General features: G+C 47.6%; 2 protein-coding genes across 4 annotated transcripts; one reads left to right on the top strand and one right to left on the bottom strand.

Moving 5' to 3' along the window:
- Positions 1-11787: 11787 nt before the first annotated feature.
- On the top strand, positions 11788-35921 carry MKI67 (marker of proliferation Ki-67). 3 transcript variants are annotated; one of them, XM_031957030.1, is made up of 16 exons: positions 11788-11904; positions 12463-12577; positions 15268-15352; positions 15487-15602; positions 16683-16755; positions 17340-17382; positions 18147-19289; positions 20126-20310; positions 21979-22279; positions 23019-23137; positions 23346-23517; positions 24070-24213; positions 25126-29477; positions 30386-30449; positions 30892-33665; positions 35781-35921. In XM_031957030.1, exons 2-16 carry the CDS (start codon positions 12483-12485, stop codon positions 35784-35786), a joined length of 9672 nt encoding a protein of 3223 aa, XP_031812890.1. In that variant the 5' UTR covers positions 11788-11904; positions 12463-12482; the 3' UTR covers positions 35787-35921. The 3 variants fall into 3 exon arrangements, with proteins under 3 accessions (XP_031812890.1, XP_031812889.1, XP_031812891.1); XM_031957029.1 differs by having other exon boundaries at positions 21976-22279; XM_031957031.1 differs by lacking the exons at positions 11788-11904; positions 12463-12577; positions 15268-15352; positions 15487-15602 and adding an exon at positions 16151-16191 and having other exon boundaries at positions 21976-22279.
- Positions 35922-48665: 12744 nt separating this feature from the next.
- LOC105749178 (sodium/glucose cotransporter 4) lies at positions 48666-64418 on the bottom strand. The gene is made up of 13 exons (XM_031949393.1): positions 63992-64418; positions 61572-61790; positions 60918-60989; positions 57844-57948; positions 56872-57036; positions 56356-56461; positions 55647-55727; positions 54807-55238; positions 54495-54677; positions 53315-53397; positions 52765-52980; positions 51725-51887; positions 48666-49796 (listed from the first exon to the last, which is right to left on the bottom strand). Exons 2-13 carry the CDS (start codon positions 61692-61694, stop codon positions 49588-49590), a joined length of 1938 nt encoding a protein of 645 aa, XP_031805253.1. The 5' UTR covers positions 61695-61790; positions 63992-64418; the 3' UTR covers positions 48666-49587.
- Between the last annotated feature and the right edge of the window lie 5773 nt (positions 64419-70191).

Below are 70191 nucleotides of genomic sequence, written 5' to 3'. Positions count from 1 at the left end.
TGCAAAGCCCCACACGTAGTGACTCTCCCAGAGTGAGGCTGCCCACATCAGCCCTTTAGGATTCCAAGGAGTCTCTAACACCTTCCACTCCAGGCCACTTTTCAGTGTGTTCTTCCCCTTGGAAGCCGCTAGTAATTAGTGCTGAAGTTTCATTTAATCGGTTAACATCAATTAGTTTTCAAAGAGATACTCACTACAAAGGGCAGAAGTTACAAGGCATTTCTCCCTCCCCCACATTGGTCCTGGGGAGAATGGTCTCCGACTTAAAACACAGGAGATCAGAGGTACCAGTCAAAGCACTGAGAGATCCTGCCTCCTGCTTCTCGGGCCTGTGATTCAGTCAGGATCTTCCCAGATCAAATTGTCTTTTACTGAAGTTACTTTTCATCCACACTCTTTTATGTAGTTATTTTTACTCGCCATCTTTCCCATTCAAACATGAACTCCTCGAGCTCACAGTATGTGACACATGGTAAGTGCCCACTGGCTGATGGAGACCGTTTCTTCTCTCATTCTCTCCTGACCTCAGGCCTAGCCCTGCTCAGTCCATCAGTCCTTGGGACCTCACTCTGTGCTCACTAAAGTCCTCTTCATCTCCATCCCTGTGAATGTGCTACTTCTGCGATGCTGAATTTTCATTTTTCCTCTCTGACCATAACCTGGCCTTCCGCATCTCTCTGCCTCCCTCCTCCTTAGCTCATTTTTTTCCCTCAAGATCACCTCAGTCCCAGAGGCTTCTCCAAGACCATCAGCCCTTCTCAGACCGAACTTTATTCCACTGTCCTGACCCTCTGGTGGGCCATGTCAGCCGTCCACTGCTCTCTTCCATGACATTCTCATTCCTTCCTCTGTCACCTCTCCTACCCTGCCACCCTCTGACCCACGATCACCCCCATCAGCTACTTCCCATGGGCTAAATACTGATGGAGAAAGGCCCCCCCTCGCACAGCTTGCCTCTGCCTCATCGTCTTGCCCCAGCCCCTCCCACCTCCTCCATGGGCCACTTCCTTTGTCCCCTCACTCTCTCATTTTTAGCTTTATCTCCTAACTCCTGCCCTGCTTCCCAGAGACCTGCCTAACCTTCCCTACATCCTTCAACAGCTTTCACTCCTCAAGCTATCAACCTTACCTTTTATAACCAAACTCCTAGAGCATTTGAGGCATATTGCCTCCATCCCCAAGTTCAAATTCAACCTCAAACAGTCACCAGCTGCACAATCCTGAGCGGGTCACTCAATGTCCCTCTGTCTCAATTTCCTCAGATGTAAACTGAGGCGAATAAAAGCATCTCGCTGCCCCTCCCCATTCAACTGAAGCTGCGGTGCCAGGAAGCTCTTGACCATGATCACAAAGTCCTTGGCAGATCTTAAAGTAAAATGCAAATATCAATGTTTTATTAGCCTACAGGTTCCCTAAGTTCAAAGCCTTGGCGTCTCTCCCCACGTCCAAGCCATACGCGGCCAGTTATTTCTCCACCACATCTGTCCCATCCACCTTTTCTCCCTTCTCACATGGCTCCTCCCCTGGATGGCACCCACCCCATTGCTTTCCCTCTTTCTAATCTTTACCCTCATCACTCCATCTTCCCCAACAAGGGAAATTCCTGAAACACGGCTTTGTCCCATCCCTGCTCAGCATGCTTGGGCCCAGATTTACCTGAAGGTGCATCAGCCTCCATCCACAAAGGCTGCTGGGAACCACTGTGGGCGCCAGAGGGCACCATCTCTCCTCTGCACGTTTTGGAAAAGTGGGGTCTTGGCCACTTCCCAGCCGGAAGGAGACCCTTCCCTCTCAGCCTCCTTCAGGGAGATGGGGCACCCTCCCTTTGCAGCCCTGAGGGCTTGGGGTAAGGGGCAGGGATGTCATAAACTTCACCCTCCATCAGAAGGGAGTTTCCCACAGACTTCTGCCTCTCATCACAATTTAACCAGATCCTGTTTTAGTTCAAGCTCCATTTTTACACTCTTGGGTTGATTCTCTCCGGGACTCCCCTCCCAGAGGTCTTCGTGGTGGGGTAGAGATGGGCCCAGGTCCTCCGGGCTGAGACTCTCCAAGCCCAGGGTTCAGGACCAGACAGCATTTTTCATGTATTCATAGGAAGAGAAACTAATTTTGCCAATCAGCAAACATTTGTTAAGGACCTATTATGTCAGCCTACAAAAATGTGTTCAGTTCTTATTATATACCAGATTTGCTGCTAGGTAGTGCAAATACAAAGGCCAAACTAAAATAGTCCCTGCTTTTCAGGGATTTATGGGAAGAATAAGAAGGAAAAGGAGAGAAAAGGAGGAAAGTAGGAGAATAAAGAGACCGAGAAGGGAAATACGAAAGGAAAATGGTAAGAGAAAGACAAAAGGGAAATGGATAAGAAGCTTCATTATTTCTCCTCACGATCACCTTAGTCCCAGAGGCTTCTCAAGACCATCAGTCCTTCTCAGACTGAACTTTATTCCACTGTCCTGCCCCTCTGGTGGGCCATGTCAGCTGACCACTGCTCTCTTCCGTGAGATTCTCATTCTTTCTTCTGTCACCTCTCCTACCCTGCCACCCTCTGACCCACTATCACCCCCATCAGCTACTTCCCATGTGCTAAATACTGATGGAGAAAGGCCCCCCTCGCACAGCTTGCCTCTGCCTCATTGTCTTGACCCAGCCCCTCCCTCCTTCTCCATGGGCCACTTCCTTTGTCCCCTCACTCTCTCATTTTTAGCTTTATTTGGAAGCTTTGAGGGGCAGGGGCAGTTTGGGCCTCTGCCTCTTCCCAGATTTCTCAGAATGGCGGCTAGCTTAAGCTCCCAGAGGTAAGATGGCTGTTGAGGCCATTCTCAGACACTACAGCCTGAACAGCAGTTTGGTGTGTGTTGGGAGGAGGGATGGACTTGTTGTGGGAAGAGATCACATTGGGACCCTCCCTTAGGACACTGGGAAATCCGGTGGCCTCTCTTTGGGTCTCTCCCATCTTTCCATCCAGATTCAGATCCCTGTCACACTGCTGCCCCAGGGCTGTGAAGCCTCAATGAAACCTTGTCTGTAAAAGGCTTTTAATTGGAAACGTGCAGACTGCTTAAAGATCCTTTCCCTCCAAACTGTTGTGGACTTGTATGTTTTACGAGTTGGTAACTCTGTAGTGTAACGCGTTTTTATTTACATATTTAACAACATTATTCTGAGAGTCCACTGGAATCCCAGAGCTGCCCAGAGGGAACGAGAATATGAAAAAGTGAAGCAACATCTGCCGGAAAGAAACTGGAAAGAAAGAGCTGCTCCCTACCAAGGTGAGAAGGGGCATCCACTAAGTGGCCTGTTCCTTGCCACTACAAAAAGGGCTGCCACAAAGGGAACCTCACACCTATGAAAACAAGGCTGGTCCAAGTGCTGAAATAATAGGGATTTTTATCTGATGTCTCTTCTAGTAGGAAGAGCTGGGGCAAGGCCACCGTGGCAGGGAGTGGGGGGTGAAGAAGGGGGAGCCTCTGCATAAAACCCCAGGGGCAGGCTTGGACAGGTTGGGTGTGAGGAAGGAGGAGAAAACCAGTCTGACAAGAGTGAATTCAGACTGGGGAGAGCAGAGAAAAATGGGTGTTACACGAAGGTTTCCAAAGGCCTTAGCCATTGCCATCTGCCTCCTGCCAGAGAGCTGAAGAACCCCTTGGGGTTCTTCCTCCCACTGCCCAGTTCTTCCTGAAACTTCTGCTTTGAAGGACCCAGACTAGTTCATTCTCCAAATCTCCAAACACCCCCACTGGGCACTTCCTGTCCCCGCTCACTGCCACCCTTCTTTTCAGGGCCCTTTTCTGTATTATCTTCTCCCATTCGAGTATAAGTTCTTCCAAGGAAAGGACTATCTTTTTGCTTATATTGGAAGCTCAGTGCTTGGCCCATTTCCTGCTGCTCGATAAATGCTTCAGAAATGTTTATTGAATACTAATGGAATAATAGTAAATAAATAGCAAAGGAATAATAATGAATGACTTTAAGGCACAGAATGAGACCTCATTTGGGGGGGACGTGATTAATGTGAAAATTAGCTTTGCTTGACTATCTGTTACAAGCTGAGTTTTTCTTCTTTTTAATGGGTACAGCAAAGAAAATAGATTTTTGTTCATTGACAAAAAATTAAATTTACAAATAACTCTGACTGGGGGAAGGCCCTTAGTCTCTCTGGGTTTGTTTCTTCATTTTAAAGTGAGGGGGCTGAAACAACTGAAAAAATATCAGTTGCTCATGGGTAGGCCAAGCTAATATAATAAAAATGCCAATTCTATCTAGTCTACCTGTTTAGTGCCATACCAAACTGCCAACAAATGATTTTATAGAGATAAAAAAAATAAAAAATCATTTGGAAGAACAAAAGGTCAAGAACATCAAGGGAATTAATGATAAAAAAAATTTAGGAAGGATGATAGCCTAGCAATAATAGACCTAAAGCTCTATTATAAAGCAGCACTCATCTAAACTATAAAGCATTGGTTAAGAAATAGAATGGTGAACCAGTGGAATATGTTAGATACACATGACACAATAATCAATGCCTATAGTAATCCAGTGTTTGATAAACTCCCAAACTCCAGCCTCTGGATAAAGAACTCAGGATCTGACAAAAATTGCTGGGAAAACTGGGAAAACCTATGTCAGAAACTTTGCATAGATCTACATCTCAGATCCCATACCAAAATAAGATCAAAATGGGTACATGATTTAGACTAAAGAATGATACTATAAGCAAATTAGGAGAGCAGGGGATATTGGGAGGAGTTTATGGCCAAAGAAGAAATAGAGAACATTATGAAGTGTAAAATGGACAACTTTGATTACATTAAAATTTGTTTGCATGAATAAAACAATCAGCTTAGACTAAAGGGAAGAAATCTGGGGGGAAATTTTTGCAGCCAGTGTTTTTTTTAAAATTAAAACTTTGCATTTTCAAAACATATGCATGGATAATTTTTCAACACTGACCCTGGCAAAACCTTGTGTTCCAATTCCCCCCCCCCATCCCCTTCCCCTTCATGGCAAGTAATCCAATATGTGTTAAACATGCTAAAAATATGTTAACTTTAATATGTGCATATATATTTATACAAGTATCTTGTTGCACAAGAAAAGTCAGATTAAAAAGGGAAAAAATGAGAAAGTAAAAGGCAAACAACTACAGAAAGAGTGAAAATCCTATATGGTGTCCACATTCAGTTTCCCCAGTTCTCTCTCTGGGTATAGATGGCTCTCTTCATCACAAGATCATTGGAACTGGCCTGAATCATTTCATTGTTGAGGAGAGCTACGTCCATCAGAACTGATTATCTATTAATCTTGTGTACAATGATCTCCTGATCCTGCTCATTTCACTCAGCATCAGTTCATGTAAGCCTCTCCAGGCCTCTCTGAAATCCTGCTGGTCGTTTCTTACAGAACAATAATATTCCATAGCATTCATATACCATAATTTATTCAGCCATTCCCCAACTGATGGGCAGCCACTCAGGTTCCTATTCCTTGCCACTACAAAAAGGGCTGCCACAATTTTGCACATCTGGGTCCCTTTCCCTCCTTTAAGATCTGTTTGGGATACAAGCTGTTGGATCAAAGGGGATACATAGCCTGATAGCCCTTTTGATGACCACAGCTTTATAATTTTAGATCTGGTATAGCTAGGCCATCTTCATTGGCTTTTTTTTTTTTTTCATTAATTCCCTTTAAATTCTTGACCTTTTGTTCTTCTAGATAAACTATTTTTTTCTAGATCTGTAAAATAATTTCTTGGGAGTTTGATTGGTATGGCACTAAATAAGTAGATTAATTTAGGTAGTATTGTCATTTTTATTATATTCTCTCGGCCTACCCATGAGCATTTTTAATATTTTTCTAGTTGATTTATTTGTGTGGAAAGTGTTTTGTAGTTGTGTTCATATAGTTCCTGACTTTGCTTTGGCAGATAGACTCCAAATATTTCATCTACAGTTATTTTACATGGGATATCTCTTTGTGTCTCTTGCTGTGGGACTTTGTTGGTAATATTTTAAAAATATATTTAAAATAAATAGCATATATTATATTACAATATAAATATATGTTTATAAAAATGTATTTAAAAAATAAAGGCCTCATTTCTAAAATAAAAAACTAAGTCAAATTTATAAGAATACAAGTCATTCCCCAATTGATAAATGATCAAAGTTCAAAGTATGTGAAAAATTGTCAGATGAAAAAATTAAAGTTATCTACAGTTTTATAAAAATGCTCTAAATAACTAAGTAGAGAAATGCACATTAAAACAACTCTGAGGTCAAATTGGCTAAGATGATAGAAAAAGATGATAAATGTTGGAGGAAATGTGGAGAAAACTGAAACACTAACATATTGTTAGTGGAATTGTGAAATGAGCCAACCATTCTGGAGAGCAATTTGGAACTATGCCCAAAGGATTATTAAACTGTGAACACCCTTTGATCCAGCAGTGCCAATATTGGGTCTGTATCCCAAAGAGATCATGAGAACAAAAAGGACCCACACGTGCAAAAATGTTAGTAGCAGTTCCTTTTGTGGTTGCTAAGAAATGGAAAATGAATAGATTCCCATCAATCGGGGAATGGAATAAGTTATAGCATATGAAAGTAAGGTTTATTCTATTAAAAAAAAAAAAAAAAAAAAAAAAAAAAAAAAAAAAAAAAAAACACAGACTGATTTTAGAAAGGCCTGGAAAGATTTGCATGAACTGATGCTGAGTGAAACAAGCAGAACCAGGAAAACATACACAGTAGCACTGTGCAATGATCAGCTATAATGGACTTGGTTTTTCTCAGCAGTTCAATGATCCAAGGCAATCCCAATAAACTTTGAATGGAAAACGCCATCTGCATCCAGAAAGAGAACTATGGAGTCTAAATGTAAATCAACACATGTTCACTTTTTCTTTTCTTTTTCCTGTTTTTTTTTTTTCCCCTCTCATGGTTTTCCCTTTTCTGATTTTTTTCTCCCAATATGATTCATAAGGAAATTTTTTTAAATGTACATGTATAAGAAAAAATAAGTTTTTACATGTATCTGGAAAAAAATAATAAGTTGAGCGGACTGGATTCAATGACCTCTCAGATCCCTCTCACCTCTATATCCCATGACCTTGTGATTGATCTCAAGTTCTGAACGTTACCATCTGTAGAATGGTCCCGTGGCAGGCTTAGTATCAGACTGATGCTTCCCTTAAGTTTCAGAATTGTGAACTGCCGTCCACAGAGCCACCTTCATTCGATGGTAGTTGAAAGACTGCTATATGTAAATTGTGAGAGGATGCCCATCAGTTGGAGAATGGCTGAAGAAATTGTGGTACATGAATGTTATGGAATATTGCTGTTCTGTAAGAAATGACCAGCAGGATGATTTCAGAAAGGCCTAGAGAGACTTACACGAACTGATGCTGAGTGAAATGAGCAGGACCAGGAGATCATTCTATACTTCAACAACAATACTATATGATGACCAGTTCTGATGGACCAGGCCATCCTCAGCAACGAGATCAACCAAATCATTTCTAATGAAGCAGTAATGAACTGAACCAGCTACGCCCAGAAAAAGAACTCTGGGAGATGACTATGAACCACTACATAGAATTCCCAGTCCCTCTATTTTTGCCCACCTGCATTTTGGATTTCCTTCACAGGCTGATTGTTCAATATTTCAGAGTCTGATTCTTCTTGTGCAGCAAAATAACTGTATGCACATGTATATATATGTTGTATTTAACTTATACTTTAACATATTTAGCATGTATCAGCCAACCTGCCCTCTGGGGGAGGAGGGGAAAATTGGAAGGAAAGGTTGGCAATTGTCAGTGCTGTACAATTACCCACGCATATAGCTTGTAACAAAAAGCTCTAAAATAATAAAAATACTTAAATTGTTTGGATGATCATTCATACCTTGAATTACGTCCCCAGATGTGAAAGGCTGAGGGAAGTCTCCAGCGTGGCTTAGGGCCAGCTCTTTTCTCATCCCTGGCTTCACCGCGTTTCCGACTATCAGAAAGCGGCCACAATGAGAAGCGCCCCACCTCGCCTGTTGTCCCTACTGATGTTCAGGCGCAGATTGCGTTGGAGGCGGCAGGTGACAAGCCGAGAGCGCTTTTTTGGCCCAGATTTATCCATAACTGTGTCCGGTGGTCGCCGGCCACGTCACTGTCACCCACCACACAGATCCGTGCTCTTTAAACTAGATGCTGGAGTGGGTGGGTGGGCGAGGTCCCCTTCCTTGGGGAGCTCAGGGATCAGAGACGCCCCTTTGCCTTCGGGCAGGGTCTCAGGGGTCCTCACACTTTTTAAAGAGGGGCCAGGTCACTGTCCCTCAGACGGCGGGAGGCCGGACTAGAGTAAAAACAAAACCTTTGTTGTGTGGGCCTTTAAGTAAAGAACCGCCATAGCCCTGGGGGAGGGCCGGAGTTCGAGGGCCCCTAGAAGGGCCCCCAGAGGTCCCCTGCAGCTTTGGGCTTCTAAGGCTCGGTCCGCCAACCCGAAAGCTGTGCGTGTGGAAGGTTGGCATTTGACAGACGATCCCCCGTCCGCTCGCATCCCTGATTGTACATCCCTGGGTTCCTTCAGACTCGGCCCCAGCAGCGAGTCCGAGGGACGCCCGGGACGCGCCGTGGGCCTGGGGAGCCGCAGCCCAGGCTACGCTCCCACATCGTTCCTCTGCTCCCGACCTGTCTCCTCCGGCCCAAGCGCAAGGCGGGGAGGTTTCCCTTCCGTCGGAGGAGAAGCGGCGCCGGAGGTGCCCGAGGGCCCGCCCTGGGAGCCGGAGGCCGGGGGGGGGGGGGGGGGGGGGGGGGGGGGGGGGGGGGGGGAAACAGCTCTGTTTAAATGCTCCCCCACGGGCAGGCGCGGCTCCCGGCAGCGCCCGGCGCTTAGCACGGCCTTGCACACAGTAGGCTCTTAACGCCGCTTAATAACTAGACTCTACCCTAGCACATTCTGGTTCCGCCGGCGTGTCCCCCCAAAGGCGGCCTTGCGGCCCTCGGGGCCCGGGCTGCGGGGAAGCGGGGAGCCCCCCCCCGGGGAGCCCCCCCCCGCCCCCGTCCTGACCACCTTCACCCCGGCCGCAGGCGGAGCCCCGGCTTGTCCCCCGAGGGGACGTCGGGCCTCGGTCGGAGGGAGGGCTGAGCCGGGAATGGGAAGCGCGGGGCTGGCACGGAAGCTCCCACCCATCTGAGGGGCCCCAGGCCCTTGGTCCCCCCGAGGTGAAGCAGCTCCTATGGGAAACTTGCGCTTTCCTTCCCGAACTCGAGAAGGGACTTATGCTGACTCAGGCTGACGTGCCTCAGTTTCTCCTCCGGAAGGGAAGCTTAGCGTAGTCACGTGCAAACCCCCCCCCCCGGCCCCCCCAGTCACCTGGAAAGCCCCGGGTAAAGGGATTCTGCCCCCCTCCCCCCATCCCCGAGCACTCAGAGCTACGGCGGTTGCAGGGGCACCTGCGCTTTGGCCCCAGTTTCTCCATCGGCCGCACGGGGGGGGGGGGGGTCATACCCCGCCTCCCCCGAACTTTGCCCCAAATTCCCCTCCCGAGCATCCCGCGGAGGCCCCGGAACTCAGAAGGGACCCTGGGAGAGCCTCGGGCTGGACGGTTTTTCTTGGGAGAGGGGCGAGGACTCAGCTCCACTGGAGGCCTCCAGCTGCCTCAGTTTCTCTTCCGGGGCTTATGGGTTCTGCAATGCCACTTAAAGTCGGCCTTGATGGGCCCGGTGCTGTGGGGGAAGTCCAGACCAGTCGCTTGGAGGCTCGCCCCGTTACGTTCTCTCTCTGGCAGCCGACGCTCCAGTAGCAATACTCCCCCCCCCCCCCCCCCCCCCCCCCCCCCCCAGCGCTCGTCCGCCCCCCCCCCCCCAGCCGCTCCAACTTTTCTCTTTGGAACCGTGTGCGAAGTCCTTCAGGTGCTGCCTCAGTTTACCTCAGCAGTAAGATGATCAAAAATATAATCTGCAAGCCCCGCCCCCCTCACAGGCCTCAGTCTGGGGGAGGGGCTTAGAGCTTCTACTACAGCACTCCCGCGGGATACCGGTTTGCCGGGAGTTGGAGGTGGGACTTAGGAGCGGCCACTGATTCAAGTTCCCCCTCCTCTAGCTCGCAGGGCCGGTCGTTTGACGGGAAAGGCTTCCCAGCCTCAAGCCCTCCCGCCAGCCCCCGCCCCGGGGAGACGGGCTGAGCAGGGCCAGCCGCTCTTGCCACAGCTCGGTTTATACTCTGGGCGGGCGGGCTCCGAGGTTCATGAGCTCTCCTTTCCTCCCAGCTTCCATACATTTTTTTGGGGGGGGAGACGGCTCTGATAGGTTATAATTTTTTTGGGGGGGGAGACGGCTCTGATAGGTTATAATTTTTTTGGGGGGGAGACGGCTCTGATAGGTTATAATTTCTTTGGGGGGGAGACGGCTCTGATAGGTTATAATTTTTGGGGGGGAGGGAGACGGCTCTGATAGGTTATAATTTTTTTTGGGGGGGAGACGGCTCTGATAGGTCGTGTTGGGCCCTACAACTGACTGAGGCACAATTCGCCCCCGGAAGCAGAGCTCGGAGCTAAATGTGTAAGACTCCCCATTTACCTCAGTCCTGGGGAGACTCTGAGAGACATATGTAAGCACCGCCCCTCCCAGTTTCGTGGGGGAGGGGCAGTCGTACCTCAGCTGGTCATCCTGGGGGAGAGAAACACCTGGCAGTGCCTCCAGCCTTACCAGCTTCCCCTCCATGGGCAGCTGAGCCCCCCCCTCAGCCCCCCACCCGCTAAGGCTTTCTCGGAGCATCGGGAGAGGAGATGGGGCTGGCTCTCTGCCCCGCCCAAGTAGGGCACAGCCTCGGAGCCGTCACAGACAGGCGGTCTGTCCCTGTCCGGCCGTGCCTCGGTTTCCCTTCTGAGGGGGAGAAACGCCCAGCGCTGCGTGCTGCCCCTGGCCCGGGCCCCAGAACTTCCGGTTACCCCCCCCCCTCCCCCCGGGGAGCAGAGCCTGGTGACAAGCACCGAGAGCAGCCCCTCGGACCGGAAGCGCCGCTCCGGATAAGGAGGGACCGCGGCCGGGGCAGGGGGGTGGGGGCAGGAGGACACATGACAGCCCTTTGAGCCGTGCCTCAGTTTCCCGTCCCCCCCCAGAGCCCTTTCCGGGCCTCGGCGGGGGGCTCCATTTTCTCTTGAGGGGAGTGGGAGGAGGAGGGGGCGGCGAGATGGAGGAAGGGTGGCCCAGGAAGAGGGGCCCGCCAACACTGACGGTCACAGACATCAGCCTCTTCGGCTTCTCCAGCCCCACTCCCTCCTCAGCCCTCAGCCCAGAGCCTTAGAAGGAAGGCGGAGGAATCTAATCAATCTCTGGGCCTGCTCCTTCCTATTGGTTCCTGCTCAGGGGCAGGGTCCATGTGTCCTGTCAATCTCTGGCTCTAGCCCCTCCTGCTGGCTCCCCGCTTTTCCACTTCAACCGCTAGAGGCTCCGCCTCTGCCTCTGTCCATTGGGCCCTAGCGGGAAGGGCTCCGCCCCCCCACCAATCACAGCTCTTGGCGCCAGAATTCGAACCGATGTTTTGACTTGAATTCCGGCACCGGGTCGGGGACTACTTTTTGTCGGCTCCCCATTTTGGGGCCGGGGACCCCCTGCCGCAGGCCCGACCCCCGGCTGAGGATCCCGATCCCCGGGAGCAGAGAGAGTTCCGGCTGCGGGACATCTCGGGGCACGGAGGGGCCGGTAGGCAGCGCGGGAAGGGGCGCGGAGGGATCCGGTGTTGCGCGCGGCCGCGAATGCGGAGGGACACGCGGTCTGTGGCGCCAAGAAGTCCGAGCAGAAGGGGAAAGGGGGGGAAGGAGGGAGGAGGTGCGGGACCTGCCGGGGTCCGCGGGGCGCCGAGGGAGGGAGCGTCCGGAGCACGAGGAGGAGGGGAGCTGCAGGTAAGTGAGCAGCCGCCTCAACGGCTGTCCCCTCGCGGCCGGCCGTCAGTCCGGGGCCGGTCAGTGGCCGGGGGGCCGGCCGCCAGCCCCGCTCGGCGCGTTGAACCCCCTTCTGTGACGTCACCGGGGCCCCCGTCATTTCAGTCGAGCGGGCCCCGCCGGGGTCCGAGGCCGCCCGGAGGAGGCGGGGGCCGAGAGGCCGGGGGGCTCCTGGGAAAGGCGCGCCTCTGCCTGCCCCCCACGGGGTGCTGCTAGTGAGGACGGGGGCGACCGTCCGGGACTCGGGCCTCCCTCGGACAACGCGCGGAAGGGGGGGCGCTGACAGCCTCGCGCTGGGCGGGGAGCGGGACGGGGTGGGCAGCTATTGCCGTGTCTGACAGATGAGGAGACCGAGGCGGGCGCCGTGGCTGCGGCCGGGCCTGAGCGGGGTCCGAGCGGGTCCTGTCACTCGGTCCCGCTGTGGCTTCTGGGGGGGGGGGGGGACTCCTTGTGCCCGTGTGCGGGGGTTCCGCGTGCGACGCTCCTGGCGGCGGGGGCGAAGTGACGTTTCTCTTCCAGGTTTCTTTCCCTTGTGGATAATGACGGACACCTTGGGATACGTGACTATTATTAAACGGACCGGGGCCGATGGTTACCGGTACCCCCTAAACCGACCTTCCTGCTTGTTCGGGAGGTGAGCGCCGGGAGCCGCGGCTTGGCTGGGACGGGGAGGGGTCCTCGCGCCGGGGGTTCCGGATGCCCAGCGCCGCCTCTGTCCCCTAACTGGTCCGCAGCCGCCTCTGTCCCCTAGCTGGTCCGCACCTGCCTCTGTCCCCTAGCTGGTCCGCAGCCGCCTCTGTCCCCTAGCTGGTCCGCAGCCGCCTCTGTCCTAACTAGTCAGCACTGTCTCTGTCCCCTAGCTGGTCCGCAGCCGCCTCTGTCCCCTAGCTGGTCCGCACCTGCCTCTGTCCCCTAACTGGTCCGCAGCCGCCTCTGTCCCCTAGCTGGTCCGCACCTGCCTCTGTCCCCTAGCTGGTCCGCAGCCGCCTCTGTCCCCTAGCGCACTGGTCCGCACCTGTCCCATCCTCGTCCCCTAACTGGTCCGCAGCCGCCTCTGTCCCGCTAACTGGTCCGCACCAGCCTCTGTCCCCTAGCTGGTCCGCAGCCGCCTCTGTCCCCTAACTGGTCCGCAGCCGCCTCTGTCCTAACTAGTCAGCACTGTCTCTGTCCCCTAACTGGTCCGCAGCCGCCTCCGTCCCGCTAACTGGTCCGCACCAGCCTCTGTCCCCTAACTGGTCCGCAGCCGCCTCTGTCCCCTAACTAATCAGCACGGGCTGCTTCTCCTAGTTCTCCTAGAGTCAGCACCTGTCTCTGTCCCCCCCAACTGGTTAGCACCTGCCTCTGTCCTAACTAGTCAGCAGCCGCCTCTATCCCCTAACTAAACAGCACCTGCTGCTTCTCCTGTCTCTGTCCTAGCTGGCCAGCACTGCCTCTGTCCCCCTAACTGAGCAGCACATGACTCTGCCCCCTTAGCTGGCCAGCACCTGCCTGTCCCTCAGTGGTAAAGATATTGGGACTTGAAATCTTCACCAACCCTGTTGGCCCCTTCCTAGAAAGTGGGTGCACATCTGGTGTGCACGAGGCCCCCTCCCAAATGCCTGAAGTTCAAGGCCCGGAGAATGTCCAAACTGGTGAAGGGAGAACTAACTGGCTGCCAGAAATCTCACTCTGTTAGTGGAATCTTGATCAATGAAAATTAAGTCCATTTTTGCTTAAAGTGATGTCTATGAAGCAGATAAAATTACTCAAGGAAACTTCAGCCTGCCCGAAGCCCCCGGCCTTGGCAAACAGTCCAGGCACCCCTAAAACAAATAGAGGATGGGGTGTGGGTTCCATTGTTGGCTGCATAATTAAGTCTTTAGAAGTAATTTGTTCTTCTTGGTTCACTTGTCATGTAGTCACATAATAGCCCCATGCTTTACAGATAGATCAAATGAAGATAATTTCCTGATCTTAACCTAAAGGAGAATTTTTTTTTTTAATCCAGGAAAGTCCTTTCTTTCCTTATATTTTTAAAACATGACAACTAGTGGGGTGGCAATAGCAAGAGGTAATTTTTTTTTTCCTTTTATTTTACTTCTCTACAAAACTGTATTGATCCATTGAAAAAACTTTAATGTTAAATAGCCAACGCTTTCCTATTACCTACTATGGAACAGAAACCATGAAAAACGCTCAATAAATCTACCATTGATGCCCATAAGTTAAGAAAATTCTGAGGCAGACGCAGAAGGTTAAAGTGACTGGTGTTTTCAGGCCCCATTTAAACTTGAGGTCTATAAAGGGTCTCCCTGACTCCAGGCCAGCAGTATTGCTTTTCCATCTAGCTGACCTTTATTTCTAAATTACATTTCTGAGGCCACTTAAAGGTAGTTAGTGAAGCAATTGGAACAATTTCTGTTTTTCTGACACCGGTATAAAAAGTAGCCTGCAGTAGCATTCAGTAGGGTCTTAAAAGCCTATACTTTTAACCCATCTATAATATAATCATTTAGTTAGCATCTCAGTCTGCATAGCTTAAAAGGGAGAAGGCCCCTAAGGGGCTGGAGGAGGAGAAGAGAGTGTAAGGGTAGGACTCAAAGGAAGGTTGGGGGCCTTGAAGACACTCAGTTGGTCACTTCATCAGGTCTCATGTTAACCTAGGCCTCCAGAAAGATTCTCTGTGACTTCTTGGAGGAAGTTCTGTGTTATATTATTTGCTGAATCCAAGCATCAAGAAAGAAGGGAAGTTGTGTCCCTTAATTCAGGGCCTCTGTTGAATTCTGTTTCCAAGTAGGTTAGAGGAAAGTTCTTTAGTTGTGTTGATAGAGTTTGTGGCCAAATCACTCTTATTTCAGTGTAGGGTCCCTTGTTTGCTTATTAGCAATTTGTTAGCTAATATTTTTACAACTCTTTGCTTTAAAAAAAAAATTAGTCCCACTTAACTAACCAGCCCTATTCTCAAGGAGATAGCGGGGAATATTCTGATTCTAAAAAGGGCAGATTTCTAATTTCCTGGATTAAAAATGATTTTTTTTCCCCTAGCTTAACTAGTTCTGCTTTGAAAGCTTGCTTTGTGATACAATCAGAATCACTTAGCACAGAGCCTGGTACATACAGTAGGAGACATAAGCATTTAGGGTTAGAGTTGTTTGTTGATAGTTTAAATACTATTCACATAAAAGAAAGAACTGCAGTTTTTTGTTTTTATAAGACATTTTCATTCTGCCATTTATTTGGTGTGAAATATCAATAGTAATATAAATATTTTGTCATAAAATTAGCCTTTTGTGAAATTCAAGTAAAAATGTAAAATATTGTTTTAAAAATCATTCTTGAATTAAGGAGCACTGAGTGTGACATCCGGCTCCAGCTACCTGTTGTTTCAAAACAGCAATGCAGAATTGAATTTAATCAACAACTTAAGGAGGCAAGTATGGTTTTGCAAATTGATTTCTTTTATATATTTATATATGTATTATATATGTGTGTGTATAATATATACATATATATAATATATACATATATAATCAGTTTTATTTACTAAAATTGTCTCATTTTTAGGCTGTATTGATTAATTTAAATTCTTCAAATCCAACTCACTTAAATGGAACTACCATTTGCCATCCTGTAAAATTGGAGCATGGAGACTTAATTACCATATTTGACCGTTCTTTCAGGTAGGTTTAAATTAGCAAAACCACACATCTGTTTTAAGAGCTATGTTGTTATTTCATATTACCTCTTTCTGACATTTTTGTTACGATAGGGAGAATTATCAGCAAACCACATTTGTATCCCCATTCCTAGCAATGAGCATATGTATTAAATAATTTTTAAAGGGGGAACTTCATTTAGATTTCTCTTTAATAAGAACTCAAAGAGGAGAGAGGGATGATGTATTTAGATTTGGGATCAGAACCTTTAGAAGGTGGCATGTGTTCATAATGGGTCAGTGAAAACTGGACTCCAGTTAAATTGGCTTGTGGTTAATCAAAGTTCTGTCTCATTTGGTTTGCCTTCATTTTGTTTTTGTGCTTTGGTCCAGACTTGGGATTTTGCATCATGTTAGAAATTTGCCTCTTTGAATACTGGGTCTACCAATGGTGTGGGGTGTCTAGTGTACAGCCTAACAATCTCAAAACCCACCTCCTCTCTTCTTGTCTAGTGACCTACATCACAACTGTCTTCCCCCCCTGGAGTTAAGTGACTCGCCCAGGATCACACAGCTGGAAAGTGTTAAATGTCTCAGAGGAGATTTGAACTCAGGTCCTCTTGACTTCAGGGCTGGTGCTCTATCCACTCCACCACCTAACTATCTTTTAAAAGATTTTCAAAGCAGCAACTTTTTGATTTACTTTGGATTGTGATTTTTGTTAATTGAACGTAAAAAAAAAAAGTTATATTCTTGGAAAGTAGTCTAAACTCCCCATCCATTTATAGTGAAGGACCTTTCCTATTCTCCTTTAAATTGTACAAAATTAGGGCCATAATCATGAGTTTCTTTTATTAAATGGACAAAATCAAATATTTGCTTCAGGATTTTTGAAGGAAAGAAAAAGGCAAATATAAGTATTATTTTTAATATGACAAAATATAAAATTAAGTGCTGGTTTTTAAGGCTTAATTTTATATGCATGTCAATATATTGTGTTATGGTGTATATACATCACTAGATAATTAGTTTGGTCATCACACCTTTAAGATGATAATTTTTTTAAATCTATTATTAAACCATCTTTATTATAAAACCTATTCAGGTTTGAATATGAATGTGGCATTCAAAATGAAGGAAAACCACCAATAAGGCCTTCAGGACCAAAAAACAAAGAGGTAAAGCCTGAAAGTGTTTTCTCTTTTAACATTCTAGAGGTCTCCAGTATTTCTTTGCTTGGTTAATGATAAATAGTTTTAATTCTGTTGGTAACATTTACAATTAATTCATGCTTTTAGCTCTGAACTTAGTAAAAGATTTGGACATTATCAGACATTGAGATATTTTCTAGGCTATCATTTTAAAGTCCTGGAGTTGTTTCTTGTAAAGTTAGCCCCTAATTGATTATGATTAATGCAAAAATAAAATAAAAATACAAACTCATTTAGAATATGATGTGTGTTGCAAGCAATTATGGATAGATGTACATACCTTGAGATTCAAAAAATTTTATAGTTTTCATATACTCTAGATTTTTAGTGTAGCATTTTCCATAAACATAGAAAAGGAAGGAGGAAGGACAACTAATAAATTAGTCTAATTTATAAAAGATAATTTATGTAAAATACAAAAGTTGATTTTATTGTATGTTACAAAGTTCAAAATAAAGGTTTTACCTTTGTCATGGGAAATATAACAGTATTAATTCTCCTTAGTCACAAAATATATGTAAACATTAATTAGCACCCATTCCAATTCATAGGTGATGCCAGCTCGATCCCGAAGTATCTCAACTCTGGACTATGGTCAGTAACTGTTTTCCTTGTTGATGTTGGGGTGATGTGGGGAGGAGACCAGTAGAACCTTGCTCAGTAGGTTAGAACTGAAGTTAAATGAAGGAGAAAAAAAATTTAATATCAGTAGTACTTCACTTTTTGACATTGGGCCAATTCTAAAGATAATGGTTTGGATTTGGGGGTAGGGCGGTGTTTGGGATTAGAGACTTTAATTTTTATACTAATATGTATGAGCTGGATTATCCCACGTTAAGCATATAGTGCTATATATACCTATATGGAAAGGGGGGGAGGGTAGTGGTGAAGATGGAAGACAAAATATGATTTGGGAAAGAGACAGTAATTAATTAGGATTCCAATGAGTTCAGTTGTTGATGATAATTTTCCGTGAAGCCCTTCATTTGCTAGCCTAGCTGTGAAGCTATATAGGAGGGTCTTTAACAATGTTTATGTGCATAAATGTTCTGTGTGCATTTGCCTAAATAACATTGTACAAAAAGACTTCAGTATAAACAGAAAATTATTTCTTAGGCTGCTATTAATAGGAAGCATGTTATATACATGAACCTATTTGGGGTAAAACATGACTAAATACAGTAGTTTAGAAAGGGGCGAGGGAAAGGTGAGTTGTATTTTAAAGAATTCATTCACTTACAGATTTAAAAGAACAATAATCTGAAGAAAGATTTTCATTTTACTTTGAAGTATTACTAGTAATATCCCAAGAAAATATTTTCAAACTACCTTTGAATTGCTGTTTTCTTTTAATACAGAACCGTGCCAAAGAAGAGAACGCCACCACCATTCCTTCAGCGATATTCCTACAGAACACACTGAAGAAAATAACACAAGACCATTCTCACTAATGAGCTATTTAGAGGAAATGAATGCAGATAAACCTAAAAAGTGTGATGATACTTCAGATAATGTGGAAGAACATCTTGCAGGGAAAACTCCAACTTTACATAAGAAAGAACCCAAAAAAAGTACCACAAATGTCACTGAGAAAAGTTCCATTTCCATCGATCCAGCAGCTGACTGCAGTGAAGATGTGAATGTGAGTCCCACATTTCCAAAGAAGAATGAAAATCATGATTTCTCTCCTTTTAAGAAACTTTTTGGCCTGATGAAAGGAGAATTAAACAGTAACCGCCAACAAGTAGGCCATCAGAGCTACCCTAGCAGCAGAAAATCTGGGCCCAAGATTCAGATCAGCATGGATGATAGAGAGCAGAAGACAGAGCCCCTCCGCTCGTCCCCCTCCAGAGCCTCTCCCAGGAGCCAGGGCCATCTGAACATCCTCAATGCCTTTGGGGAGCTCCAGGAGGGCAGGAGTGCCAAAGAAGGAAAGCCCAAAGTCCTGCAGAGGAGCCTGGCTCGAGGGAGCCCTGGACCGGCCTTGGAGCTGGAGAGGAGCCATGAGGAAGAAAGGTGGTTTGAGGACCCCTACGAGAGCGCTTTGGAGCAGAGCCAGGCAGAGAGATTCCCAGCTGAGAGGCCGAGCCAAGAGGTGGAACGGTTGAAGGCGCCCCGAAAACGCAGAAGTGAGGGGTTAGCTGCCAGGAATTCAGGGAGAAGAAAGGAGGAGGACAGACGGAGGTCGGCCCCCCTGTTGCTCCCATCAGAGAACCCCAGTCATCCTTCTTCTCTGTACACACTCCGGTCCCAAACCAAGAGATTTTCCTCCTGGGAAAGCGGTAAACTGCCCAAATTAGGGGGAGAGACTGCCCAAGCTCCCGACCACATGGGCACGCCTGTTCTCAAAGAGAGTGACTTTAATGGTGGGGGAGCATCTCCAGATATGCCCAAAAATAAAGGGAGTCTCTTGAAGAACAATCAGATTACTCCAAAGAAGAAAGCCTCCAGTTCAGAAGAGATAGCCAAGGAAACTGAAAAAGAAGAATTCTATTTTGAAGGTTTGTCAGAAATGAAAACTTCCAAAGTATAGCTTTCTCTTTTACCTAGTGTAAACTCTCTATTTCAGGAAGAGAAGAGGTTTTACTCAAAAAGGTGCAGTACTACAAAATTGTTGGTGACAGGTTTCAAATTGGTACCCCTCAAAAGCATCCTTTTTCCTTCCCAAATTAGCCCAAGCTAATTTTTTGTCCACCTATAATGAATCATTAAGTGGTGATGGAAGCAGCTAAAAGAACCTTTCTGTACCAATATCAGTCAGTTTGATATCAGTGATTTTAAAGACTGCTTCAAGTTTACATAGCCAGATTTTACCAAAGCTAGATAAATCTAATTTCTGTTCACATATGGACATATTTATAGGGCAGGTTTAGTTGGGTCCTTGTTCTATAGACAAAGGGGGTTTTTGATGCTTGTTGCCTGTCTCCTCAATCAATCTGATCATGGATAGTCAAGATTTTTAGATCTGTTACCTAACCTTCCTAACATAACCCATGCAAAGATGCCATCGGAGGAGAAGATTTGAAAGTCAACATTGAATTTTTAAATTAATGCTTTTGAGAGGGGTGGTTCAAAGTTAGGTTACAGGGCAACACAGACTCATCCCCTTCAGGAGGGAGAGTCTTTGATCTCTTCATATCCAATTATTTTTCCCCAAGCTTTTTAAGTTATATGTGTATGTGTATCAGTGTATATATTCCTATCCTGTTGTTGTGCTTTGTATATTAAAGTAAGTAAATTAAGATATATCACATCCTTTTGTTTGGTATAATACATTTGAGATTAGTATGTAAATGTATATATAAAGTATAAATGATATAAATATATTTCTTTTAAGGTAATGTGAATGAGAGTGACAGATCAGCCAAAAGGAGGAGAGTTTCTTTTGGAGTCCATCTAAGACCTGAATTATTTGATGAAAACTTACCTCCCAATACACCTCTTAAAAGAGGAGAATCCCCAGGGATAAGACGAAAAGGTGGAAGCCAGCCTCAGACTGTCCTGAGAAAATCAATAATTAAGGTAATGATTTTTTATTTCTTTATCTAATGATCCATAACCCCAAATGCATTTTTAATAAGTGGTGGGTGGTATGTTAGCTTATTTTCAGATGATTTCCTGTGAATGTTCTCTTTAAATGCAAGCCTGTTTTTTATTGATTGTTGGCTTCATATATTAGTTATTTGGGATTTCCTAGCATTGAGAGGTGGGAGAAGCAGCATTCAGGGCTAGATGGGATACATATATATATATATGAAAGATGCTCCCATATGCTGTTTCTCCAGATGTGCTGTGAAATTTTATCTATTAAGGTTACTCTGTTAGGGTTATTATAGTGTGTTTTTTTTAATGGAAGAGAGGCTTGAAAGACATAAAATGAAATGAAATTTGAATGAGATAAGAAATTTGAAGTGTTTTTTTAGTGCACTCTTTAAAAACCAAGGCATAATTTCACTTAACATAAAATTTCCATCATGCTCATGTCATGATTTACAACATAATAGTTTTTTCTTTTGTCCATATACACACTCTGACTTAGATCTCCCATCAAAGGAGGCACTTTGGTATTTAGCTTCTCTAGAGGCAATGAGTCTGAATTGCCATTTGTTAATTGTTTTTATTCTTATGGAAAAGTAATAGAATCCCTCCTTACCATGAACATTTTAAAAAGAGACAAATCTTTTTTGCTAACTTGAAAGGGTACTTCTAGGGTAAACAAATGAAATATCACTTGCAACACTATAATGTGTCATTTTCTTTTCCCAAAATATAACATATCACTGTAGTTTTGGTTTGCTGCCACTGGGTGGTAGTAGACAAGTTCATCTGAATCACTGAACCTAGTAATTTTGATTGCTTTGAGTTATTAATGGTGGAAAACTTTCTGCTTTTCAAGCTGATATCAGAAGTTTAGTGTAACTTTAAAGCCATCTAGAGCGAACCACTGCCCGATGTTGCCCAACATGTCTACTAAATGGCCAGTCCAGGCTTTTTGTTTGAAGATCTTGCCTACCTCCAGTTGCCTTGGGAAGCAATCCTTTCCACTTTTGAATAGCTCTTGTTGCCAGGTTATTTAATCACTTTCCATAGGAGGAAAAACAGGAGTTAGGTGCCTATTAACCAATCTGATTATAGTGAGGGGAGTGGGAGAAGGGTTTAAATTTATGTGGATAACAAACCTGAGTGGCATATTTGTAAGTCAAGAGAAAAGAGAAGCCAGATGATGTTTCATTTGTGGAAAGAGAAATAATTGGCACGTGACCTGATGGGCCCAACAAGAAAGCAAAGAAGAGGATGAACTTGAAATTAGTTGGATGACTAAAAAGAAGGGATCCCCACCAGGATTAAATATTATCAATATTAGGAAAGATTTTGTTTTAGTCTTTGTTGATTGATTCTAGCCAAAATAAAATGTTATTTCATCTTTGTTTTAATTTCTGGCCTTGTGTCAGGAGAGACTTTTGGGGGCTACTCCTTGTTTCACTGCGGACTCTCTTGTCCCTGAAGCTCCTTGAACCCTGGTGGTGCCATTGCAGAGAGGTTGCTCCTTCGAAAGGTTGATCTCAGACTCAGATGAGATTAGTGTCTGTCCCAGGCTGTTGATGTGATTTAGGCATGTTCACATATTTATTAGGTAACTCACAGCAGATCTTATAATTTATGTAAACTATCAAATGTCCATTTCAGCAGGAACATTCTAAACTACTGGAAAAAGAGCCTTCTTCCCACACTGTAGAGGAAGGGGTAGCACTGCATGCGCATGTACAAGACCTGTCACCAGAGTTGCCTGAGACTAAGAAAATATTTGCCTGCTCCAGTATTTCTCAATCTTGTGAGAATGCAGAATCTGTTGCTGGTGAAATCCAGTTTGAGAAGATGAACAAGCCATCATCCTCAAAAAGCCCAGCTGCTGGAAGAAGAAGCCAACATGATATTTTGCAGAGGATTTATGCCAAGAGGAGAAGTGGTGCATCTGAAGCCAATCTCATGGGTAATGAGCAGGGAATAATTTTTAAATGGCTTTTCCAGTGTCTCTTACAATAAACAGGGATCGTGTGCCCCCAAGCACAGTGGATGAAGCAGGCGGTCCCTAGCTGTCTACTAACACAGAGACAAAAGCCAAGATAGGAGGAACAATATGGACAGTAAATATGACTAGAGAGAGTGCAGATGCATGCAGGGGGATTGGGGAAAGTGTGCATTAAAAAAACTGGAAAGGTTGGTCTTCTCATGAAGATAGAAAACACTTAAAAGTTTACCATTTATTTAACAGCAGGGAGTGAAACATGGTCAGACTTCTGTGTGTTGGATCTAGGAAAAACTACTAGTGGCAACAACTACTATAGGAAAGAAAAGGAGGAAAAACAGGAGTTAGGTGTCTGTTAACCAATCTGGTGGGGGTGGGGGGGTCAGGGAAGGATTTGAATTTATGTGGATAACAAACCTAAGTGGTATATTTGTGAGTCAAGAGAAATCAGATAATGTCATATTTGTGGAGAGAAAAATAATTGGCAAGGGACGTGATGTGTGCAGCAAGAAAGCAAAGAGGAGGATGACCTTGAAATTAGTTGGGTGACTAGAAAGAAGGGGACCCCACCAGGATTAAATATTATCACTGTTAGAGAAGGTTTTGTTTTAGTCTTTGTTGATTGATTCTATCCAAAATAAAATGTTATTTCATCCTTTGTTTTAATTTCCTCTTATTAATTGTTTGTTACTTTTCTTTACAGTTGTACGCTCTTGGGCAGATGTAGTGAGATTAGGAACTAGGAAACCACAAACAGATGTTGTTGTAAAACATGGTCTTGAGAGAAGAATAATAAAAAAGCAGAAGAGATTAACCCCTAAGGTACATTATAGAAATTTGGAGAACATTTTACATGTGTGTGCATTTTATTTTTGTGTGATAATATATGATGAGTATGTATGTGTGTATGTATTACATATTGTGTGTATCATGTGTATTACACATTATATTTCTGTACTTCTGAATATCCTCTGAGCAACATTAAGAAATATTGAATTTATTTTTGGAAATCTTTCTTTTTACTTTACAGAAGCCACCAAATAGCATTAAGGATTCTTTTGGTACAGGTCATGCAAACTCTCCCTGCACCATAATGATTGGTAGAGCTCATACTGAAAAAGTGACTGTACCTATTCGGCCCTGTAGGATGCTGAACAACTTTGTTTTAAAAACTGACATGGATATGAATGAGGATTTTACAGGTAAAAAATGAATATGTCATGGAGGCAGGGAGACAACCTGCTGAAATGTGTATGTGGAAGCACAATATTAAAAGAGCAATAGAAAGCTCCCTGACTATGGCCATTTGTAGTTGGATCTTATGGTTGCTCTGGCTGGTTGGCTTATCTTTTCAATAGCTCCCTTGCCTTTGGGGAGGGGGAAGTAAAAGGGGGGTGGTTGTGTAGGTTTGTATGTGTGTAGGTAAACATGTGTGACATGGTCAGGGAAAGAAAATTTTTGTGACTCAGTACAACCAAAGAGAAGGAGATAAATTGCCTAACAGCTAGAATCAGAAGAAGAGCTGAAAACCAATGGAAGGGAAATAGAAATGAGTGTCAAGACTTTGCAGCCTAGGTTGGGTGCCCTGGACTTTGAGAAAGATAGGTCTTTATGAATAGTGACTGTAGGAGGTAAAATGTCTGTTGCATTGTTTTCCCTTTAGAAGAGTATGGAATGACTGGTTTCCATAATATATTACTATGCTGTGTTGTATATCGATATGTTACTGTGTCATTTGTTTTCTTCATTAATAGGATTAGCAGACATGTTTAAAATACATATAAATAAGAAACGGAAGTCTGAGACTGGTACAGCTCCACCACTTTTGTTTGAAGAAATGTCTTGTAAAGAACACCCTCCTACATCTTCAGGAGATGAGCACACTTCAGATGAATGTGGTTGGTTTTTCTTTTTTTTCTTCAGTGAAATTTTGGAATGACAAGTTACTGGAATGTTTGTAATAGCCCCCTTCCATCCCTGTAGAGGGTGTCATGCAATGCCATAGCTAATTTTCAACCTGAACAGCTGGATCCTAACTGAATCAAAATTGCATTTCACATCCATAGAGGAGTATTTGTATTTTATAATGATTAGTAGAAGTAATATCATATAAATATAGTTGTACAATTTAAACATTCTGGTGATGCTATAGTCTAAACATTTCTTATATTCAACAAGTATAGAAAGTTAATTTTTGCCAAGTCTTGTCAGTTCGTTCTTCCTGCATGGATATCTATCCCTTTTTTTCCTACTTACATGGCCAATACCCTGCTTTTTTAAAGCTCCAATTGTCTCTAATCTTGATTGTTATATCAGCTTTATAATTGGCCCCTTAGCTTCCAGCACACCACACCCTTCTCTATATTCTTCCCTTCACAGCATTTTCAAAATTATTTTCCTATTTAAGTGCTGGTCTAACCTATAGTAGCACTATGTATGCTCAAAATCTTTAGTTGGTTCTCTGGATCCTTTAGGATTAAATACAAACCCCCGATTTCACATTGCTTGTCCTTCATGTACTTTGTATTCCAGTTAAACTAGCTTTAAGTTAATGATGTACGTCTGTATGTCATATTTACATGTAATACAGCATATCTTCATATGGTTTATTTGGATTGCCACAGATTTGCATCATCTTACTAAGTATGTTAAAAATATCATTGCCCAGGAAATCATGAGAATACAGAACTATTAGAAGTAATGTTAGACCTTGAATTCTCTATATTTCATAAAAACAAATTATTCTCTAAATTGGTGAGGGGAACATATTCTTTGTGTGATAATTATCTGCATTCTGCCATTTATTACAGCAAAGAAACTGATATCCACTACTCAGGATGCAGCGCAAGAGTTACTTGCCTCAAGCATTTTTTCATGCCGCCGTTCCCCAAGAAATCGACAGTCAAGGGGAGGAGATAATATAACTAAAATCCCTGAAATGGGAAATGATGAAATAATAATTCCAGGTGTAGAAGACCATAAAATATTAACATCAAGTTCAAAAAGGCTAAAGACTTGTACACCAAAGGAAAATGAAGCATCATCCCCATATCGTAACAGAATTAAAACACCAGAAAATCAAAAAATTATTTGTATAGAAGAAAAATTAGAAAATGGAAGTGCAAATAGGGCTACAAAAAAATTTAAACTATCAATGGAACAAAGTGTAGACCTGAATTTTTATAATCCAGAAACACCAAATTCAACACTCAACACTTTAGAAGATAGCCATATCATCAAGAGATTGACTGAAATGCCAAATAAAGAGGACTCAAAAGAAAATTCAATAGAGAAACACACAAACCTAAAAAATCAAAACAAAGAAATATTAGATCAGTTAGGAGTCACACCTCCATTAAAAATTAGATCAACTAAAGAGCAACCTGTCACCAACCAACCAGTAGAGATACCAAAACATAGAAGAATGTCATTGCAAAATCAAAAGTACTCTCCAACAGAAGTCAATAAAATGACAAGTCTGAAGCCAGTTATTGTGTGTCCAGATGTGATACCTACCTCAAAAACTGTAACAATCAAGCATGAACTAGGAGACATGAAGAAAAAAGTAACAAGAACCCCAAAGCAAAAAATAGAACTAGTGGAATATGAGGATCTAAGTGGCATCCGGGAACTTATGACCACTCCAAGACCAACAGCAAAAGACAAAGTAGCAGATTTTACTGGGGATGATGGAAAAGTTCAGAAAAAACGTAGAAGTTCAGTCCCGAAGCAAAAAATAGAACTAGTAGAAGATGAGGACCTGAGTGGGATTCGGGAACTTATGACAACTCCAAGACCAACAGCAAAAGACAAAATGACAGGTTCTTCTGGGGATGATGGAAAAGTTCAGAAAAATCTTAGAAGTTCAACTCCAAAGCAAAAAATAGAACTAGTAGAATATGACGATCTAAGTGGCATCCGGGAACTTGTGACAACTCCAAGACCAACAGCAAAAGACAAAGTAGCAAATTTTACTGGGAATGATGGAAAAGTTCAGGAAAAACGTAGAAGTTCAATCCTGAAGCAAAAAATAGAAGTAGTAGAAGAGCAGCACCTAAGTGGCATCCGGGAACTTATGGTAACTCCAAGACCTATAGCAAAGGACAAAATGACAGATTCTTCTGGAGATGATGGAAAAGTCCAGAGAAAATGTAGAAGTTCAACCCCAAAGCAAAAAATAGAAGTGGTGGAAGATGAGGACCTGAGTGGGATCCGGGAACTTATGGCAACCCCGAGACCAACAGTAAAAGACAAAGTGGCAGATTTTGCTGGGGATGATGGAAAAGTCCAGAGAAAACGTAGAAGTTCAACCCCAAAGCAAAAAATAGAAGTGGTGGAAGATGAGGACCTGAGTGGGATCCGGGAACTTATGGCAACCCCGAGACCAACAGTAAAAGACAAAGTGGCAGATTTTGCTGGGGATGATGGAAAAGTTCAGAGAAAACGTAGAAGTTCAACCCCAAAGCAAAAAATAGAAGTGGTGGAAGATGAGGACCTGAGTGGGATCCGGGAACTTATGGCAACCCCGAGACCAACAGTAAAAGACAAAGTGGCAGATTTTGCTGGGAATGATGGGAAAGTTCAGAAAAACCATAGAGGTTCAACCCAAAAGCAAAAAATAGAAGTGGTGGAAGATGAGGACCTAAGTGGGATCCGGGAACTTATGGCAACTCCGAGACCAACCACAAAAGACAAAGTGGCAGATTTTGCTGGGAATGATGGGAAAGTTCAGAAAAACCATAGAGGTTCAACCCAAAAGCAAAAAATAGAACTAGTGGAATATGACGATCTAAGTGGCATCCGGGAACTTATGACAACTCCAAGAACAACAGCAAAAGACAAAATGACAGGTTCTTCTGGGGATGATGGAAAAGTTCAGAAAAATCTTAGAAGTTCAACTCCAAAGCAAAAAATAGAACTAATAGAAGATGAGAACCTAAGTGGAATCCTGGAATTTATGACAACCCCAACATCAACAACAAAAGACAAAGTGGTAGATTTTGCTGGGGGTGATGGAAAAGTTCAGAAAAACCGTAGAGGTTCAACCCAAAAGCAAAAAATAGAACTAGTGGAATATGACAATCTAAGTGGCATCCGGGAACTTATGACAACTCCAAGACCAACAGCAAAAGACAAAATGACAGGTTCTTCTGGGGATGATGGAAAAGTTCAGAAAAATCTTAGAAGTTCAACTCCAAAGCAAAAAATAGAACTAGTAGGAGATGAGAACCTAAGTGGAATCTGGGAACTTATGACAACCCCGGGACCAAGAGCAAAAGACAAAGTGGCAGATTTTGCTGGGGATGATGGAAAAGTTCAGAAAAAACGTAGAAGTTCAACTCCAAAGCAAAAAATAGAAGTGGTGGAAGATGAGGACCTGAGTGGTATCCGGGAACTGATGGCAACCCCAAGATCAACAACAAAAGAGAAAGTGGCAGGTTTTGCTGGGAATGATGGAAAAGTTCAGAAAAACCGTAGAGGTTCAACCCAAAAGCAAGAAATAGAACTAGTGGAATATGAAGATCTAAGTGGCATCCGGGAACTTATGACAACTCCCAGACCAACAACAAAAGACAAAATGACAGATTCTTCTGGGGATGATGGAAAAGTTCAGAAAAATCTTAGAAGTTCAACTCCAAAGCAAAAAATAGAAATGGTGGAAGATGAGGACCTGAGTGGGATCCGGGAACTTATGACAACTCCCAGACCAACAGCAAAAGACAAAATGACAGATTCTTCTGGGGATGATGGAAAAATTCAGAAAAAACGTAGAAGTTCAACACCAAAGCAAAAATTAGAAATGGTGGAAGATGAGGACCTGAGTGGGATCCGGGAACTTATGACAACCCCAAGATCAACAAAAGACAAAGTAACAGATTTTGTTGAGGATGATGGAAAAGTTCAAAAAAATCTTACAACCTCCAAACAAATTGTATGTACTGATACAGATGCCAAAGTCCAAAAGAAGCTGATGAGGTCAGTAAAACAACAAATTGAGATGGAAGATCTCAATGATACTGAGCAGCTTAAGAAGACTCCCAAACGAAAATGTGAGCCTGCTGAAGACCTAACAATGGTCAAGAGACTGATGAGAAGCCCTAAGGACAAAGTAGAACCAGAAGAGGTTGTGGTATGCAGTGAAAGACTGCTAAGGACTCCTAAGGAAAAAGCACCTACAGTAGTAGAGAGTCTCAGGAGACTTGTACCTCCTCTTGAGGAAAACTTAGAATCACTTATTACTCCAAAGCAAAGAGTGGTTGATTTAGTCAAAGATAACGTCAACAAGGATGTCATCTTGACAAAGTGTGATTCAGAAAATCTGAGCAGAACCAGGAGACAGTCAAGAATTGCTAAGGAAAAGGAGGAACTGATAGAAGATGTAAAATGTGTCAAGAACTCTATTAAAACAGCAAAACAGAAATGTGATCCAGTAGAAGATGCCATAGCATTGGGTACCAAGAATCTTAGTAAAACTCAACCAATAGATGATAACTCAGGCTTGGGGAAACTTATAAGCAAACCCCAAGAAGGAAAAAATGTAGAAAACATTGCATATCCTAAGAAACTCATGAAGACTCCTAAAGGAAAGATAGCACTTTTGAAAATTCCCACAAACAAAGTAAAACCAGAAGATCTAAATATGACTTTTAATGAAAGGGGAGAGTTAACCACAGAAGATCCAGTTAACACTAAGAAATTGGTGAGGACCCCTAAAGAAAAGGAGGGAGAATTGATGAAAGATCTAAATGCTATTAGATTGACGACCCCTAAAGTAAAAGGCCAGTTGGATAAAGATTTGACAGGTGTTATTGTGTTTATGGGGACTCCAAATAAAGTAGAAGACATAAATAATGCACAAGAAATATCTGAATCAGATTCAGAACTTTTACAAGAATTAAAAATGCTCAGAAAAAAAGCAATAGATGATTTCAGTGCTTCTAATCAAGAACCTCAAATAATAGAAGAAATACTAGAACCAGCCCAGGAAGTCAAACCTCAGACAGTTGGTGGTGGCCGTGTTAGGAATAAGTTACCGAAATCAAGAAAAAGAGTGGTGGGAGATGTCTACAAATTAAAGACACCTTCAAGAACAAAAGACTCCAATGTTGAAGTAGACTATACTGGGTTTAAAGAAATGTTTGAATCACCAGAAGAAAGCAAGGTAATAATTGAACAAGTTCTTTTAGTTTCAGTGCAATGATTTGCACAGGACATTTCCATAAAAATAATTGAATGAGTCCCATAAAGTAGACTTAGAAGTAGTAGAAACTCTTGAGTTCTGTGAACAACTCAATGATTATTTTAATTGTCATAATTTGTATGATAAGTAATAGGAAATTAGAAGAACTAATTTGAAAAGATGAATTAAAAATGATTCAAGATTAGATTTGAAAATAAATCTCAGGGGTGCCATGAATAAGAGAATACTAAGGAGTTATAAGATTGAATGTCATCTGTGATCCAATATTTGCAAGGATTTTCTTGCAGAAGAAGGACTAGATTTTAATTTTGCTCCAGAAGACAAATTTAAGAGTTAAAAATTATTATGAAGTTAGAAATTAAAGCTTTTTTTTTTTTTAAATATGCAATTCAGGTTTTGAAGGGGGGGGTTGTTTGTTTTTTCATTAGAGGGAGATGTAGAGTCTAGATAATTAATTGATTAGGACTGATAGGAAACTGCAATGGTGGGAAATATGAGTGCCTGGGTTTTTAGTTTTTCCATATAGGAATTGTGATCGTGCTTCTGGGTATCAATCAAGGTATTCCAATAACAGAAGCCATTTTTCTCTCATTGCTTTGATCACAAGAAGTTTCTTAAAATAGAAATTGGTATAATCAGTTTTTAGTAATAGTTGTTAGTCTATCATACATTTATGTGTCAAAGAGAAGTCATTGTGAAAACTATTCTTTGAATAGCAATGAACTAAATTTATCTCAGATGAGCAAAGTACTAGTGTTAGTAGCATCTGTAAAGATTTCTGTGGTATAAAAGGTAAATTCAAAAATAAATCAAAATTATATTTGATTTACAAGAGGTTTGAAAATGTATCTATTTTCTAATCCTTTTAGGACTACTCAGAGGAAGTGGACCAATTCCAACTACAAATTTGCACTAATCCTTTTGAGAAAGATAGTAAGTAAAAATGTTTATATTCTATAGGTTTAATTAAAATCAGTGAAATGTTTTGTAATTGATATAAGAATAAAGAAACACTTAAGGAATGAGTAATTTTATCCCCTTAGCATATGTCTCAGACCTTCACTATTTTATGTGTTTTTTAGAGGTGGGGAATAAATGGATGACATAAGACACAAGTATAGCTAGAACTTTGACTCAAATCAGCATCCCATTTTGATAATCCTATTAAAAAATAAAAATTAGACTAAAAATAGAATAATCGGTAAATAAAAAATTGATCTGGAATATCTAAGGAAAAAATTTCTCTGGGTTCTAAGGGAAAAAAGTACACCCAGAGAACCCATGCAACTTGAAGTTTTTTACTATAGGTTAACTATCTGTGTGTTGCTAATTCAATTGTTTTTCCATACTCATTTATGTTTTTTTTTTATTTCAGAAGATAAATCTGATCCCTCTAAAACTGATGGGTCATTATACTCAATGAGCCTAAAGGAAAACGTTAAAAAAGACGAAACTACTCAAGCTCAACAAGAACATGATACTTTGCCTAGTGAGATAGAAAATCCATTCACCAAAAAAAACCAAAAGAAATCTCTGCTGAGATTTCAGGGTGAAATAAAAGATACAGGTGGCTTAAATCAAAGAACATTAAGAACCAGAAGAAAAACCACATTTGATGCCGAGTCAAAAGTTACTTCAACAAAGATCGATGATGAAAAGATTGTGAAGAACATCACCATGGGGAGAAACAAGAAATCTCTTGACAGTTTTCTGGATGAAGTGAGTGATAAAAATGATAGCAGTGAGAGAACATTAAGATCCAGAAGAAACACCAGATTTAATGCAGAGTCAACACCTGCTTCAGCAAAGATGGATGATGGAAGTTTGGAACATTCAGAAAAGGAGGAACCTGTGAAGACTGGGTCCAGAACATTCTGCAATGCAGAGAGTCGCAGGCATCAAACTCATAAGGAAGTACAGAGTTGTAGTTCAAGTTTTTCAGAGGGAGAAAAAGAGAATTCTGAAGAAACTGTAGACAATTTAAAGAAGAGGGTTGCAGGGAGAGCAACATCAAGATCAAGATCTAAAAATAAAAATGCAGAATCACCTAATGAGTCAAATGTTTCACACACAAATGATGAAAAATGCTCAGACAATAAGAGGTTGACAGAAGAGAAACTGATTCAAAAAATGGCAGCCCCCCCCTTAAGATTTAGCAGCAGGAATAAAACCAGTAAGGAATTGCTTGTATCCCCTAGTTCTTTACTGAGTGAAACAAATAGGTCACCAAGGGAGAAGAATGAAAAGAAAAAAAGGGTAACTATAACAACTAGAAATACAAGCAAAGCTGATATAAAATTACAAGAATCTACTGGTAGTTTGGTTAATAAAATAGTTTCATCTCCCAAAGAGGGAGATGAGGAGGAGAAATTTGAAAAGAGAGTTGGGAATAGAGGAAATTCAGTTTTGAGATCTAGAAACAGAAATAAAAGTAAGGACATGTTACCTTGTGAATCAAATATATCCTACACAGATGAGGAAAGGGAAAATATAAAAAATTTGCCAGAGAAACAAAAAGAACACAAAGTACGGGTAACTGTCTCTAGAAATAGTAAATTTCTGAATACATGCGATAGTTTATATAGTTCAGGAAACAATGAAAACCCTATGAATAGCTGCGACCAGGGCAGGACAGATGTGAATGAGAAAGGCATAGGTTTGAGAACCAGAAGCAGAAATAAATCTAAAGAAAAACAAGAGTCATATTCAATACACACAGAATGCAGAGAGGATAATGAAAGGAGTTTACCAGCAAGATCGAAGAGTATATCTGTTAATGAAAAAATGGCATCTTCAAGAACTAGAAACAGGATTAAGAATGCTACAGAAACTCAAGAAGTTAATACTTTGCCTACTGAAGTATATAAACCTCAGACTGAAGAGAAGTCAAAAGTTGCAAGTCCAGGGAAAGTAGGTAAATCTAGGAGCAAAAAGAAAACGGATCTAAAAAAATCTGAACCAATCAGGAGCTCCCCTGAGAAATTAGAACCTCAAAGTAAAAACCAAGATGTTACAGAAACACAAGAAGTTCCACCTTTGTGTTGTGTACAGACAGAGCCTGATCAACACAATGCATCTTTGCGATCTAGAACCAGAAAAAGATTGCTTCACTCCTCCAGTGTTGAACCTGAGGAACTTTGCCTAAAGGATGAAAAGCCTGTGAAAACTCAGAAAAGGTTAAATGATACAACAGAAGATGGGAAGCTATCTCTAAAGCCAAAAAGGAAAAGGAAAATGGATACAGAACTGAGAGATTCTGCAGAGGAAGAGAAAATTCCTGTAGGAATTCGACCTTTAACTAGAAAGAGAAACAAAGTTGATAAAGAACTGCAAGAAATTCCTCCTGTATCTAGTGCAAATGAGATCGCGATAGCTGAAGCAGACGAAGAAAAGCTTTCAAACCTGGGAAATAAACTAAGAGGTAAAGCAAAGGAAAATGCAATAGCTGAAGCAGATGAAGAAAAGCTTTCAGGCCTGAGAAATAAACTAAGAGGTAAAGCAAAGGGAAAAACAAAAGAGTCCTTTGAAGTTGAAGAATCAAATGGCTTTCCTTTGTCTAGTGCAACTGACATAGCTTATACATTGGACCTCTCACCCTCTGGGACTTTTTCAAACAAGCGCTTAACTAACAGAAGAGGCATGGGAAGCAGGCTTAAAAATAAAAGTGATACGAATCTGCAGACATCTGCTGATGTTAGCAAAACTGACCCATCTACTGCCAGCATGAGTCAAACATCTGTAATTGGATCCAAATATAAACATAAAAGTGATTTGGAGCAGCAAAGATCTTCTAATCTTAGCGAAGATAACTCATCTACCGCTGCCTCCAAAACGATTCTAACAGGATCAGGAAAAGCTAAAAGGGGGAAGAAAGTTGATTTCACTCTTTCAACAAAGAAAAGGGGGAGAGCAGCAACCACCAGCATCAAAACAGAGGCAACTGCTGTTGAAAACTTTAGTATTCCACACAGTCCTCCAAAATCTTCCCAAGTGCAAGATAATCTTTCAGCAGCAAAAGGAACCAAGTCAGGGCTAAAAGCCCAATCAAAACTTAAAACAAATCAGACTCGAGAAAAGAGTGCTTTATCAGGCAGTGAAAAAAATTACACTCTAAGAGGAACCAGACCAACTACTAGAAGTTCGAAGCAGGTATGATATAATAATTTATGTGTTTTTAATGAGTCTATCCCAGTTTTGCCAAGTTTCCCAAAAGAGAAAAAAATGTTCACCTCTCAGTATTGTATGTGAAAATCTAAAAATCATTTATGTTTATGACTTTGAGGTTACTAATACAGGTGTTTACTATCTAAGGAAATTTATATAATATATAATGCTAAATCTTTCTTCTTTACCAAGCCTTATCTTAGTCTGTGCTAGTGACACATATATGTCACCTTTTCCAGAGCAGATGAACTAGATTTTATTATCTATCTTGGGGCAGAGGAATGCCTGAATGTTTGAAAATCTGTTGAGTTCCTTCCTACAAGCAAAAATTTTAAGTAAACTGTAGGGGCACCAAATTTATTTTTTTATTTTTTTTTTTTTTTGGTTTACTCATTTTGAAATAAAAATGAAAAGTGAGCATTTGTTTTGAATGACAAACCATTGATTCTCTTAAGTATACTTATTTATCCAAATATTATCAGACTTGGAGAAACATAAGCTAATTTTCTGGATAACTGAACCCTCACTCTGCCCTTTAAGCATAAGCTTTTTAAAAAGATTCATTTTAGCACTAGCCCTGAAGTCAGGACTTCCAAGTCCAAATCTGGTCTCAGACACTTAGCACTTCCTACCTATGTGACTCTGGGCAAGTCACTTAACCCCATTTGCTTCAGCAATAAATGAATGAATGAAGAGATTCATTTTAACCATTTTAAGATGGAAATCTTCCTAAAATCTTATTAAACATGTCTCTACTTTCTAAAGTTGAGCGTTCAAAATGTAATTTGAACTTTTTCTTGATGAGTAAATAGAAACAATTATGAACATAATTTGCTATGCTATGAAACAATATTTGCAGACCCACAATCATCCCATATTCTTATAGATTTTTCTTACATCATTTGCTTTCCCCTCTCCTTTCCCTCCTCCCTAAGTTTCCTTGACAGATATAAACTATATAATTAACCTGTTAGAATTGAGTGTAAAGTAAGAGAAGACTATCTGGTTCTATTTATTCTAAATAGTTAAAGGAACAATGAGGTGTTTTTTTCCCCATCTAAACCAACTTAAAATTTTAAAGCAGCAGCCCTGAAAGATTTGAGCCTCAAGTAGCTTTAATTTATACTTACAATTCCCCAGCTCTTCAGAAGGAGCTTTCTTATTTTATTAAATAGGGCAAAAAAGAAATGGTTAGGAATTTTCTTGCTATTCCATAATTGTTTTGTGTGGGATTTCTTCTGATTTGATAGCCCAGTTGATATTAACTTGTCCATAGAGGGAAGAAAAAATCATTATTGTGCAGCTAATCTTATGTTATGATCCTGGAACTTTGGCTCTGGTCCACAGGCAGCCCCCCCATACACTGTAGACTTAGTAATTTTTTATTACTGGATTCAGATTTTGGAGCCTTTGAATTGGGTAAGCCCTGGCCCAGTTGTGTTAGGAAATGACTCTCCAGAGCCTCTGATCATTGCCATTGGATTCAAGCAGGCAGAAGCCAACTTATTGAATAGGACTAAAGAATATAGGAAATTTGTCAAAATGAAGAATTAGAATGAGTGTTGCATTATCTCTTTTGAATTCCATGATGTTTGGGTTTTAATATTTTGTACATGTTAACTTGTTTCTGTTTTTTATCCATTTTCACCCAATGTAGTGTATTATTAAGCTAAAAAGCCAATGTTTCTTCTTAATTTCGCATTCCCTTCAGCCTATTTAAAAAATTATGAAGTTAATAAGTCCATTCATCAACAGAGAGGTTTGCCAGTGTGGCTTATAATCATGTTAAATATGATGTTTTGTCTTGCAAATCTCTCCCTTTTTATTCACTGATTTGAAAGGAAAAAGAGAAACATTAAATCTCTGCTGAATATGTTCTCTTGTGGAATTTTTGCTTAGAAAAAGAAGGTTGTAGGATATGGGATATACTAGGAAATTGGGGTTCAGTTCGGGGACTGTGGTTAGATAATGGGATGATATCCTAAGGTTTTTAGATGATTTTGTAATTGGAAATGTCATTACATCAATCGTCTGTATATATTTACATATGTAAAGGATAAAATATTTACAAATTTACCTTGTGTTTTTTGTTCTAAATAGAAATAACAGCAACCAGACAGCAAAGAAGAACATTGAAGCCTGAGAAAAAAAGAAAGTGACGGTGCTTATTTTGTAAATCCTCAAATATAATTTCAAGCTGATTTATATATCCTGCCAATGAAGAAATGATTGTTATAGAAATGAAAAAAAAAATATTAATAACAGAGAAATTTGAAGAAGTACTTAGTTAACTTAGTTTAAAATATGTAGATATAGAATATTTTGATTTCTTGTTTGTTGCCAGTTTTCAAGTTTTGTAAGTAGGTCATGAAATGATTTTCAACCTATGTTTCATTAAGTTCATTTTGCTCAGCCACTTTTAACAATATGTTTATGGTAAGATGAAAGTTTATATTTTTTTTTATTAATTTTGTTTAAAAAGGGAAGATTTTTTCAATAAATGCTTTCTTTCCCATAACCTGAAAACTTTTTGTGTGAATTTATTGAATTTACTTACTCATGTTTGTGGTAAATTACATTCATGGATTTTCGTGGTGGAGCCAAGGAGGTGGCACAGTGGGTAGAATGTTTGAGCCCACTTCCTAGCTGTGGGACCCTGGGTAAGGCTTTTCACCTGCTTGCCTTAGTTTCCTTTTCTGTACAATGAGCTGGAGAAAGATTTGACTTATCACTCCAAATGAAATGACTGAACATGGTGGGGAGTTGGTTTTGCTGAGCTGAAGCTATGTGAGGAGGAATTGAATGGGGGAGGGTAGAAAGAGAAGCAGATTGGCTTTTTAAGAACCATTTGTTCCTTGAAAAATTTGACTCTGGCAGGTGTGTGCGTAGGATAGTCTGGAGGGGAAAGAAGGGGTAGGGGGAGACAATCGGGCTGTAATTATGTCAAGAGAGTCTGGATGAAGAGAATTGCTACAGAAGCTGTCAGGAGTGCTAGGGAGGGGAAGGGGAAAGGGCAAGATTGGGCAGCTGGCCTTGGGTCTGGAAGAAAGGCCAGGGTCATACTGAGCTTACAAACCTGAGAGAGTGGAAGCCTGGATGTCTGACAGAAAAAAAAAAAGTCATAGGGAAGAGGAGAAGGGCAGTTCCCTTTGGGACATGCTGCCTTTAAGATGTATTTGTCTGAAATGTTAGAGTTGGGTGTTTAGATTAGGTCTAAAGGTGTGTTTTAGATTGACTGGCCCATAACCTCTCTGTTGGAGGAGTGCCGTTCTGCTCTAAATTGATCGTTGTGTTGTTTAGAGTTCTTAAGTCTTCCAAAACAACTTGGTTTTGCTGCAGTTCTTGTTGCTGCAGAGGCTGAGACTGGTGGACTCCGTTAGCTGGGTAAGTCTGAGCTATGGTGGCTAACTCAGGTGTCCACACTGAACAGTGTGGGCCCAAGGGGGTGAGCGCCTGAGTTGGCAGGGGCAACCCCAGCCCATGTTAGAACCTCAGCAGGATTGGGCCCACGGACAATAGATGGGGAGATGAAGTCTCCAAAAATTAAGTTCATTTTTACAACGTCAGTCAACTAGCATCTATTATATTCTAGGTATTTATGCTATGCACTGGGATACAAAAAAGGGGGGGAAAGTCAGACTCTGCCCTCAAGGAACTGCCAGTCTAATGAGGGAGACAGCATGTGAACAACCGTGTACAAGAGATCTAGATAGGATCAATAGGAAATAATCTGGAAAGCACTCAGAAGATGGAGTCTTGGGAAAGGCTTCTTGCAGAAGGGAGGCCTCCTGGGAAGTCCAGGAATCTGAGAGGAGGGGGCCAGGAGGGAGAGCTTTGCAGGAAGTGGGGGTCAGCCTGAAGGAGAGGGGAGTAGTGTTCTGTTGGAGGGACACTAAGTGAGCTGTGGCGAGATGTCAGAGCATGTGAAGGCCTAAGAAAGGCCAAGGGGAGGAGGAAGAGCTTTCAGAGCAAAACGGGATTGTAGACATTTTGTCCTGGAGGGAATAGGAAGCCCCCGGAGAGTAACATCAATCTGCTCTTTAGTGGTTGTAGGAAGGATGGCCCAGAATGGAGGGATGGAAGCAGGCAGACCTACCGGTCCAGGCTGAATGAGATGTGGGATATGAATGTTACGGGATATTACTCCATAAGAGCTGGTTGGTTTCAGAAAAGGCTGGAAAGACATTGACCTGATGTTCAGTGAAGTGAATAGAACCAGATCATTGTACACAGCAACAAGATTATACGACGATCAACTCTGATGGACACAGCTCTTTCCAACAGTGAGATGATTCAGGCCAGTTCCAATGGTCTTGTGAGGAGAGCCATCTGTACCCAGAGAGAGGCTGTGGGGACTGAGGGTGGAGCACAACACAGCATTCTCACTTTGTTTTCTTGCTTTTTGTTTTTCTCATTGCTTTCCTTTTTGATTGATTTTTCTTGCGCAGCAAGACAGTTGTGGAAATAATGCACAGAAGAGCTGCACGTGTTTAACATATATTAGATATATTGGAAGAGGAAGGGGAGGGGAAAAGGGGAGAAAAATTGGACACAAGGTTTTGCAAGGGTGAATGCTGAAAATTATCCATGCATATGTTTTAAAAATAAAAGGCTTTAATAAAAAAAAAAATACAATAGGAGGTGAGATTCAAGTTTAGAAGGTGGAGACAGAGGGACCTTGGAAGGTGGGAAGAGGGAGGGAGAAAAGCTTTGCCACAGGAAGGGCTTGGTTGAGTTTTATGTCGTATACACTTGTAAGAGACTCACTAGTTTTCATGACTTTCTCCATCTTCATTCAGCAGCCCATGAGCAGAATATGGCAGAGGTCATTCAAGGCTTTTCCAAGGGTTCCACAGGGCAAGCTCTTCAGTCAGATTAAGGGACAAGATCATCTCCCATACTCTCATCACCATGGAGATATTCAGCTTTGACATTTGACCCCTGGCCAGTTTTCAGTTGCCTTTTCCCTCTTATTGGGCTGGGATAGGGCTGTGGGAGGAAGTAATAAACTCCTGCCACAGCCTTTATTTTTTAAATAGTATTTTTTTTCTAAATACATGCAAAGATTGTTTTTCAACATTCACCGCTGCAAAACCTTGTGTTTCCAAATTTTTCTCCTGCTTTCTTCCCTGAAGGACCCTCAAGGCAGCAAGTAATCTGATAGTTTAATATCTTCAATTCTTTTAAAATACTTCCATATTTGTCATATTGTGCAAGAAAACACGAACCAAAAGGAATAAAACTATGAGAAAGAAAAAGAAACAACTACAACAATAACAAAAAAGGGGAAAATACTATCCTTTGATCCATATTTAGTCTCCATTGCTCTCTCTCTGGATGTGAATGGCAGTTTCCATCACAAATCTATTGGAATTGACCTGAATCACCTCATTGTTGGAAAGAACCACGTTCTTCAGAATGGATCATTGTATAATCTTGTTGCTGCCGTGTCCAATGACCTGCTGATCCTGCTCATTTCACTCAGCATCAGTTCGTGTAAGTCTCTCCAGGCCTTTCTGAAATCATCCTGTTGGTCATTTCTTACCGAATAATAATAATGCATAACATTCATACACAATTTACTCAGCCATTCTCCACTGATGGGCAGCCACTCAGTTTCCAGTTTCTAGCCACTACAAAGAGGGCTGCCACAAACATTCGTGCACATACAGGCCCCTTTCCCTCCTTTAAGATCTCTTTGGGATATAATCCCAGTAGAAACACTGCCCCCCCTTTTTTTTTTACAGCCCTTTGGGCACAGTTCCAAATTGCTCTCCAGAATGGTTGGCTCAGGGGGAAGGCAGCGAGGTGCTAAATGCTTTCTAACAAGTACTGCCCTCTCTGATCCAGGTAAAAGCTCTGCTGCCTGGGTGCTATTCTTCCCAGTTCACAGACAAGGAAACTGAAGCCAGCAGAGCTGAAGAGGGTTGGCCAGGGTCAGACAGTTAATAAGCATCTGAGGTTGGATTTGAACTCAGGGCTTGTCCCTCTTTGGCACTGGCTGCCTCTAGCATACGATGCAGGGAATGGAGGGAAACACCAGGAGGGAGGAAGGTGACAGGTAAGAAGCAGAGCATTCTGGGAGCACAGGCTGCAGTCACAGTGAGAGGTTTGAGGGTCAGTCACAGGGGCTCCTGTTGGCTCCGGGGGCTAAGGGGAACAGCAGAGCTGCCTTATCCTGGAGGCCGTGGAGGCAGCCTCGGGGTCCCTGCAGGGGTGAGACGGGCCCCAGGGCGAGTGGCAGGAGAGCTGCCCAGTGCTTTCCTTTGCCAGAGGAGATTCCCCTCGTGGGCTCGGCTGCTCAGGGAGGGCTCGGACCAGGAGGAGTGTGTGCAGCCGCAGACATGTCCTGCCTTGCTGTGTGACCCTGGGCAAGTCACTTAAACCGCTTCCTTGACTAAACATAAAAAGAGGGAGTTGGGCTAATTGATTCTAGGTCTCCTGGCTCCACATTCTAGGGGCTTGAATTCAAGGTCTTTCTTCTCTCCCTCCCTCCCTTTCTTTTCTACACTTAACAAACACCAAATAAAAAGGCATTCTGACAGAGAAAGGAGGCTGACATGCGGAACTCTGAGTCTCTGGCTTGTGAAGCTTGTTTGGGTCCCTCCGGCAGCTGCTAAATGGGCCCCACTGGAGCTCCTGGCCTCCCGCTCTCCCTCCCCGTGTTGTTCTTTTAAAGCTGCCTCAGTCACCCCGTTGTCTCTTCTCCCCCTTAGCCCCCTCTTCCTTCCCCTCCCAGTGCCCCGAACTGGGGGGAGAGGGAAGAAAGGCAAAGTTCTCCCTCCCCACATGCAGGTCAAGCAGAGCGACCCCAGCTTGGCCTCAGAAGAGCCTGTCGGGTCCAAAGTCCGTGAACCAGGGAGATTCTGTGGTTCCATAAATGACGTCATTGTGGAACTTCCCGCTTGGGAGGGATGCCCGTGACCACCGGTTCATCCCGTAAGAGGAGGACTTCCTGCTGGATCAGCGGGGGCAGCCAGCCAGGCTCGGGGCCTTCCACCGCTCCCAGGGCAGGGGAGCTCTGACCATTGGGCAGCCGTTTCTCCCCCCATCCCCCAAGCCCAGCTTGCCTCTCTGTGGCCTCTCCCCATTGTTTCTGGCTCTGCCGGGTCCCTTTCCCCCCTAACAAGGGCTTGAGTGACCCCATGACATCTCCTGGAAGTCTTTTCTATTCCCCCGGGGCTAAATAGACACTTTCTTCAAGGTGATTTTCCCAGAGCGGGGTCTGCCACAGAGGGGCCCTGGGACTTCTGGGGGTGCCTGAGAGGCAGTGGGAGGGCTTTGTCTGGCCCCACCCACTTGTGCCCCCATTTGGTGGTTATTAACACCCTAGGGGGCAGCACCCTAGTGCCACTTAACCAGCAACGCCGGCAAGCAGCTGTCCCGCTCTCCACCACCTGGAGGCTCCCTCGCCCTCAGAGTTGGGGTTGGTCCCTGGGAGGGAGGCAGACCGATCCATGTGGCATTGCCCCCCCAATAATCCCCATCCAGATGGGTCCATGGCTGGGCAAGCCCACCAACGCTGGCTGGTACCTGGGAGTTTCAGCCCTCGCCATCCGGCTCCCGGCAAACCCAGCCAAGGGCTCTTGGGCTCTAGGCCTTTGTTCCTGACCCTTCCTGTAGCCCACTCCACTCTCCATCTAAAACAGGAAAGACCAAACGCAGAAAGGTGGCGGGGGTCCGGGACTGGAGCGCCCCTCCCTCCAGGGCTGGGCAGGCCCGGGCTCCACGGGGAAGGAAACATGTTCTGGGATCCAGGCTGGGGCCCAACAGTCCGCCCGGGCACTGGCATGTGAGGGGACGGGTGCCCACTCTGCCGTCTGGTGGGAAACGGGGTCACACCTGCGGTCACCAGACACTCGGACTCGTTTTATGACTCTGAAGTGAGGAGTGAGAGGGCTTGGAGACTTTGAAATTCCAAATGCCAGTGATTGGAAAGGCAAATGAGTCCTATGAGAGTCATGGAATCCCCGAAATTGAGAGTCGGACGGGTCTGAGAAGTCCAACCTCCGCTTGAACGGGATCCCTCCTGTAGGTCGCGCTAAGTGGGGGTCTGACCTCTGCTTGGATGGGTCGCTGTTCCTCAAGGCAGCCCAGAACAGGCTTGAAAAGGTTTAACGATCAAAAGATTTTATCGGACCAAAATTCAGTTTTGTCTTTGGGGTAAACTTACCCCACAAAGCTGTCAGACTCCCCCTAAAGGGGGAAAACCCAGCACGATCAAGCATCTCCCAGCTGTGTGCCAATCAAACCGACTTTTTGGGGTTTCTTGTACTCGGCATCCCCTTTCCAGCCTCCAGGACTTTGTCCACGTTGTTCCCCTCAGTTCCACGTCTTCCATCTCCTGGCTCATCCCCCTCTCCAAGAAGCCTTTCCCTCGAACCTTAATCCCGACACAGGGACACTTGCTTTCCCTTGGTCCTCCTCCTATCTGTCTAACTGCACTTCCTCCATCTTTTGCTAGATCTTCATTATTACACCTGCAATGGTGGGCGTCCCCCAGGGCTCTGTCCTGGGTCCCCTTTCCTATGTTTATTTTAGTTGGGGATTACATCAGATCCCATGAAGTCAACTACGATCTCTCTCCTGATGATTCCCCAAGCCACTGCTCCAATCCTTGTTTCTCTCCGAGCACCAGTTGGAGATCTCCAACTGCCAATTAGATCTCTTGGGCAGGATGTTCTGTAGAGCTCTTGAATTCCACATGCCCCAAACTGAACTCGTTCCCTTCCCCCCAAACCCAGCCCCATGCTGGACTTTTATTGCACTTCAGGGAGTTCCCGTCTCCCTGGCTCACGTTCTGTGGCTCACAGGCACAATTTGTGCAGGCCCTCCCCAAATGACGGGCATCTCCTCAGTTTTCAATTCTCTGTCACCACAAAGAGAGCTGTTATATAAATATTTGTGCACATTGTCTCCTTTTCCATCTTTTATGATCTCCTTGGGATGCAGACCAAGCAGGAATATTGCTGGATCAAAAGTCATGCACAGTTTTACAGCCCTTTGGGCATAGTTCCAAATTGCTTTCCAGAATGGCTGGATAAGTCCACAAGTCCACCAACAATGCATTAATGTGCTAATACTCCCAACATTTATTATTTCCTTTTTCTGTCACATTAGCCAATCATCAGACTGGCACACCTATCAATGTGTGACCATTTTTTAAAATTACTATAAATAGCTCTAATTTCTTCCTCTGAAAAGTATCTGTTCATCTTCTTTGACCATTTCTAAATTAAGGGATGATTTGTATTTGAATAAACTTGATTCAGTTCTCTAGATATTTGACAAATAAGGCCTTTACAAGAAACAATGTAAAAATTATTTCTCAGATTTCTTCTTTCCTTCTAATATTGGTTGCATTGGTTTTATTTTGCAAAACTTTTAATTTAATGTAATCAAAATTATATATTTTGCATTTTATGACATTCTCAGTCTTGGGTAATAAATTCTTCTCTTCTCCATAGATATAACAGGTAAACTATTCCTTGCTCTCCTACTGGACTTATAGCATCACACTTTATATCTAAATCATGACCCATTTTGACCTTATCTTGATATACAGTGTGAGATACTGGTTTATGCTTAGTCTCTGTCAGACTATTTTCCAGTTTTCCTGGAAGTTTTTCTCACGTAGTGAATTCTTATCCCAGAAACTGTAGTCTTTGGGTTTTTCAAACAATAGATTACATAGTAATTTACTACTGTGTCTTGTTTACCTGACCTATTTCACTGATCCACTTCTTTATTTCTTAATCTGTACCAAAGAGTTTTGATGATCACTGCTTTATGATATGGTTTCAGACCTGGTATAGCTAGGTCACCTTTCTTTGCATTTTTTCCCATTAATTCCCTTCACATCTTGACCTTTTTGTTCTTCCAGATAAATTTCGCTAGCTCTATAAAAATGTTTTGTTAATTTGATATGGCACTAAAAATATAAATTTAGGTAGAAATATGATTTTTATTAAATAAACTCATCCTACCCATGAGCAATTGATATTTTTCCAATTATTTAGATCTGATTTTATTTGTGAGAAATCATTTTGTAATTGTGTTCATATAGTTCCTGGCTTTGTCTTTGCAAATAGACTCCCAAATATTTTATATTGTCTACAGTTATTTTAAAACTCTTTCTAAAGGCAGAAATAGTAAATGCATCTTTTTCAGATTACAATGCAATAAAAATTACATTCAATAAAAAGCCAGGGGAAATAGACTAAAAAGTAATTGGAAACTAAATAATCTCATCATAAAGAATGAATAGGTGAAACAGTAAATCATAGACACAATAATTTCACCCAAGAGAATGACAATAACGAGATGACATATCAAAATGTGTGGGATACAACCGAAGTGGAAATTTTATATCTCTAGAGACCTACTTGCATAAAATAGAGAAAGAGAAAAGCAACGAATTAGGCTTGCAACTAAAAGAGCTAGAAAAAGAGCAAATTAAAAACCCCCAATCAAAAACTAAACTTGAAATTCTAAAAATAAAAGGAGAGATTAATAAAATTGAAAGTAAAAAAACTATTGAATTAATAAATAAAACTAAGAGTTGTTTCTTTGAAAAAACTAACAGAATAGATAAACCCTTGGTAAATTTGATTAGAAAAAGGAAAGAGAAAAATCAAATTGTTAGTCTTAAAAATGAAAAGGGAGAACTTTCCACTAATGAAGAAGAAATGAGAACAATAATTAGGAGTTACTTTGCCCAACTTTATAGCAATAAATTCAATAACTTAAATGAAATGGATTGCCCAGATTAATAGAGGAAGAAGTAAATTGGTTAAACAGTCCCATTTTAGAAAAAGAAATAGTATAAGCTATTAATCAACTGCCTAAGAAAAAATCCCCAGGACCAAATGAATTCACATGTGAATTCTATCAAACATTTAAAGAACAATTAACTCCAATGCTATATAAACTATTTGAAAAAATAGGGATGAAGGAGTCCTACCAAATTTCTTTTATGACACAGACATGGTACTGATACCTAAACCAGGTAGGATGAAAACAGAAAAAGAAAATTATAGACCAATCTCCCTAATGAACATTGATGCTAAAATCTTAAATTAAATATTAAATTAAATAAAAATTAAATTAAAAAATTAAATTTTTAAATATTAACAAAAAGATTACAGAAGATCATCCCCAGGATAACACACCATGACCAACTAGGATTTATACCAGGAATGCAGGGCTGGTTCAATATTAGGAAAACTATTAACATAATCAACTATATCAATAACCAAATTAACAAAAACCATATGATCATCTCAATAGATGCAGAAAAAGCATTTGATAAAATCCAATACCCATTCCTATTAAAAACACTGGAGAGTATAGGAATAAATAGACTTTTCCTTAAAATAGCAACATCCATTTAAAACCATTGGTAAGCATCATAGGTAATGGGGACAAACTAGAACCATTCCCAATAAGATCAGGAGTGAAACAAGGTTGCCCATTATCACCATAGCTATTCAATATTGTGTTAGAAATGCTAGCTTCGGCAATAAGATGAATAAGAGATTAAAGGAATTAGAATAGGTAATGAGGAAACCAAATTATCACTCTTTGCAGCAATATGATGGTACACTTAGAAAACCCCAGCGATTCTACTAAAAAGCTTTTAGAAATAATTCACAACTTCAGCAAAGTTGCAGGATACAAAATAAATCCACATAAATCCTCAGCATTTTTATACATCACCAACAAAATCCAACAGCAAGACATACAAAGAAAAATCCCATTTAAAATAATTGTCGAAACTCTGAGATACCACTATACACCTGTCAGATTGGCCAGAATGACAGGGAAAGATAATGCAGAATGTTGGAGGGGATGTGGGAAAACAGGGACACTGATACATTGTTGGTGGAATTGTGAATACATCCAGCCATTCTGGAGAGCAATTTGGAACTATGCCCAAAAAGTTATCAAACTGTGATCCAGCAGTATCTCTACTGGGCTTATACCCCAAAGAGATACTAAAAAAGGGAAAGGGACCTGTATGTGCCAAAATGTTTGTGGCAGCCCTGTTTGTAGTGGCCAGAAGCTGGAAAATGAATGGATGCCCATCAATTGGAGAATGGTTGAGTAGATTGTGGTATATGAATGTTATGGAATATTATTGTTCTGTAAGAAATGACCAGACATCCTGCCATCTGGGGGAGGGGGTGGAGGGTAAGAGGTGAAAAATTGGAACAAGAGGTTTGGCAATTGTTAATGCTGTAAAGTTACCCATGCATATAACCTGTAAATAAAAGGCCATTAAAAAAAAGAAAGAAAGAAAGAAATGACCAGAAGGATGATTTCAGAAGGGCCTGGAGAGACTTATGTGAATTGATGCTAAGTGAAATGAGCAGAACCAGAGATCATTATACATGGCAACAACAATACTATATGAGGATCAATTCTGATGGAAGTAGCTATCTTCGGCAATGAGAAGATGCAATTCAAGTCCAATTGATCAGTGATGAACAGAACCAGCTACACCCAGTGAAAGAACTATGGGAAATGAGTATGGACCACAACATAGCATTTACACTCTTCCTATTATTGTTTGCTTGCATTTTTGTTTTTCTTCCCAGGTTATTTTTATCTTCTTTCTAAATCTGATTTTTCTAAGGCTAAGTGCTGGGGCACAAATACAAAAGCTAAACAGACCCTGCCCCCAGGGAGCTGCCATTCTCAAAGGGGAGACAAGCTAGAAAGTATATACAAGAAACATTGTTAAGAAGGCAAAACCCAGGAAGAGACAGTCCTGGCATCGGGGGGACTAGCAACGGCTTCTGGTGGGAGGTGGAGTCTGGTCTGAATCTGGAAGGGAACCAGGACATTATCTATGAAGAAGGAGACCCCCTGCTCTCCATGGATGCAGCGACCTAGCCAGCCCCCTTCTCCACAGCCAACACTTTTAATAACATTATATCTGGATCCTGCTAATGATATAAATCAAATAGAACTCAGTTTCCCCCTTTGTAAAATGAGGGGGGCTGGATTAGCTGTTCTCTAATGTTCCTTCCAGGGAGGATATTTAAGGCTCTACGTTTTCCCTCCTTTTCTCCTGCCTCCTGCCAAAGTTCAGGTGAAGCAAATGGTTGAAGAGGAACAGAGTCGTTAAGTAGGAAGCACAGATTCAACCCCGGTTGGCCATGTTCTTGGCAGGCCTCAGGCCTCTGCACCCCCTTACAGCTCAGTCACAACCCCCTCGCATGTTCCTCTCCACCTTGCAGGGCCTTTGTTCTGACCCCTCATAGCAAATCCCTCAAGGCTTTTCTGCCTTCAGGAGGCCCAAGGATTAACCCAAGGAAAACTAAGGAACGGGCTGCCTCAAGAGCCCCTGTCACTGGAGGTTTTCCAGCTGCTGCCAAGTGACTTTGTCTGGGAGGTTCTTGTTCTGAGACGATGGACCCGGTGCTTTCTGGGGCTTATCCTCCTCTGAGAGTCGAGGACCCAGTCGTTCAACAATCCTAAGAAAAGGCTGGGAGGGGGGAGGGGTGAAACAGCTCCATAAGTTCCATTCAGAAGGATGAACAGCCATTCCAGAAGGGACGGGGGGAAGGGGAAAAGCCACTCATGAAGCTCTGGCTAAATGCAGAGCCCTGAACTCCCGGGGGCAGACCAAGGTGAAGACTGCAATTCCAGCCTCAAACGCTGGCTGAGTGACCCTGGGCAAGTAACTTAACCTTGACTGTCTCAAAAAAAAAGTGACATGGACATGAGCAAGTATGATGTGGAGCCAAGAGGGGAGAGAGGAAGCGGTCCAGGCAAAGAACTGAGGCGATTGAGGGAGGGGGTCAACTTTGACCAGAAGAGCATTTCCTGGAGGCAGCGGCTGCTGACTGGGCCCTGAGCTTCAACCAAACCAAATGGGCTCGGGAGGGAGGGATAGTGAGTGGCTTATTTCCCCCGATTACATTTAAGAACAATTGTTAACGTTCATTTTTTAAAATCTGAGCTGTAAATTCTCTCCCTCCCTACATATTGAGCAGACAAGCAATTCAACATAAATTACACATGATAGTCTTGCAAAACATCGCCACAGAAGTCACGTTGTAAAAGAAAACCTCCAGAAAAATAAAGTTAAAAAAGTCTGCTTCAGTCTGCTTCCAGATGCCATCAGTTCTTTCTCTGGGGAAGGAAAGCATTTTCCTAAGTCCTGGGCTGGCTTGGGTCATTTTACTACTGACGATAGTTATGTCATTCACAAATTATTGTGTTTCTTTTTTATTAAAGGTTTTTATTTTAAAACACATGCCTGGATAATTTTTCACCATTGACCCTTGCAAAACCTTGTGTTCCTAATTTCCTCCCCCTTTTCCCCACCTCCTCCGCTAGATGGCAAGTTATCCAATATATGTTAAACGGGAAGAAATCTATGTTAAATCCAATCTATGCATACAGGTTTATACAGTTATCGTGCCGCATAAGAAAAATAAAATCAAGTAAGGAAAAGGAGAAAGGAAATAAAATGTAAGCCAACAACAACAAAAAGAATGAGAATGCTCCGTTGTGAAGCACACTCATTTCCCACAATCCTCTCTCGGGTTGCAGCTGGCTCTCTCCATCACTGAACAATTAGAACTGGTCTGAATCATCTCATTGTTGAAGAGAGCCACGTCGGTCAGAACGGATCATCGTATAATCCTGTTGCTGCCGCATACAAGATCATCTTTCCATTTTGCCGTTACTTTGTACACAGCACATTTCACTGCATCGGCTCATGGACATTTTTCCAGGTTTTTCTGAGAGTATCCTGCTCATCATTTCTGATGAAACACAAGAATATTTCATCATAATTTCACAATTTATTCAGCTGTTCCCCAAATGAAGAGTGTCCCCTCCATTTCCAATGCAAAGAACTACAAATATCTCCCTCTGGGGCCTTTTCCTTTTGTTCATCTTTCTGGCTAGAGGCGGGATGGCTGGTCAAAGGGCAGACATGGCTTTACAGCCCTTTGGGCCTGTGTTCAATTCCTCCATAAAACAGCTGGATCAGGACACAACTGGAGGCGTTCTTTATAAGAATGGGCAACATCGGGAGTGAAGGTCTCAGAAAGGGATGGGACAGGGTGAGCATGAGGAGGGATGGGACAGGGTGAGCGTGAAGAGCCAAGGGTCTTCGGTTTGGCCAGACACGGGCGGCCTGAGTAAAATGGAGAGGCGAGACTGCTAACTTCACACTAAGGCAGAGTCTGGATTTCAGCCCTTAAGAATGGGAGCCACTGAGTGGAAGAACGGCATTGTACAGAGCTGTGGGGACCCCAGGAAGGGATGGAGGCAGGAGTTTGAAAGGGGGGGGGGACATAGAACCCGGTGAGCACCTTCCCAGCCCCCGTCTCCAGGCTCCTAGCAGGCCTCAGGGCCCTCCTGGGCACTGGGGAGATGATGGGCGAGGACCTGCTGAAAGGAGAGAAGGGAGTAGTTTCCCTGGCCCAAGCCCATGACGGCTGGCTTGGGGCAGTCTGGAAGAGTGGGAACCCTGCTGGGAGAGCCCTGCCCTCCAACTTGCTCTCTGGTCCTCCGGAAGTCACTTTTCCTCTCTGAGGTTCCGCTTCCTCACAGGGCCACAGGAAGAAAGAGCTTTGTAAACCCGGAGGGGCCACAGGAGGGAGTGAGCAGGGAAGCACCTTTGTCCGAGATCGCACATGGCCAGGAGGACGCGGACAAAGCTTCGAGCCCCAGGCCTGGGGTCGTGTCCAGTGGCCACCACTCACCAGGGCAGAGGGCGGTGGTTGGGGACCGGCTGAGGTGGGCCCGAGTCCCGGCCGGCCCTGACTGACCTTCCGTGATGACCTCGGCCCCCTTTCAGGGGCTCCCTCCACGACTCCCGATGCTGACCTTGCAGGCAGTTTGCTACCAGATGGTTCGTCCCTCCCAGACTGATGGGGCCCACCTAGGCGAAGTAGCCCCAGAGGAAGATGTTGACGGCAAGTAGAAAGATGGCGTTGATGTCGCAAATGTTCCTCCACAGCGGCGTCTCCTCGATGCTCGTTAACTTTCTTTCCATCGCGGCCTTCTCTGCGGGACTCAGGACGGGGGTGGGGGAGGAAGAAAGTCCACAGAACCAGAAATAAAACTTCTGCCAGCAGGACTGGGTCGGGGCTGGGGAGGAGAGAGACCGAGGCAAAGAAGAGTGAGGAGAGACGGGTAAGGGTGGCTACCCCTCGTTTCCTGGGCCCAGATCGGGCCCTGACCTTTGGGGACACAGACGTACGGGTCTAGATGTCCTGTGTCCATCCATCGCCCTTCCTGGGGTCTTCATACTGACCCTCCTACAGCCCCTGGTTGGGACCCAGCTCAGAAGCACCTTCCCCAGGAAGCCTTGGCTTTGTTAAGGGTCGTCCTAGATGGTCACTGAGATCCTTCCAGCCCTCAGTCTGCGATCCTAGATCTGACATCTCCCCCCATTACAAGTACTAGTCTCCCCCCAAAATGACTGTCATCCTCATTCTGTTACACACACATCCACGTCCAGCTCTGTCTCTCTCTATATATATAGATAGGTAGATATAGATATATAGAAATGGTAGATGTGTGTGCAGGTATTATATATTTACATATTCTATGTACGTCTGGATATACATGTTTTTCTCCCCCATTAGAACGTAAGCCCCTTGAAGGCAGGGACTGTTGCACTTTGGTTTTGCATCTCGGGTACTTAACATGGTGCCGGGCACCCGAGAAATACTTATTGTCTGCTAGAGGGATTCTAGTCATGGATTCTGTGCCCCCCCCCCCCCCCCCGCCCCGGTCTCTGGGATCCAGCTGAGCTAAAACGGCCTTTTCCCGTTCCCAGGGCTGGCCCTTTTGCTCAGCGCTCACGCCTGTGCTTCTTGCCGGCAGCTGATGCGATCCATGAAGGGACAGACCGGGAGACTAACAAGGCGCGGAAATGCCAAAGGGAAGCGCCACATTCGCATCCTTTCAGGAAGCGCTGAGACATTTTCTCTCACGATATTGTGGGCACAGCGGATGGGTCGAAGATCAGTTACACTTTCGGGGACCTTGTCGGCCCTATGGGCAATCTAGACAAAGCGGGAACCGCCGCCCAGGGGGAGTAGGAGAAGCAGCCAGGGAAGATTGGATCCACTTCCCCCGCTCATAGGCCCTGCTTCAGAACTGCCTGCCCAGGAAGGGACGCTTCCTCTAGGAGAGGGCAGAGAGAGTGACTCAAGAACTGGGAGGAGGAAGCACCGTCATGGAGCGGGCACCTGGCGGCCCAGAAGAGAAGGGGCTTCGGACTGGAGAGCGGAGCCCCCGTGGCAGAGAAGGGGGCCGACTATGGACTGGAGACTGAAACCCCTGTGGCAGAGAAGGGGGCTGGCTATGGACTTGAGACTGAAACCCCTGTGGCAGAGAAGGGGGCTGACTATGGACTGGAGAGCGGAGCCCCTGCAGCAGAGAGCAGAGCTGCAGGGGAGCCGCCTTCTCAGCAGGGAGGCAAGAAGGAGGGCTGGGGGTCCTGCACTAGCAGGTGGCTCACCTGAGCTTCCTACTGTGGCTTCCCTCCCACCAGACCAAGTCCCACCTTTGCCAGGGACAACATAGTGTTGATGGCAGAATCTGCTCTGAGGTTTTAGGGGGTTCCGGGTCTTGTTTTACTTTCTTCTGGGTAATTGCTCTTGCTTTAGCTCCTTGTGTCTCCCAGCTGATGACTAATGGCGAGCCCACGGGAAGGGGCTCAGCTGTGGGGACCCACTCTTGAACTGGGGAGAGCAGTCGTCACACCCCCTCCCCCAACCAGCAAACTTGTAATGGAGGAGATAGGGTGTATGGACAGTTTAGGGTTTTATTATGGGATTTTTCTTGGTCTTGTTTCCTGTGAACTCGCTGCCCTCAGTTCTATTTCCCTCCTCACGTTGCATCCCCTCACTGTGGCCTCTACACTGTCAGGGGCAGTTGGGAGGCTGAGGAGCTCCCTGGGGAGACTTGAGCTGAGCCCGGCCCAGTACAGGATGACCCTCAGAGCCAGGGAGCTTCTCCTGGGCCGTCTCTTACAGGGGGCTGCCCCCATCCCCCTCCCAGCTCACCTGGGCATTCCTCCTTAAGGGCGCCATCCCCCCACACGTGTTCCTCTGCCCGACTGTCCGGGGCCGACCGCTCTGCCTCCCCACCCCCGGCTGGGTGCCCGTGGTAGTGCCCGTCCAGGCCCGGGGCCCTGCGGTGTCGGGTCCACCAGGTCAGGGGGATGAGCTGGAGGGAGAGAATGCAGGCTTACAGGCAGAGGCCAGGGGGAGGGGCTGGGGCCGGGGCAGATTCCCTACTTAAGGGCCACAGGTGGGGGCGGGGGGGCAGGAGGTGCTGGGGCTGGGGCAGGCTCCCTGCTTAAGGGTCACAGGTGGGAGGGGGCAGGGGGTGCTGGGGCTGGGGCAGGCTCCCTGCTTAGGAGCCACAGGTGGGGGAGGACAGGGGGTGCTGGGGCCCGGGCAGGCTCCCTGCTTAGGAGCCACAGGCCGGGGGAGCCCCGAGCACCCGGTCACACTTGTCTGGCTCGGCCTGGGATGCTGCAGGAATGCCCTGCATTCATTCATAGCTCATTGGTCATTCATTTTCAGCCCTCCCCCAATATCCCCTGTTCTCAGGCCCCTGTCAGCCCTTACACCTTCTGTTCTAGAGCATTTCTCAAGCCTTGACATCCCTAATTCTAGAGTCCCTCCTACCCCTGACATTCCCTGTTCTGGAGCCCCTCTTAGCCCTTGCGTTTCCTGTTCCAGAGCCCCTCCTATCTCTAACATCCCCCTGTTCTAGAGCCCTTCATAGCTCTAATATTCCATGTTCTAGAGCCCTCTCAGCCCTGGCACTTCCTGTTCTAAGCTCCTCCCAGGTCTAAGATCCTTTGCTTTAGAGCCCCTCTCAGCTCTGACATCCTCTGTTCTTGGTCCCTCTCAGAGACATCCCCATCCCTGTACCTCTCTCTGCTCCTCTCCATGGTCCTGACCCCCCAGAGCTGACAGGGTCTCTGACCCCCCCCCCGGGGTCTCTAACTCTACAAGGAGCCAGGTTCTGCTGCCCGGTGGGGGGGGTGCACGTGTGGCAGAGCCGGGCATGGGACCCCCCGGGGAGCACCTACCTTCTCCTCGGGGATGGGGGGCGTGCAGAAGCTGACCGCCAGGATGACCAGGGCCGTGAGGCCGAAGAGCAGCAGGGCGAAGTAGAGGTAGTGCACGTCCCTGAGCACGGCGGGCCGGGCGTCGCGCTCTCCACACGAGGGGGCCCCGTACGAGAACTCCAGGACCATCCGGACGGCGCCGACCACCAGGCCGAAGACCAGGCCCCAGAAGGCCCCCTGCAGAGACAGGGAAATCAGGACCCCTGGGGGCAGGACAGATCCCAATGTGAGAGGGCCCAGAGAAGGCCCGGGCCTGGATTTGGATTCTGGGTCACAGAGTGGTGGGTTTTGTGATCACCAGCCTTGTGTTATAGGGGCCAAAAGGGGGGGGGGTCTCGCTTCCCTTGGTGAGGGGCCAGCAGGGCTTGGGGCAAGGCCTCATGTGACCCCGAATCCAGCCCTTGTCCATGGGTGCCACCCCCCACCGCGGTAACCCCCCACGTTTCACAGAAGGGCCCGGATGTGCTCCCGGGCCCCTGGGCTCCCGCCCTCCCCCGCACCCGACACTCACGGGCTCTGTGACCCGGTGGCAGAAGATGGCCAGGAGGAAGAGCGCCGTGATGGGGGGGTACTGGTGACCATGGATGTGTGAAACTGCCCGTTTGGCGCTCGGATGATGGGTCAGCTATTGCCAAGAGCCCGGCCAGCACCTGTGGGAAGGGGCCCCCCGGCCTCAGGAGCTCGGGGACCCGGGCCACGGGCGGGCCCCGGGACTTGGGGAAATCCAAAGGGGCTGGGGGCTGGCCCGGGGAAGGGCCCCCCTGGGTTTAAACGCCCAAAACCCCGTGGGTTCGGTCCAGCTCCCCCCCGCCTAAAACCCCGGGGCCACGGGGGGGTTTTCCCATTTGTGGGGAGGTTCCCTTTTCCCCCCCCAACTTTAAAGGCCCGGGGGTTTGGGGGGAAGGGGAGCCGGGGTCCCAGGTCCCCCAAAGGCCTGGTCCCTGGTTCTGAAAGGCTCTCCCCCCAAGGGCGCTGACTTCCCCCCTTCCCCCCGGGTCCCCCCAGGCTCCCCGGCCCCCGGGCCCGGAGGCCCCGGGGAGCCCGGGCCCCATGGGGCCCCTGCCAGGGCCCGGCGGGGGTCCCCGGGAGGAAGGGGACGCCCGGGTCCGCGGGGGCCCGGGAAGGCAGGGGAGGCCACTGGGAGGGGGGCAGGCGGGGGCCGCCGCCGCCTAAGCTCCTCCCGTGGCGGGGGCGGCAAGGCGTGTGCTGTGCCCAAATTGGCCCGCCGGAGGGCAGCATGGGCCGGGAATTGCGGGGGGCTCGGGGAAGGCCTTGGGCCCCCCCCCCAACCCGGCCCTCCCGCCCTCCCCCCGGTGCCCCAGGCCAGGGCGGGAGAGTCACCCACAGGCAAGTCCATCCCCCCAAGGCGGGAAGGCGCCCACCGGGCCCGGGCGGCCTGGCGAGCGGGGTTCCCCCCACCGCCTGGAAAAGGGGGGGCTGGCCCCCCCAGGGGGCGGGGGGCGGCGGGCCCGGGCCCTAACCCCCCGCCGAAAGGGATCCGCCCGGGGCAATCTTGCTGGGCCAACGGCTTCAGAACCCTCCGCCCCAGGCCCCCCCTCTCCCCGGGGGCCCCAGGGGCAGGGCGGGGCTACCAGGCGGGGCCCCCCAACAGGAGGGGAAAAGGGGCCCCGAGCGGGCAGGGGCAGGCCCGAGGAAAGTCCGGGCGGGGCTTGGGCGGGGCCCCCACCCACCAGGTCTCAAGGGCATGTGCCCCCTTGTGAGGGGGAGGCGGGCCCCCTCGGCCGGGGGGCCGGGGCTCCGTGGGGCCTGGGGGGGCCGGGGGGCCCGGCTGAAACAGCGGGCAATGAAAGAACGGGCGGTTTTCGGGGCCCCCACACGGGTTCGGGGCAGGTTGGCCGGGAGGGAGCAGACACCTGGGGAGGGGGTGGGGGAGGGGCGGGCTGCGGGGGGGGGGAGGCGCGGGCGGACAGGCGCGGGACAGGCCGGACACCCCGTCAGGGGGCAGCGGGGGCCCCGCCCGGTTCAGCCCAGCGTGTGCTCACCGGGTGTCCAGCGGGGGGAGGGGGGGCAGGGGCGGGGGCCAGGGACAGGCGGACCAGCCTCGCATCCTGTCGGGCTCCTGGGCACCCCCCACCGCCAGGGGGCGCCCGCATTGTGCCACGTGGCCGCACCGCTGCGGCAGCCACGGAGCAGGGGCCTCCGGCCAGGTGGGCACCGCGAGGCCGGCCCGAGCCCGGCGCCCCCTCGGGGCGGGGAGGGGGCCCGTACCTGGTCCGTGCACCAGCACCACGTGGCCAGCACCGTGAGCCCGAAGATGAGGCCGGGCCACGGGATATCCCCGGTCACGGGGTCCCGGAACAGGTGGAAGGCGTCGGGCCGCGGCAGGTGGCAGGTGGTGTTGGGCACGGTGACGTTGGCGACGGCGGCGCTGTACTTCTCCTGCAGGCCCGGGTACCAGCCCACCTCCTTAAACCCTGCAAACCCAGAGCCGCGGCTCCATGGCTGACGGGCCCCGAGGGGAGACCCCCCCCCTACCCTCCCCAGCACCCGCCAGGCCCCTCCCTCAGCATTCACCAGGCCCCGCCCCCAGCACACACCAGGCCCCTCCCTCAGTATTCACCAGGCCCCGCCCCCAGCGCCCGCCAGGCCCCTCCCTCAGCATTCACCAGGCCCCGCCCCCAGCACCCGCCAGGCCCCTCCCTCAGCATTCACCAGGCCCCGCCCCCAGCACACACCAGGCCCCTCCCTCAGTATTCACCACCCCCCCCCAGCGCCCGCCAGGCCCCTCCCTCAGCATTCACCGGCCCCGCCCCCAGCACCCGCCAGGCCCCTCCCTCAGCATTCCCAGGCCCCCCCCCAGCCCCCCCACCCTCCCCACTCACCCAAGAACATGAGGACCAGGGCTCCCCCCACCATGATGAGCGTCTGCAGAGCGTCCGTGTAGATGACGGCAGTCAGGCCCCCTGGGGAAAGAGCCACAGGGACCAGTCTCCCGGGTCAGGCTGGGCCGCTCCTGCGCGCCCCCCGGAGGCGGCTGCGGCCCCTGCGTCTCCCTCCTCTCGGCGGGGCCCCTCCCGAGCTTCATCCCCGTCTCGGTCCAGGTCTCTGTGCGGCCCCTCTGCTTCTCCATGTTTGATTCCCTGACTCGTGTCCGTCCACCTGACTCCGCGTGGTTCTGTCCCAGGCTGTCCTTGTCTGTCTGCTTCTCTCCATTCTCTTCCTCCCTCCCTCTCTCCCTTCCCTTTCCGTCTATCTGCCTCTGTCTCTCTGCTTGTCTCTTTCTCTCTCCCTCCTTCCCTCCCTCCCTCTCTCCCTTTCCTTTTAGTCTGTCTCTCTCTGTCTCTCTGTCTCTGTCTCTGTCTCTCTCTGTCTCTGTCTCTCTCTGTCTCTGTCTCTCTGTGTCTCTCTGCCTGTCTCTGTCTCTCTCTGTCTCTGTCTCTGTGTCTCTCTCTGTCTCTCTCTATGTCTGTGTCTCTGCCTCTCTGTCTCTGTCTCTCCCCCTCCTTCCCTCCTTCTTTCCCTCCCTTCTCCTCCTCGGCCCCTCCGCTTTGACTCCCTCTGGTGTCCCCTCCCGGCTCCCGGGGCCATTACCGGCGATAGTGTAGACGGCCGTCACGACGAGTAAGATGATGGTGGAGAGGTAGAGATCCCAGCCCAAGGACACCTGGATGAACAGGGCTCCCGAGAAGATGTCAGTCTGCGGGGAGAGGAGCCAGGGGTGGGGGGAGGGGAAGGCGAGGTCTCCCCCCCTCCCCCCCCCCAGCGGAGGCACTCCGGGCTCTGCCCCTCCCTCCCGCTCTCCCAGGGGCCTTGGCTCGGCCGCAGGGGAGAAAGGAGCGGAGGGAGCTGGCCGGGCTCCGGCGCTGGACGCGTCACTGACGCTGAGTCACTGAATAACCCGGGTCTCCTCAGTTTTAACGGGAGGCCGGGATCCTCCCTGCCTCCCTCAGGGGTGAAGAAGCCCAAAGGAGGTCAATGGCGGCAGGGCCCGTGTGGGGTCCCCCCCCCAGTGCCCGGCAGCGCGCCTCGGGGGACGGAACCCCGGGGCGGGGAACCCCGGGGCGGGGAACCCCGGGGCAGGCTCCTGAGCGGGACCCTGAGACCCACCGAGATCTTGGTGAAGATGTACAGGACGAGGGAGAGCACGGACATGTACACTTGGATCCTCTGGCCCCCGAATCGCTTCTTCAGGTACTCGGGCATGGTGACGACGCCCGCCGCGATGTAGACGGGGACAAAGACCCAGCCCAGAGCGATGAGCAGCCAGGTGGCCTGGACAAAGGGGGGGGGGGGGAGAGCAGAGCCCGGTCTCGGTGCCCCTAGCCCCGGGCGAGGAAGCCCCTGCTCTGTGCCTCAGTTTCTCCATGGGTAAGTATGGAGGGGCAGACCGTTCCTACATTTCCCAAGTTCTAAACGGACCTAGAGTTGTGAGAGAAATGCTCATTTCTCGTTTACACTAATAGTCGATTCCCGTGGACGGAGCCCCGCTTTCTTCTCTTTCCCTTTCCTTATTCTCTGCTACGTCAAATCAGCCCCTGAAGAAGAGGGCTTGGAGCTACCATTGCCCTCGCTTTTGCTGAGACCCCTCGGACTGGGAAGCGCCCCGTGCTCTCCCCAGGCTCGGTGGGGGCGGGATCCTGTGCTGGGCTGGGGCTGAGTCTGGAACGAAGAGTGACGTAAGCGAGCCACACCCCCAGCCCCTCATTAGAATAGATCCACCTCATTATAATATTCACGCCTCTCACTGATTGTTAGCCAATCAGAATGGACCACCACCTGTTGGGAACGCCCACTCTTCCAGGGCGTGTAAGCATCAAGAGGCTGCCAGGATCCAGCTTTGGTTCACAGGCAGCGGCCAAGTCACCAGGCTTTTATTAATTATTCTCCAGCCATAATCAATGAAATGCTTAATTACCCAGAAACGATGACTCTTGAACTTTTCACAGTCCAGTCTGTAGTAACTTAGGGAGGAGATTAGGCACAGAGAAGCCCTCCCTGTCTCATTTAAACCAAGCCTGGCTTTGCTCCTGTCCCTGGATATCAGCCGGGACTAGGGGTCCCTTGGGGGGGGGTACTCACATTCCACTCGAAGCCCCCCACAGCCAGGCCCCCAGCGGCTCCTGTCCCCGCCAGGCCGATGAATAAGCCACTGCCCACATTGCTGGACATCAGAGAGGCACCGATCTGAAAGGGACGGGAGAGACTGAGTGGGGCTGGAGCTCCTGGGTAACTAGATTTGGTCGGAGGGCCACCAACCAGATGAAGATCAGGGGGTCTTAGCGTCAATCTTCTGTACAAGGGATCAGAGGAGTTAGACCTAGAGACAGAGCTAGAGAGACAGAAAGAGAAACAAAGGGAGACGGAGAGGGAAAGAGAGAGCGAGTCTAGTTGTCTTGAGGATTATCAAGTCCTGGGCAAGAAACGAAAGTCCTTGGGGCCATAGATGATGTTTTCAGGGGTGTTAAAAAGAAAACAAGATTTTGCGAGTGGAGAAGATGGTGTCTGAGGTGCCCATTAATTTTTCCAACTGGAAGTAATCTTTCTCCCCCTGCAATCTGAGACCACTGTTTGTACCTTCACAACAGCCCTCCTCTTCTGTCTTGTTCTAGAGAGTTTGTCTATTTTACCCCCTTTCCCAGATCTAGCCAACCTGATATAAATCTATTTGTCTGTTTGTTTATCCATTCTTTCCACTCATCTATTTTTTTCTTCTACTTATTTTTATCTTCTGTCTCTCTATCCATTTCTTCTATTTCTCCTTTTCATCTGTCTATGTAACTGCCTAACTATACCTCTCTATGTATATATTTGTTGTTTACCTAGCCATTTATCTCTATGCATTTATCCTTTCATCTATCCTTTCCCCCCACCCATGCATCAATCTGCCTACTTGAGTAACTATTCATCTCTAACTACATTTGTATATATGTGTATGTATGTATTGTGCATGTATGTATGTGTATGTATTATACATGTATGCATTTATGCATGTGTATGTATGCTTTCCATTCACCCATCTAGGAAGAATATCATGAGAGAAGCCCAGGGCTTCATGGGAAACAATACCCACCAGCACTAATAATTATTAGCAGTAATTCCTATAGCTCCTTGAGGTTACACATTTCATCCCACTTCACGGCGAGACAACAATCAGCCTCACACCCTTAGGTGCCCAATGCTCAGTCTCTTGCTATGGGACAAGGTGAATGATAAATGCTACTACACGGAGGCGAATTTGACCCCCCAGAGTTCACCTGCAATGGGGGGAGACGGTTTCATCATTGGAAAATGGCTCTTGGAAGATTTATCTTCTTCAAAAGGGGCGGGGGAGGTAACCAGCAAGGCCAAGTGAGCTTGGTTTTGATTTCCATTAATCAGCTTGTAATGATGGGAATGGTTTGTGGGCACAGAGAAAGGGGAGGTGACCGGTCAAAAGTAGGATGAGAGAGTGGGAAAGGCCCTTTGTTCCGAGTTAGAAGGCCAGGGGCAGGGCCTGGGGGAAGGTGGATGCTTAATTACTAGGGCAATTAGGTGTTGAAGTGGCTAGAGCACCAGCCCTGAAGTAGGAGGAGCTGAGTTCAAAACTGACCTCAGACACTGAACACTTCCTGGCTGTGTGACCCTGGCCAAGTCACTTAATGCCACTTGCCTTAGTACAAACAATACCTTAGTACAATGCCTTAGTACAAACAAATAAATAGTATGTGGATTTCTTTTAAAAAATCTTACTGGTTGATTAGTCAACCTCGATTCAAACGCCATCTCTGCTATTTATTAACTATACTAGTCGAGCAATAAGCATTTATTAAGCACCTACTTAGAGCAGGGCCAGGCACTGTTCTAAACTCTGGGGATAAAACCCAGAACAAAACACAACACACACACACACCCAGAAGTAAGACAGAACAGCCCAGCTCTCAAGGAGCGCACATACACAGGGGCAATCCACAAGCTAACCCCTGGGCACAGGCTGCCTTGAGAGAATTACCAGAAGGAAGGCATCGGCTTTAAGGGACTGGCCAAGTGCCCTTACGCAGTCCCCCTCGGCCTCGTTAGATTGATGGGGCTTTACATGCACAACCGCGAGTTAAGCTAAAGGATGGCTCAGGGTCCTTCCGGTGCAACCTCCAGGAGCCCAGGACTCCCATTACGTCTCAGACTCAGGGAGGCTCTTGGTTCCTCGAGAACAAAATGGAGAGTGGGGACTAGACTCCAGGACTTAGTTGGCTGACAATGGGATGAAGGGGCTTGTCCTGAATGGTTCCGTGGCCGCGGGAAAGGAGGCCTCATGGTTCCAGGGCCGCCGGGAAGGAGGCCTCCAGGGGAGCGCCCCCGGGATCCAGCCTGCCTCCCTTATGTTGAACCTTTTATTTATTTTTTTTTTTTAAATCAATGATTAGGATAAAGACCAGCCGGCAAGCTCATCACACTTGGGGATGGAACAAAGCTGGGAGACACAGCTCCCCACTGGATGGATGACAAGAGTCAGGATTCAAAGGGTCCCTGAGAGAGGAGAGCCCCGGCCCGAGCCAGTAAGTTGAAATTTTACAGAATAAAAAAAGTCTTTGCACTTGAGCTGGAAACAATCTCACAAGAATGAGGGAGGGGAGGTGTGGATAGCAGCAGTTACTCTGTGAAAGATCTGAGGGTGTTAGTGGACCACAAGCTTAGTAGGGGTCAGGAGCAGGATGGAGCTGCCCCCAAAGCCAGTTCTAGCCGGGCAGAGCCCCTAGGACTAGGGCGGCGACTGGCCGGACCACATCTGGAGGCCTGCGCTAGGCTGGGGGGGGGGGGGGCTGCCTGGGGCAAGCGGGGGGAGTGGGAAGGTCTGACTCGAGACCAGGCTGTCTGAGGATCAACGGAATCGGGGATCGCTAGCGGGTGTCCAATAGGAAAGGTCTGCCTGCTGTGCTTGTTCAACGGATGCTGAGCCCCTGGAGCACCAGGTGGGGCAGCGGGTAGAGCCTCGGAGGCAGGAGGAGCCGAGTTCCAATCCAGCCTCAGACACTTTCACTTACTAGCTGTGAGATCCCGAGCAAGTCATTTAATCCCGATTGCAATTTAAGCGGCAGACCGGCCCTCCTCCTCGCTGGAGGCCGCCGGGCCCCCTGTCCCCCAGCCCGTCCCGCGCGCCCGCCGGGGATGTCACTTACCGGCCACCAGGTCATGGAGCGCCCGGCCAGGAAATAGCCGCCGACGGTGCTTCTGCTGGCGCGGAGGGAGGACTGCGAGGGAAGGAGCCCGGCTCAGCCGCCCCCCCCCCCCCCCCCCCCCCCCCCCCCCCCCCCCCCCCCCCCCCCCCCGCCCCCTCGGAGCTCCAGCTGAGCCGCCCCGCCCCCCTCCCTCGCTCCCCCACCCTCCCTCCCCGGCCCTCAGCCCCCGCTTCAGAACCTGCTTTCAGGTTTTCACCTTGCACTTTTTGTCTCCCCTTCTGCTTTTGCGCATCAAGGGGAGCCCTTGCGCCCCCTTTCTCTTCCTCCTCCTTGTCCCCCCAAAGTAGGGAGAGGGGGAAGCCCGGTAAGGGTTTGCTGACTGATTCCGAAAACCCCAACCAGTCCCTCCCTCCCTCCCGGCCTCAGTTTCTCTCTCTGGAAAGTGGGTCTGAGTTCTCTCTAGGGCTTCTCCCAACCCTGACTTTCTGTGCGCTGTCCCAAGACTGAGACCGACTCTTCCCCACTTCCAAACCAGCGCCCTGTGAACCGCACGGGAGGGATCCAGCTAGGAAGGCTGCAGTGGCCGCCCCGACCCGCTCTTGCCCCAGATCTGGCTCCCCCCCCCATTCCCTGCGCCCAGGGGCCCGGGCTCACCCAGATCCCCACTGCCAGGACGAAGACAAAATAGAAGACCACCACCAGGATGTCATAGGTGTTAAGGACAGCCCTGGCCTCCCGGGGAGGCTCCGCCGGGGCCTCCTGAGCTCCTGCCTCCATCTCCCGCCGCCTCCGCTGGGGGTCAGGGCCAAGGTGGACTTTGAGGTGCACCTAAGCCGGCAGCCTTCATTCCGCCCCTGTAATCATTAATCAGTCCTGGCCCGGACGGAGAAGGCTCAGGGTGGGGCCGGGCGTTCTGGGTCCCAGCTCCCCGCCAGCCAGAGTCCACCCTACTCGGCTCATAGGCAGCCAAGGAGGAAGAGACAACAAAAGGAAGAAGGAAGAGAAAGAGGGGGAGGAGGAGGAGGAAAAGAGAGGGTGGGAAAAGAAAAGAGAAATGGGAGAAAGAGGGAGGAGGGAAGAGAAATGGAGAGAGGAGGAAAGAGGAGGAGGAGGGCAGGAGAGAGGGAGCAAAGGGAAAGAGGAAGAGGAGAAGGTGAAGAGGAAAGGAAGAAATGAAAGGCAGGGAGAGAAAAAAAAAACAGACAAGAGGAGAAGAGGAAGAAGGAAAAGGGAATAAATAGGGTAGGAGGAAGAAGAGAACAGAATAAAGAGGAGAAAGGAGAAGGGGAGGAAGAAGAGAAAGCAGGTGAATAGAATAGGAGAGGAGTCAGAAGGGAGGAAAAGAGAGGAGGAAAGAAGGATCCCAAAGTCTTGAGAAAGGCGGATGAGTGGAAACATGGGTGGAAGCGATGAGCCACAGAGGTGGGGCCTGTGAGTGTGGAATATTGCAGAATATCTCAGACGCAGCCAAGGGGCTGGTTGGTTTTGCAGAAGGTTTTTTGTTTATTTTTTATCTTTGTCTCAAAGACTTATTGGGTGTGAGGAGAGGGCACACTTTATTGAAATTAAGAAAAAGCTGGAGCGGCCCACGTGCCATGAAAACAAAGAGGAGGGGCGCTAATGTTTCGTCTGAGCCACGCCACTTGGTTAAGCACCTACTGTGCGCCCAGTGGCGCGCTGAGGCTTTCTGGAAGCTCTGGGGTAGAAGGAGTGAAGGACGAACAACAACACGGTAGAAGGCGCATCTCCGCAGAGATCCTGAGCCCTTGGGAGTTTATTGACATTTAGGGCCCTGCTTGAATGAGTCAGGAACCCCCTTCATGCTTCCCGGCCCCCCGGGGGGGGGGGTCTCTGTTCTGACTCCTGGCTCTGAATCTCTGGCCGCTCCCCTACTTGGGAGCTTCCTCGTGTGTAAATGGAGGGCCTGGATTACGCAGGCGTGCGGGGTCCCAATTCCACATCGTATCATCTGGGAACAAGGACTCCAAGGACCCCCCCCCCCCCCCATACACACACCTCAGCCAGGAAGATTCGAGATTCCAGGGAAAGGCCCCGTCATAAGTGTGAAGATGGAACCTCCCCCACCTCCGAGCTCTTAAGAAGCTGGAGCCTTTATAAAGTGTGAGGGGTTTTCTCTGATGGAACAGGAGCCTGCCCACTCCCCGGGGGTCCTTGGGGAAAAAAAAAAAAGATTCAGGCAGGAGCCTGCAGGCCGGGGAGAAATCAGCCCCTGCGATTTTTCCCTCTTGGGGGAGGGTGGATGCTTCGGGTGCCCCCCCTTCCTAAGTCCTTCCCCAAGTGTAGGGAAGTCAGAGACCACCGGCCCCTCCCTCTCCATTTCCTAAAGCTGGAAACAGGCCCAGAGAGGGAAAGTCACTGGCTCAGTCTCAGCAAATCTCCGATTAAGGATTCAGACATTAAAGGCCCTCCTGGCTCCAAACACACTTTAAGCAGATAAGGAGGAAGTGGCTCACAAAGCAGCCCCCCCCCACACCCCCCTCTGAGGCCCCACAGCTGGCTTTGCCACATTCCCTGGCATCTGCCCCAGGGCCACAGCCCTCCGTGGGACTAGCAGGGATGGCCAGGGCCCCCTTTCAGCCCTCCCCAAGGCCCCAGCCAAGACTTCCAATCAGGGGCTGCAGGGGGCAGCCTTTGTGATCCGCAAGGTGGGATGGGGGGAAAAGGAGGGAGCCAGCTTTTATTTCTGTTCTCCAGAATGGCTTTATTGAATACAGACAAGGAGGGAGGGAGGGAGCAGGGTTTTTAAGAGAGGCCCCCTCTGGGCTTCTTCCCCCTACCCTCACCCCAGCATGAGCACCCCCTCCAAGGGGAACAACTGAAAAGGGGAGGAAGAAGAGACAGAGGGAGACAAGGGACCAGAGACAAAGAGAGATAGACAGAGACAGAGATGGAAAATTAGAGAGGATTGAGTAGAAAGACAGTGAATGAGCAAGTGAGATGGAGGAAGGAAGAAAAAGATGAGACAGGGAATAAGAGAGAGAGTCAGAGAAAGAAAAAAAAGACCCCCCCATAGAGGGGAGAAAGGGGACCCCAGCCCCCCCATCCCCTCCTACCTCCGGGATTCCAGTCAGGGCTCTTTCTACCCCTGAATTGTGTCTCTGGGGCCCTCGGCTGGGCAGGGCCTGGGGCTTGCTGAAGGGAACCTCTTGGGGCTGGGCCCTGGAAGTGTCAGCAGGAACCAGCGAAGGGGAGGAGGGAGGCCCATTCTGGTCCGGCAAGTTCCCTTCTGCCACCCTGGGCCCGGCTTGGCAGGGCGGTCTGTGCCGCTGAGGCCCCGGGCATCTCAGGGACTCCTCTCCCATACTGGCCTGGGATGTGCCCAGGGAGGCGGTGGCCTTGGGAGGACTGCCAGGGACCTGGGGAACTGGTTCTGGGCCAGCTGGGGGGTAGATTGGGTCCTGAATGAAGGCAGCAGAGAAGGGCCCAGCTCACACACACACACACTCACACACATACACTCAAACTCACACACACCTTTACAACACACACACACACATACACTCACACATGCTCACACTCACACGCTCACATATATACACACATTCTCACACACACACACACACACACACACACACTCACTCAATGTCAGGACCAGCAGGATGGCTTTTCCCTGAGCTGAGTGAGGTCCTGGGAGGACTCCTTTCCCTTGGGCTCCTCCACAACCCTTCAGGCGCTCCAGTGGGTGATGGCCGCCCCCTCCCTGGGATCCCACCCCTCCCTCCGGCCCCATCTGCAGACAAACACGGCCCCCTGCTGCCTCCCTTAATTGAACCCCCAATCCCCTCAGTGTCCCCTCTGCGGCCCTTTCCATGTCCCTGGGAAGCACTACGCCTGCTTCAGCCGAACTCCTTCCCCTCTGGCTGCTTCCACACCTGGTTTCCTCCTGGTGACCCCCCCCTCCCACCCCCGCTGCCCTACTAGCTCTATGGGCCTCCTCAGTCACTCCCCTCAACTCCCTCCGCCAAGCGGGGGAGTGGGCGCTCCCCATGCCCTTCCTGCGCCTCTCAGTCCCCTCCCTTGGAGGCTGGCTCAGGCCATCCCCACCCCCATTCTGCAGCCCCGGGGGCTGAGGCTCCCTGGGAAGCTCGGCCTGGTCCAGGCTCCCGCAGAGGGGGATGACAGAGAGTGGGACCAAAGTCCAGTTTCTTATAAAAACTGAAGAAGAGCAGGGCTGGGAGAGGCCAGAGAGGCGCAGGGGCCGGCTTCCGGGGCAGAAAGCCAAGGTCCCGCCAGGAGGAGATGCTGAGGCAGACTCTGGTCTGCGGGTCCCAACCCTTTGTTATTTAGCGCCCGATTTACTTCCCGCTAATCCCGAGGGGGAGAACCCCTCCCCAACCCCTCTGTAGCTCCAGAACCTTCTGGACCATCTGTAAAAGAAGCAAAATCCAGGAGCTGAGCTAGGATTTGGACCTACTCCCTCTAACTTGAAACGTGGTAGCTTCTTCCACTGCAACATGGCTTCTTTTTTAAAAAGTTTTTTCTAATTTTATATGCATTTTTTTTTTTTTTTTTGCTGAGGCAATTGGGGTTAAGTGACTTGCCCAGGATCACACAGCTAGTACATTCATTAAAAAAACAAAACAAAAACATTTGCCTATGAAGCATGTTGTGAGAGAAAAATCAGAACAAAAGGGAAAAATTATGAGAGGAAAAAACAGAAGAAAGGGGAAAAAAAGGACTGCCTTGGGTCACTGAGCACTGAGAAGAACCGGGCCTGTCCCACTCGATCATGTTGTTACTGTGCTCCTTGCTCTTGCTGTCACAGTGCGTTCCTGGTTCCGCTCGTTTCACTCAGCATCAGCTGGCGTCGATCTTCCCAGGCCTTTCTGGAATCAGCCTTTTATAATCACTTTTTTTATATCACTTTTTTATAATCACTTTTTAAAATCACTTTTATAGAACAACTTGGCTTCTTGCGGCCAGAGGACTAATGAGGTCCAGAGATTCGGCACTCGTCGGGGTGACAGGAAGCGGACTGGACGGATCCCTCGTGGCTGGTCGGAAAGGAAGGGGGGAGAGCAGGTGCAGCAGAGACCACGGTGGTGGGTGATGCTGCCGACAGGCAGGAGGGCACAGGCAGTCAGGGCAGGAGGAGGGAGGGAGCGGGGGCACCTGCAGCCTGATGCTCAGGAGCCTCCGCAGTCCCGGGGACCAGTTTCTAGGCCGTATTCAGCAGAAGCCAAATGAGGCACAGGTGAGATCTTGGTGGAACCCCATCAGTGCTTAGGAGCCTCCAGTGGCGGACTCCCGGCAAGCTGTCCGTCGGCCCCCTGAGGTGGGGGTGGGAGTTAGAGCAGCTGTGAATGCAAATCGCATCCCTTCAGGCGGCAGGAAAGGCAGTTAAATCGTAAAGCTCTCCAACCGTGCCTCAGTTTACCCCCGTAAGGAGAAGTGGACTAAAACGGTCGCGCACCAGTTACCGGGCCACGCTCTAGCGCGTCTCAGCCCTGGATGAGGGGGCTCAGAAGTCCACGGAGTAAATTCCGCTTTCTTCCCATTGCTTCCGTTTTCTGTGCGGGTGGCTCTGATGGGCCGAGCGTTGGGCCCCCCCAACTGCACGACGATATGGGCGCCTCCTCCTCAGCCACGGACACCGGGGTGGTGCACCTGGTAGCTCCTCCGGCCATTCCGGGCTCCCTTCCACGTGCGGCTCAGGCCCTGCTGGGGCTTCCTGGCAGCCTCTGGAAGGGAGAACGGGCGGCTCTGGGCCCGACCAAGCAGGGCGCCGCTCGGAGCGGCCGCGGACAGGCCGTCGCTGTGCAGCCGCGCCTCGGCTTCCCTCTGCTGCTCCTGGCAGGGCCGGCCAGCGGCCGGCGGGCTCAGGGCGGCAGGTGCCGGGGGAGAGCAGGTCCCGTAGTGAGAATCGCCCGGACACCGGACTGGCCTCTCGGGAGGGGGCTTATTGTATAGAGCGACCGGATCGAGCAGCCTCGGGGGACCGATTGGTGGGAGGGGGACTTCGGGTGGCTCTTGTAGGGAAACGCACCGGGGCAGAGGCTCATTCCCGCTCCCGGGAGACCTTTAGCTCTTCAGCCCTGGCCCGGTTCTGAGAAAAGCGAGGGCTCCCAGCACGCAGCTGCTCGCCCCTGGGTCTGAGGTTACGTCATCCCAGCAGGCACAGAGGCGGCGCCTCCGGCCGGGCCTCAGTTTCCCCTCACACCCCCACCCCCGTGGGGCCTCAGCGAGGGAGGAGGGGCGTCCCCCGGCGAGGGAGGCGGGCGGCGCCCGTACTACGGGCTCCAGCAACGCGACAGCCCCTGGGCCCGTGAGAGCTCCGCGCCGGCCCCTCGGCTCTTGCCAGCAGGTGAACAGGCCGAAGGAGCCGGGAAAGGCTTAGGGAAGGGCGGGGAAGTCCGCCAAGAGGGAAGCGAGGCTGCGGGTCTAGTCAATTCCCGGCTCAAGCCTCTCTTATTGGCTCCGGTTTGGGGGCGGGACCACTGGGCTAGTCAGTCTCTGGCTCTAGTCTCTTATTGGCTCCGGTTTGGGGGCGGGAACACGGGTCTGGTCAGTCTCCGGCTCTAGCTTCTCCTATTGGCTTCGGCTCGGGGCCGCGAGTCTAGTGCATCTCTGGCTCTAGCCCCTAACGCAGATTCCCGCTTCTCCACTTCAACGGCCTCGAGCCCCGCCTCCGCCTCTGGTCATTGGGCCTTAGAGGGAGGGACTCCGCCCCCTGACCAATCAAAGTCTTTGGTTTCTAAGAAGGCGGAAGGAGGGAGACTGAAGTTCGGTAGATGGGGACCCAAGAAAGTAGGGCGCTCCCGTGGGAAGGGGGGGTTCTTGCCTGCTCCCCTCCCCCCGGGGGGCGGTTAATGAGGAACCGGGGGCGAAGCGCGGCTCCTCCTTAAAACTGACTAGGGCTTTGCCCCCTTCCCCCCCCTCCCATTTGATAACGTGCTGGGGAGGGGCGGGGGCGCTGGCAGCCTGTTCATATTGAGAAGAAAGCTGGCGGAGCATCGGGCCGGGGAGGGGGCAGCGGCTCCCGGCCCGCGAGGCTGCCCTGGGGCCCCGGTGCTCGGCCCTGTTGTGACGCCTGGCTGGGGGAGGGGGGGGAATGGGCCCTCCGAACTCTGCGCCAAGCCCCGGGGGGGGGTGTGTGTGTGTGGGGTGTCTGTGGGCGCGCTCCTTTTCACCGCTTGCGGAGGCCCCTGGCCGGGGGGGGGGGGTGGTGGGGGGGGGGGGTAACGCGAGTCTCTTTCCTACCGCGGATAAGGACGGATGTGTCTCCCGCCCGCCTCCTCCCTTCTCAGGGACTGGTCCCAGGCGCCGCCGCCTCCACGGAAGAGGTTTTCCGAGCAGCGTTTGACTTGCTGTGGGTTGCGCTTTGCGATGGCGAAGCTGCCCAGCGAAGGGCTCCTTACAGACCCCCCTCCCCCTCCCCCCCGGCCTGAACCACCCCTGCTTGTAGCCGGGGACCTTCCCCATCTTCCTTTGCACAGGATCGGGGCCCAAACCAGGGGCTCCCTTATTAAACGGCTAAAATCACATCCGTGCCTTCGGGGTCCGGGCGGAAAGGAAAAGGCGAACATCATTCCGGGGGTGAAACAAGAGGAAGCGCCGATTTTCAAAGCTTAACAGTTGCGCAGTCACCGGGTACTTAGCCGGGTGCCGGGCTTCTTAGGGATAATGCTTTTAAAATCATTATGAAACCCTCTTATCCTTTTCAGAGCTGAATGTGATGGACACGGCCTTCAACGTGAAGGCGAGCAGCCAACTAATCAGAGCCCAAACCGAAGCGCATGCAAGTAATGTTTCTAGAGGCCTCCCGTACTTGGAGGCTCAGCCGATGGACAGTTTTCACGTCATTGCTGACATTTGCGATATGCGCTTTCACACTGAACTTGGAAAAGACTTCAGGCATTTTGTCAGACACTCATGAGATGTTTTCTTGGCTGGCATCTTAAAGTCCTGGATTTTGTTGGTTTTCTGTGAAGCCGATTCATTCGCCAGCCCGGTTATGAAGCTACACAGGGTCCTCACCAGTTTTTACACGTATACATGTTCTGTGTACATTGTGTACAAATCGCATGTATAAGAAGACCTCAGTATAAACAGGAAATTATTCCTTAGGATGCTGTATACGTGTATGTACGTGTTTAGAAGGTTTAAAAAAGGGGGGAGGAAGGTAACAGATTGTTTTAAAGAATTCAATTATAGACTTAAAAAACAATAATTGGAGGGAAGTTCTTCATTTTCCTTTGAAATATCAATTACTAGTAATAATATTCCAAGAAAATGTTTTCAAACTGCCCTTGTGTTGTTTTTTTTTCCCCCCAATACAGAACAGTACCATTCTTTCAGCAATATCCCTATAGAATATGCTGGAAAAAAGAATACAAGACCATTCTCACTGACGTGCCACCCAGACAAATAAATGCATATAGACCTTGAAAGTGTGATGATGCTTCAGATATTGTGGAAGAACATCTCGCAAGGAAAATTTCAACTTTACATAAGAAAGAACCCAAAGAAAAACAAATTTAACTGAAAAAAAATCCATTTCCATCGATCCAGCAGCTGACTGCAGTGGAGATGTGAATGTGAGTCCCACATTTCCAAAAAGAATGAAAACCATGGTTTCTCTCCTTTTAAGAAACTTTTTGGCCTGATGAAAGGAGAATTAAACAGTAACCGCCAAGTAGGCCATCGGAGCTACCCTAGCAGCAGAAAATCTGGGCCCAAGATTCAGATCAGCATGGATGATAGAGAGCAGAAGACAGAGCCCCTCCGCTCGTCCCCCTCCAAAGCTTCTCCCAGGAGTCAGGGCCATCTGAACATCCTCAGTGCCTTTGGGGAGCTCCAGGGGGGCAGGAGTGCCAAAGAAGGAAAGCCCAAAGTCCTGCAGAGGAGCCTGGCTCGAGGGAGCCCTGGACCGGCCTTGGAGCTGGAGAGGAGCCATGAGGAAGAAAGGTGGTTTGAGGACCCCTACGAGAGCGCTTTGGAGCAGAGCCAGGCAGAGAGATTCCCAGCTCAGAGGCCGAGCCAAGAGGTGGAACGGTTGAAGGCGCCCCGAAAACGCAGAAGTGAGGGGCTGGCTGCCGGGTAGTCAGGGAGAAGAAAGGAAGAAGACAGACGGAGGTCGGGCCCCCGGAAAAAGCATCCTTTTTCCTTCCCAAATTAGCCCACAAGGAAGCAGATTTTTTTTTTGTCTACCTATAATAAATCATCAAGTGGTGATGAAGCAGCTAAAGAACCTTTCTGTACCAATGTCAGTCAGTTTGATATCAGTGATTTTAGACTGTTTCAAGTTTAAATA

Source organism: Sarcophilus harrisii, chromosome 2 (assembly GCF_902635505.1).
Source record: "Sarcophilus harrisii chromosome 2, mSarHar1.11, whole genome shotgun sequence".
NCBI lineage: Eukaryota > Metazoa > Chordata > Mammalia > Dasyuromorphia > Dasyuridae > Sarcophilus > Sarcophilus harrisii.
Note: the sequence above shows the minus strand (reverse complement) of the source record. Positions and strands in the feature narration are given on the sequence as shown.

Bases quoted from the DNA above. Each gene is read 5' to 3' on its own strand.
- MKI67 (XM_031957029.1), top strand. From the start codon at position 12,483: ATGACGGACACCTTGGGATACGTGACTATTATTAAACGGACCGGGGCC. The intron at 20,311-21,975 runs GTAATGATTTTT...TGTCCATTTCAG, and splicing joins TGAGAAAATCAATAATTAAG to CAGGAACATTCTAAACTACT. The intron at 23,138-23,345 runs GTACATTATAGA...TTTACTTTACAG, and splicing joins AGAAGAGATTAACCCCTAAG to AAGCCACCAAATAGCATTAA.
- LOC105749178 (XM_031949393.1), bottom strand. From the start codon at position 61,694: ATGGAGGCAGGAGCTCAGGAGGCCCCGGCGGAGCCTCCCCGGGAGGCC. The intron at 57,037-57,843 runs GTGAGTACCCCC...CCCTTTGTCCAG, and splicing joins TGGGGGGCTTCGAGTGGAAT to GCCACCTGGCTGCTCATCGC. The intron at 54,678-54,806 runs GTGAGCACACGC...CCCCCTCCCCAG, and splicing joins CTCCCCCCGCTGGACACCCG to GTGTCTGCTCCCTCCCGGCC.